A 71,038-nucleotide genomic window follows, 5' to 3' on the forward strand; every position below is an offset into this window, starting at 1 on the left:
ATGGTAGTAAGGGGCACAACACAGCTTATCAAACAATGTTGTTGTTAGTACAAGAGTTTATATCAGTACCTTCCAGTTTCTTCACTTAGAGTTCCTTGGCGGCCAATATTGTAATGCTGATCTCAGTCCAACTTCCACAAGAGGAGGTTTGCCTTGTTGAGGCTGGAAATGGCCCAAGAATCTGCATTTCAAACAAACACAACATCAAAATCTTGTGTGTAACTATATTAGACCAATGTCTCTCTACTCCTAAGGTTTTGTCAGAGTGATATTTTTGCAGACATAAATTAACTTACACATTTATAGCATCCTGCTTCTCAGGATCTGTGTAAGCATAATTGTATTAACGCTGAAGGGTTCAAAGGAACTCCTGGGGTTGGTTTCCTGCCTTCCACTGCCCTCTTTGCTCACTGATGATCTGTCGCTTGTTTCAATGGAGAAGTTAGACTGATCATTCAAAATACAAAGTTGCATTTATGTTGACTATTGAACAATGCCTACCAACAAGACTCAAATCATTCTGAAAGAAAGATGTTCAAGATAAAAGAGCAAACACTTAAAATGAGAATTAATTATATGGTTTTTCTCAAAAACTATAATCAGTAAGAAATGCCTGTTACTTTAGTCACAAAAATTTCAGATGGAGGGTGACAGATGCCCTCGGCCTCTTATCGTCTTGTACTACTAAACAAGTTTCCAAAGGGCAAAGCCGCGTGTACGAATTGATTTAGGAAGTTCACTAGCTAAATGCCCGTGCGTTGCTAGGGGCAACAATATAGATACATAAATTAAAAGAAAAATTCCATTTAGCACTGAGATGACAAATAAATACTGAATAGCAGTATGGGACGTTATCATTGGTGTACCATGTGCATTGTACTCTCGTTGAGGTACCCATTAGCAAAATGATCTGTACAGGGAGCCAAGTTCCTCGAATCGAGATCACATCGAAAACAAGACGCATAGATCTTCAGAATGTAAAAGGGAGCCAAGTTCCTCAAATCCAGATCACATCAAATCCAGTGATCAGGTGAGAGCCGATTTAAAGCCAGCATCCACCCATCCATTAAGCACCTACTTCTTTGATCGTCTGGATGTCTAATCTACGCTAACGATCTGCTAATCAAATAATCTGTCCAATTTCTAAACCAAGATGAAAACCTAGCACGCAAACCTTGATAGAGCAAGAGTACTTATAAGACAGAAAGAGAAGGGCAAAGGGAGGACTCACGCTGCTGCTTCGCTTTCCCCGGCGGCACAGGTCATGCATGCACGGACTCGTAGAAGCTAGAAGGAAAGGGGTCGCCGGCCAACTCCTCCACAGCATCTCTCCGACCGCCGCATCACCTGAGCCCAACTTCTGTCCCACCAAGTGCCTCTGTTCACTTGCCTTCTACATCATCAGGCGCCTCCCAACCAAGCCCCATCAGGCGCCTCTCATGGATGCGTCAGACGCGGCGTCGGGAAGCAGTCGTCGTCCTCGCCGTGCATGTGTGGTTTGGTGACGGCGCCGCGGCACAGAAAGACAAGAGGAACGAGATCAGGGACGCAAAGATTCGAAGAAGACCAGGAGGGGGCGGATCGGAGTAGCGTGCGTTTAATGGAGTTGTCAGGTATGGGGAGTGGCGTACCAGAGCTGTGGCATTGCAGATCGGGACGCCTCGCTTCGGATCCACCTAAGACATCGCCGGAGAGGAGCGCCGCCGCGGATCCGACCGGAACGGGACCGGATCGACCACCCGCAGGTGCTCCAGGAATCGCGCCCCGTCCGTCCTGCTCGGTCGCGCAGCACACAACACGCAGCACCAAGGTCCGTCAATGCAGGAGATCGATGCGGTGGTCGGTGGGCGAAAGAGTGCGGCTGCCTGCTCATCGACGCGGGCGGCGATGCGGCAGGGGAAGGGGAAAGGGCGAGATGGTTTGAGTGAGTGAGTTGAGAGGAGAGGAGAGAGTGATGTGGATAAGGGGAAAGGGGCGAGGGGGTAGGTAGAATGCGGCGGGGGGAGGGGAAAGGGCTTGCCGCGTCGCTCCAGTGCTTTTGCCGCCCGAGAGGCATGCGTGCTAGGTGGGCCGTCGTGCCGGGCCGTGAGGCTGTTATATAGTGGCTTCGCTGAAGCTTCGCCTCGCAACAGCCCTGTTTGGGCCGGCCCATACTTGTTTCGCTGCTGCCTCCCTGTTTCTTCTGCTTTCTATTTCTTTTATTTTCCTTTTTCTCTTTCTTATCTTTTTTTGTTTCTGTTTATATTTATTTTCCTATACTGTTTTATTCTTTATTTATATCGTTTCCTTTTTATTATAATATACAAAGTTCATTGCATGTTACACAAGTGTTCATCGGTATATTAAGGAAATGTTCATGGTTTTTTACAAAAGTTCATCATCCATTACAAAACTGTTAAACATTTATTAGAAATTGTTCAATGAATATATAATCACAGTGTTTTGAAATTTGTTAAGTGTATATTACACAAATGTTCAATGTGTATTACAAAATTGTTCAACTTATATTATATAATGTTCAATGGGTATTCAAAATTTGTTCAGAGGATATATTCGTATGTTTTAAAAAAATCATGTATGTTAAAAAAAGTTCATTCTATAATGAAAAAAGTTCATTGTATGTCAATAAAATGTTCAACGTATATTACAAAATGTTTAGTGTGTATTTTTTGAATTTTTTCAAAATAAGTTCGATACTTAATAGGTCGCTCCGCAAGCCTATCACTAGGTTTCTTTAAGACATGTGGTTAGTTTCGGGCCATTTTTCTACGCGGCTGGAGCTCGTTACCTCCAAATGGGCCGGCCCAGTCGCCCCTGCCTTCAGCATTATAATCAAAAGAATTTTTTATCACAGAGAAAATAGTTGTGTTAGTTTCACATTATATGATGCAGCAAAAAATACTATTTATATTTCAGCATAGCTATAAAGTGATGGGTTCCAACATACGCACTGATGTAACGATGACAGACCGCACTGAAACACCACGAGAAGAGGTGCATATAGCTAACCTTCCTCTCTATGTATATTATAGATGATAATATGAAAGGTCTATTTTTATATTTTTGGTTTTTCAGAATATAGGAGACATGGATATGGACTTTGAAGATGCACGAGAAAGAATCCATTGAGGGTTCAGATGCAATGTCGCTGAAAGGGGACGAAAATTCACAACATAATAATGTCGAAGAGTTTATATCTCATAACAAACCAAAAAAGATGCTAATTTACATGTTATCCCACAAGGTATTTTTTTAATATTATTATCAATCTTTTTTTGTGATATTGCCTTTTGTATTCAACTAACCTTGCTCATTTGGATTTCTAAGTTGGCTCATTTTTTATGAATTCGACAGACTATGTTTGTACCCCTAGAGATATTACAGTCATCGAATCAATCAAGTCTGCCCCCAAGAATACCCAGTTCATGGACATTGGAGATGCGTTGTTATCAACCGACGATTTGGAATGTCTTATGAAAGATGATATGTTCTTACATGACGGTGTAAGACCAATTGCATAAACCTTGTAATTAATAATATGAACAATATATAATATCATGAAATATAAATATAATCTAAATGTTGATTACAGGTGATAAATGCTTACATATATTGCATGCTTGCTCACGACCATCTACAAGACAGGGCAGGTGAAAAGGTACACATTATTAGCACGTTTGTATCTGGCCAGATAAAAGAAGATGGGGAAAAAGACATAGACCCATCAAAATATCACCGCATTGTGCATCATGTTAATACTTATCTACAGCAAGATATGGTTAGTTTTTGTCTCGTTATTCATGCATATAATTATGGATTGTTTTTATTTAATTCATATGTATAATAATTTATTAATATTTATATCTAATTGCGACCGTGACTTGTATGATATTTACACCAGTTATTCATTCCGATTAACATGCCGGGCTACCATTGCTATCTAGCAGTCGCCAATGCCAAAAAACGTGAGATTCAAGTATTGGACTCACTTGCTTCTCGGGTCAAACGCAATGACCTCGCTACTACGGTAACTATCATACTATTTTACTCATTCTTAACATATGTTTTGTTTGCCTTCATCCCTAATATTTCTCATGTATAAAATAGTTACTAGGACTTGAGAAGCGTCTGAAACTTGTAGAGCATAGTCCGGAGTTTATCAGAGGTCATAAGTGGCCCGATCTCAATGTTACAAAATGGACGGTTGTAGAGCAGTTTCATGAGGCAATACAAACCGATGGGTAAGCACTTGTTAGAATGGTTTGTTTATTTGATTCATCTGTGTGATATTCTAAAGCATTATTTTATAATATTATAGCGTATCATGTGGGTTGTTTATGCTAAATTATATGGAATACTGGACATCACATGGACTGTCAGACGAGTTCACCCAGGTATTTCATTTTTATACATTATCTCGTTATTTTATCTCAAAATATTTTATAAATTGTTTACATATATATTTTGTAGGAGGATATAAAACATTTTCGACAAAAATTAGCTGTCATTTTGCTCGATTCAGAGCTGAATAAGCTAAAAGGAGGTCCCATATACCATCAACCTGACGATGAAGAAACTTTAGCTGATTCTGATCTCGAGATCCTGGAGAATCCATTTGACGTACTCAAAGACAAACGTCCTGCCCCAATCACTATCATACTCACGGACCAACGTGAATTACTTGCCGGCCTTTGCAACTACATCATGTCGATCAATGATGCCGGGTGTTTGGAGTAAGTATCATGTATCAATATTTAATGTGCGGATGTATATTATTGTTCTTCTTACCATCCAATTTATAGGGAGGTATGGGTTCGGAGCTCGACACCCGATCCAATGGGCTTAAGTCTTAAGAAACTTCAGTGCATACTTAACATGGAGCAGCTCATGGACAATGATTGCTTCAACACCGTTGTGCGTATGCTGGCATGTGATGAGGGAGTATTGTTCACAGACCCTCATGTACACTACATGGATCTACGATTTTGTGTAAGTTATCGTAACTCTTCATTCTATGTGTCATTAGTATCAACATGTTGAAACAATATTTGTTTTTTTGCTTAGTCCATGATGCTAGAGTCAACACGAGGTCAGAAGTTTTGCGAGAAGGAAACTATCCAGACGTTGGCAACATTATTTGATAGCTGGCCTGGGATGGACAGCGACATCTCATCGTGCAACAAGGTAAGTAAAGTATTTTGTCCATTGTTATCATGGTTTATTGTTGTTTCTAATAGCTTCACTTTTAGATTTATCTTCCCTATGCATCCATCGGCCGATACATCTTGTATGTGGTCGACAAAGAGGCACATCATCTATATATTATGAATCCTATTCAAACATCACAATCGTTAGAGGAAAAAAAATTGAGGCATGCACTGAAATTAAAAAGTTTTGCAAGGGATTTCAAAGAAGCACTCGAAATAAAGCTGCCTGGTTGGAATTATGATATATCTAAATGGCAACGTTTATTTCCGTTCGGTGTTCCAACGAGTATAGACGGGTAATGAATTCATAACAAAAACATTTACTTTTGTTATCACTATATTCTTTATATTATTAATTTAAAGTTTTGCAGGAATGTGTCTTGCTATTTTGTTTTTCATTTTATGCTCTGGTGAAACGGTAACGAATTGGTCAAGCCGATTTGCGCGGTGAGTATTGTCCGTTACATGTTTTAAGCCCTTCGGCGTGAAATTTTCATACTAACTACATGTATTGTTTGTGCAGGATGGGTATGAATTGAGGAAGCAGTTTTTACTATACTTGCTAAAACATCGTGGGAATGAAGCTAAAGGAAAATTTCCTGATATTGTGAAAGAATTTCTTAAGCGCATCATCTAGATGTTAATAGTTTTGTAATAGATGTTTAGTTGGAACATCGCTCAGTTTGTTACATGGACATGTCGTTAATTTTCTTTATGTTATCAATTTACATTGCAAAAATGGACTTCAGTTATTAAATAATTGTGTTTGTTATATATTGTTTGTACGTGTGGAAATTAACATGTAACTCTTGTAAACTATTTCAAGAGCTCATGGCAACGCACGGGCATTCTACTATTGTTGTAGTTTCTCACTTGTCACGAAGGTGGTCTATGTTTTTTTTTGTGCTAGGCGTTATGGAAGGTGATGTTGAGACACACTTGTCAAGCTGGAGTAGGAGGAAATGATGGTAGCGAGCTAGGGGATACGAATGATAGACACTGATGGAGATGATGCGACAAGCGAAGGAGAAAGGTGGGGGATGTGGAAGGAGGGAGGGAGGCGATGAAGCTGAGAGAAAGGAGGTAGACACCAAAGGAGTTGGCATAGGATGAAAGCGAAGTTGCGCCCCAAGGTTAGATCGCCATCGTGTTGCGACTGTTCCCTTTTCATCAATGCTCATGTTCATTGTAATTTTTTTAAAGTCCGCAACTTTGGCAGCTCCACAGAATTGTTGTCGAGGAAGATGGTAAACTCATTTAGGATGATTGTTGGGGTTATTGTGAAGCTCAATTTTTGGTGTAGTCTGGTGACAAAGAGGACAAGCCACTAGACACGAGTAACCGATAAATTTGTACAATCACTTCCTTTTTTTTTAGGAACATAGGTTGTAATTGATTTGGTAAAGAAAATGATAGAAGAGACTGTGCTTCATGTGGACCTTCAGGTGAAGGACAAATTACATCATTGTGATATCAAATAATTGTTCATTGATTAGTCACTTATGATGATAAATTTGCAACGTGAAGTACGTATCTGAAAGTATCGTTATTTGATTTATCGGTTTTATGAAATCTCACAACCCTAGAGCCGGCGAGAGCAAGTCCGAAACTTAATTGGGGGGGGGGGGGGGGGGGGGGGCAAGACGACGATGGGAGAGGTTGATGCGAGGGCAGGGCAGCGATAGCAGGCGGCCGCAGAGGGTGGAGGAGGAGGAGCCGTCATGGGAGAGGAGGAAGATGAACATTTGGTGGCATGCTCCTAAACGTTGGATATTGATCTGATGGTCAAAAATAAAAATGGCGGGCACGAGATTTTTTTTTAGGTATAGTTTCCCCTTAATTTATTTACCATCATTTGCCGGTAGCAACGCACGGGCATTCTACTAGTAATCCCCAGGAAGGGGGAACCTAAGGGACCGCCTGACGACCACCTTCAGCTCCTCAACAGCACAAGAATTGCTCCAATAAAATAGGCCAGATAACCAATAATACACTTGCTGCAAATGTTCAAGCCATTGTACACGACTGGCACCGTTCCCAGTCAAGAAGCATGGTACATTTGTCCAACGATGCAACATATTCTGTCAAAAAAAGGAATGCAGTGCACGTTCAACATAGCAACCAAGCCAGCTTTCCGGCGACGGCTGGTCTCGGGTGATGTGGAACGAACACTGCCTCTCCATGGAGGAGCCCCCTTCAAAATCCGTAAGGCTTGAATTTCCTTTGAGCCCGCAGCTGCTGTATCCTCTTCTTGTCCTGCTCGAACTTGCTCTGCAGCATCGCCAGCTCTGCACAACAAATTACAGGTCAGTAGCTCTCCCAGCAGTTATCTGCAGCCACACTCAAGTTGCATAAAAACGCACTGCATTGCATGCAACTTGTAGCAGATTTCATGTTGGAAAATACTCCCTCCGTTCCTAAATATAAGTCTTTGTAGAGATTTCACTATATACCACATACAGATGTATATAGATGCATTTTAGAGTATAGATTCACTCATTTTGCTCCGTATGTGGTCCATAATGGAATCTCTCTAAAGACTTATATTTAGGAACGGAGGGAGTATGATGGAAGGATATCAACTTGATATGGCAAAAAAGGAGCATCTGTTTGTAAGGGCTGGAAAAACCAAAACAGTCTGTTTACTACACAAAATAACCTCTGGTGTATGTGAGATTCACACGACACTGATTACAAGATCAAGGGATAATGACTTGGGCACTGTATTTTCTCAAAACCAGAACAGACTACATCAAATAGAAAGTGAAAAGACTGGCATGGCAAACTACAACACTGAACGTAGTCTAGATTCTAATGCATCATACATGTACGGAGCATTAGGAGTAATTAAAGTTAAACTGCACCAATGGTTAAATAGGGAATCCATAAAAATGTTTTTCAACATACCACTCATTTGAGCTTCTCGTTTCTGATGTCTGTAGAAGTTCCGACCAACTTCCTTGGGTTTCTTCTGAGCCATTTTCTCTTGCATTGCAGCCAGAGATACAGAGCCAACCGCTGTTCCAGTTTCAGCATCTGTAGTCTTCTTCCGACCCTTATGATGCATCACCACTGTCCACCCATCTTCTGCAGCTGCTGCCTCTCTTTCCTTCTTCTCCTGAATTAATCAAATAGGTACCACATGACAAACCAACAACGATGCAATTGCTATGCCAAAATAGACATAAGGGAAATTCTTCCCCTCATAAATGACAGAAAGGAGACGACTTCGTATGGTGGCAGTACATAAATAACTTGTCTTAACTTCCACAATAACTTAAGATATTCAATTAATATTTACGGAACAAGCTAGCTATAAATCAGGACAGTTCACTTTAGATTCTTGAATGTTTAATGGATGGAAAAACGCACCCGCTCTTGTTGTTCCTCATGTGCAGTTATAAACACATCTATATTTTGCTGCAAGACTTTCAAGCCTGGTCGCTTCTGTCTGTACTCCAAGATCCATTCTGACAAGACACCAGTCACACCACATATCAGTATTTGCCATTGGAATTTGGCGGATCAATTTGCAGGTTCCAGTATAAAAAAAATGATACATAAGCACTGTGGAACTCAATTGAGCACAATATCAACTAATAAGGGCCCTTACAGTCTGCACTGCATAAGATTAACATTTAGTCTGATTGTAACAAGCAGACAAGCTAGACTTGTATATCTGTCAGTTTCATGATGAAATCAGCTCATGTGAATCTTTTGATTTAAACAAGTCTAAGAAATGATATTCCTTGGGAGTGTATTTGGATACAGTATATTCCGTCTTTTTCATTGTGGACACTAGACAGTGGATCTATATATATGCTAGTGAAAATATATCTTTTCAGCAATATAAAACCAGAAGTGTAGACATTACTTTTCATTCCTCTGGAACAGTCTTCATCGACTGATGCAATCTCATCAACATTTGCGGTATCAACTTCATGCACCTCCAAATTGTCCTCTCTAACTGATACCTGCAGATCTATCCCGTTGACTTCCCCAGATTGCTTTACTTTCTCTGCGTCCAATGAAAAGAATGCAAGTCAGGAAACACAAATATCTATGCAATAGATAGCTGATAATTGAGAGAAACTTTGTTTAGGATAAAAGTACAGCAGCCTACTTGTCTTATTTTTCTTTCGTTTCTTTGCCTTTTCTGGTTCCCCAATGTCCATAACTCCACTCTCTGCTGCAACTTGGTTGACATCAGCTGCATAAATTATATGTACATCTACTATTAGTGAAACAAAAATATTTATGCAACAGATAGCTGGTAATTGAGAAAAACTTTGTTTAGGATACAAGTACAACAGCCTACCTGTCTTTTTTTTCTTTCGTTTCTTTGCCTTTTCTGGTTCCCCAATATCCATAACTTCACTCTCTGCTAGAAGTTGGTTGACATCAGCTGCATAAAATATATGCACATCTATTATTAGTGAAAAGAAAATTTCAGGAATTACTATTGGACGATAAAAAAATGGAAAAGGCCATAGTTGCTTGCACAGATGAAAAACTATTTGTCAAGAATAAATGTGAAAAATATCAACATTACTCATCATGATTGAAAGGTAGCACAGCAGACAAAGTGGCAACTCAGAAGCAATCTTACCGTTTAGAGTTTCTTCATCGAGATTTTCATGAAGGATATCATCTGCATCATTGGGCTCAACAGAGCTCTTCCCTTCCTTCACCTTCCTTTTCTTCTTCTTCAGCTTAAGTGTTCCAGCATCATTACTGTCCAATGGACTCTGTACCTCAACAGGACTTTTGCTTTCCTTTAGCTGCTTCTTGCTCTTCTTCTTCTTGAGTTTAGGTGTTCCCTCATCCTCATTGAGAGTCACCAAATTATGAGCCTTGGTACAACAGCTTGTTACTTTGGCATGCTTAATTTTCTTCTTTTGCTTCACCAATACAATCTTCTTGCTTCCTATATCTAAGAAGCAAAGATAAGAGATAAACCATTATACTACAAGATATAGTTCCATTTCACGCTTTTACAGTAGTTGTCAGCGATAAGTAGGGCCTAATAAATGACTCAAAGAGCTGGAACCAAAAACTTAACAAGCGCTCAGGAAATGAGACGGTCCTCATGCTATTTTTCCGTGCGCATGAGACACCGATGAGTTTGAAGGTTTTCAGAATATTTTTTCTGTCATACCATTCTACGTTTCTACAACCGTGATTGACGATGTACCACTGAATCATTCTCTTACCCTTTGCTGGGGCGATGAATCGGCATTTTTAAGCATACAAACTTCACTTAGGATGAGCTTAACCATTGTTAATTATCCAAAACAAAATGGCAGGGATTGTCAATACCTTCCGCGATAGCATGTCCGGCAGCGCCCTCGCTCTCCACGGCGGCATCTAAAACTCTGTCCTTCTTCTTCTTGAGCTGCTTCCTCTTCACTCCAAGCCCAAGCGCCAGCTTCTTATCAACCTTGGAATCCCGCGAAGCCTTCTTGTCTACAAAGCAGCAAATTATTGACTTTCGCCTCCCAAATTCGAACAAATTCAATCGAGAAGCAACAGTGTGCCTGCAGAAGGGGGAAATTTCCGCACCTTTGGATTTGCCCATGCCGAGAACAAATCAGCAACGGAGCGTCCACGAGGAAGAACACGAAGAGAATCGGTGGCTATAAGTCCTCGTCGGCGTCGGGCGGAGGCGCCGGCGGCGGCTGCTGGGTGTCGGCGTCCGGGAGGCGGGAGCTGCGAGGCGCGGTAGGGTTTGGGCGTCTCAATGGGTTTCTTTCTACCGGGCTCAACTGCCCACGAGCATTTCTGACAGGTGGGCCTGATTCTATCCAGGCCCGCACTCCAGGGACCAGTGGAGGCACCGGCCCAAAGCCCCTTTTAATAGCGAGCGGCTTGGCGTGCCGAGTCCTCTCCTAAAACCCTAGCTCCACCACCCACCTAAACCCGCGAACTCACCAAGGCGGCGGCGGCGGCGGCGACAGCAGCAGCGGCGATGGGGAGCGACACGGAGACGGAGAAGAAGAAGACCCCGGTGGCGCTGGCGCCCATCGCCAAGCCGCTCGCCGGCAAGAAGCTCTCCAAGAAAACCCTCAAGCTCGTTCGCCGAGGTTCGTGGGATTTTCCCCGTTCCCCTTCTGGCCAAAATCAAGTTTTCCTGGGTTCAGTCGTGACGTGGTTGTTGCCTTTGTGTTTTGCAGCCTCGGAGGCCAAGTGCCTGAAGCGCGGGGTCAAGGAGGTGGTCAAGAGCATCCGCCGTGGGAGCAAAGGGTTGGTATTTCTAGCTCTTCTCGTTTACTGTGTAGTTCCTGCTTGGTAGGAGTAATTAGTGCTCCCTCTGTAAGAAATATAAGAGCGTTCAGGTCACTACTTTAGTGATCTATAAACCCTCTTATATTTCTTTAGAGGGAGTACACTATAGTATGGTATTGTCCTACAGAGCTCTGGGCTTAATTCCTCTGTAAGAAACTTGTTGCTAAGTGTGGTGCGGGTGATACTTGTTAATAGCAATCAACCAAGGGCAGATAACTCTTCCGTGAACCATGTCGGGCATTTATTTGACTTGCTTGCAAGTTGTGTCCTAGTAGTGTAGTCATATAAAACATCCATTATTATGATTACATACATACTGAATGATTTAGTGTGCCGCTCTTGTTGATGATGGGATTGTCCACTTGCCACTATATGAAGTCAGGGACTGCGTGTGTCCTTATTTATGTTAAGCATTCAGTGGCTTGACTTGCATAATGTCATTGACATCTGTTGTTCTGTTTCATGCAGGTTGTGTGTAATTGCCGGAAACATCTCTCCTATCGATGTGATTACACATCTTCCCATACTTTGTGAGGAAGCTAATGTCCCATACATATATGTGACCTCAAAAGAGGTGTGCTGCATTTTCACTCCAATATTTATGTTTAGTTTGTTGTAATCCATGAGTTGTATCTTATCACACATTTGCAATGACTGTGTCTCCTTATAACCTTAACAACCTAAAATCTTCACCAGCAACTAATTGTGTGAACATCGAAAGAATGCCCACGCTATTGAGTTGAAAGCTGTTTGTTTTCTCTACTGTTAGTACCTTGTACAATGTTCCCCTCTCTGGGCACATCACATTCTAAGGAGCACGATGTAGTTGTCTTATAATTTGCTTTTCAAGTGTTCTATTCAATTATCTGTGCTGGGGCTAATGAGAAAAGAAACATCTCTTGACATTTTATTTGTCCACTTTACTATAGCTGAATTAGAACCAGACAGTTTATGTTCTAAATCATATGTTTGCACCTTGCATTCTGTTGAGTCGAAATAGACCTAAGATGGTCGCCTTACCAGCTTATCTATCAGTCTGACGCAGAGGTTCTATATTTGGTTAAAAAAATGTTTGATAAGTTGAGTCACCCATTTGCCTCCGCATGCTCTATCATTTGAGATAGCATGCATGTTTTCCTGATGTATGTATTTGTAACTGTATTGCTGTACCAAGCCCACATCAGAGGCCAACATAAATCATTTACAAGCCAACATATGTACTCTCTTGTCCAGCAAAATATATGTCAGCAACCAGTGTGTCTTTATAACCACCTTGGTGTATTTTCCTTGCATTTTAATAAATAACGTGAGTAAACAAGGTAAAAAAATGTTTCTGTGGGAGCATAGCAACTAGGAGCATCATCACATAACCTTTCCCCGCATCCGACACTAATCTATTTTTAACGTCTAATTAGAGCAGGGAATCATTCCAATTAGGAAGTTAAGCTTGCTGCTTTTTATTTCACCAGAATTGGAGCCAGGCTCTATCCGTGCACTTCAATAAATAACGGAGTGAACAAGTTAAAAAAATGTTTCTGTGGGCGCATAGCAACTAAGGAGCGTCACATAGTTGTCTTGTCAATTGCTGATATTTTTCTTCCCAGTATGTTGTCTAATTGAGAAAAAGGCACACCCTTTAAAATCATTTTGCAACAACTCCCTTAGTACCTTACATGGGTCTTATCTCATTAATCTTCCCTATGGCCTGCTCTAAGTTGGGCAGACCAAGATGGTTGCTGGCAGGTCTTAGCATAGGGTTCTTCATTGGGTTTGTATGTTGGTCCATTTTTGTTACCCATTTGCCACAGCACTACTCATGTCTATGGTTTCCTTGAGAAGTCTGTCTTGCGCCTGTACATGGCCCATGTTACATGCAAGCGTGAAACCGTTCCAAGCCTGATGATGTTAAGAAACTTGACACATTTGGAAAGTATAAAATGCATAGTATCAGCTACCAGTTATTTGCCAAATATGATGGTGAAGCAGAGGAAATGGTCGTCTTATGTTGTGATTATACTTGCACTGATGGATGTCACTGTTGCCTTGAGATTAAGCTAATGTATTGTGGTTACTTCCCTTTAACAGGAGCTTGCGACTGCGGGGACAACCAAGAGGCCCACCTGCTGCGTGTTGGTGATGACCAAGCCAGCCAAGGGGGAGATCACTGAAGAGGTGAAGGAGAAACTGGAATCAGAATACAAGCAGGTTGTAACTGAAGTCGCTGAGGTTACATCTTCTATGTTCTGAGAACATTTCCATAGCCGCGTGGAGAACCATGAACATCTTTCTGTCTATTATGTAGCATGATTTTGTCACCCTATCCTTGCTAGTGATCGACGTGTTTATCATGGAGCTTTAAGCATCTCGAGTCTGGTACTGCGCTGTTCGGTTGGCCATTAGATAAACAAAATAGTGCATTGTTAACTAATATGGGTGAGGAAATCATTATCGTTGATGTTGCATAGATGTGACTACCTGAGCACTCGAGCCATGTTCACTTATGTGGAGTAGCTAATCGTAAAAATATTGAAGTTGAGACTGTCTATTGGTCCTTTCAAAATCCAGACTTGGTTGCCTGGGACCACTGAGAGCGAGCAATATCTTAGGGTTTTAATATCTACGAATGGGGAAAATGCAGTGCGAGGTGCCATGGTACACAGAAATTCTTCAGTTGTGCTTTTGTACAAACACAGAAATTTTGGATGACTGATAGAGGAGAGATATAGTGGAAGGGACATGAAACAAATGTTTCCAATAGGGAAAAAAGAAAAGAAATGGATGCCTATTTCATAGTTGGACCCTCAGCTAAATTTTTATGGTTTGTTTAGGAAGCGTTTGGTTGATCCCATTAGGCTGGAACAGGCCCGCGTGGAAGGAAAACGTGATGTTTGGTTGCCTGGCCTACATCAGAATCTTGGCCCGCACGAACCTCACTCCTCAGCCATGCATCACTCACCTCCTGCGCCCACGGAGATGCCGGGAGCTCGCGTGTCTCCGGAAGAGCGGCGAGGCGAATTGGTCACCGCTCGCTGATTCGGTCGCCCTATATAGCCAGCCTCATTGCAACGACAAAACTCCTGTCACCATTCCCCCTCTCTTGAGCTTTCCCTCCTGCGCAGAGCCACATCGGCGACGAGGTAAGCAGCGCTAGCCAGCCTCATTGCAACGACAAAACTCCCGTCACCATTCCCCCTCTCTTGAGCTTTCCCTCCTGCGCAGAGCCACATCGGCGACGAGGTAAGCAGCGCTACTGCTCCGGCCACCGGTTGACGGCGGCGGCGATTCGACTCCTCTCCTTCGACGTGTTCAGCGCCTCATGGCTGCGCTATATAGCCAGCCTCACCGCAGTGGAAAAACTCTCGTCACCATCCCCCCCCCCCTCGAGTTTTCCAACCGGCGCGGAGCCACATCGACGACGAGGTAAGCGGCGCTAGTGCTCCGGCCACCGGTTGACGCCGAGCACGATTTAGCTCCTTCTCTTCTCCGACGTGTTCAGCGCCTCCTTCACGGCTGCTCCGATGGCGTCTCTGAGTTCATTCACCCCCTGGTCTCTACTAGTTCTAGCTAGATTTGTGAGCATGTAGTAGGGGTAAATCTGCTGATCTATGTAAGTGTGATGCTCTAGTAGCTAGTGGTGATCGATTTGAAGCATGTAGGAGTTTTTTTCATGTCGGCAAGGACTGATTGCTAGTGGTGACGGATGAATAATGGATTGGTAGTATGCTTGATGTGTAGTATGCAAGTATTTGTGCTAGTTTGTTGAACTTCTTGCTATGATTTGAGCTGTTGTGTTGAACTAGATCATCCGTCTATGCATGTGGTGGTGCTCATTCGATTTGTCCATATGTGGTGTTCGTTCATACTCTCCATGTTTAGTGGTAATTCCTATTGTGCATGCATTGTGTGATGTGGTCTTGATGATGCTCCCCCTTGTATGACAAGAGCACGCAAGAGTTTAGTCAGGCCCTTGTCGTGTCCTAGAGCCAGCTCCCGGTGTCCTATGTCAAGGACTCCCAGCCTCCCATCGACCAGATGCCTCCTGATTCAGATGTTTTGGAGGTGTCGGCTATGGTTCCTCCATTTGTGGCTTCAGCATTTGTGCTGGCTCAGCCCAGTGCTGCAGCTCATCCTGCTACTCAAAAGCCAGTCGCAAAGGATAAGAAGGACGGCAGGGGGAACACCATGAAGTGGCAACCGTTACTGTTGATGTTCGTGCTTAACAAGATGTGTGGGATCATAACTAGTGTGGCGTGGACTGGCAAAGGTTTCAAGGAGGAGCACTTGAACGTTGTTGCAAAGCAGGTGTTCGACTTTTTGTTGGAAATATGCCCTAGAGGCAATAATAAAATGGTTATTATTATATTTCCTTGTTCATGATAATTGTCTATTGTTCATGCTATAATTGTATTAACCGGAGAGCATAATACATGTGTGAATACGTAGACCACAATATGTCCCTAGTAAGCCTCTAGTTGACTAGCTCGTTGATCAATAGATGGTTACGATTTCCTGACCATGGACATTGGATGTCGTTGATAACGGGATCACATCATTAGGAGAATGATGTGATGGACAAGACCCAATCCTAAGCATAGCACAAGATCGTGTAGTTCGTCTGCTAAAGCTTTTCTAATGTCAAGTATCATTTCCTTAGACCATGAGATTGTGTAACTCCCGGATACCGTAGGAATGCTTTGGGTGTGCCAAACGTCACAACGTAACTGGGTGGCTATGAAGGCACACTATGGGTATCTCCGAAAGTGTCTGTTGGGTTGGCACGAATCGAGACTGGGATTTGTCACTCCGTGTGGCGGAGAGGTATCTCTGGGCCCACTCGGTAGGACATCATCATAATGAGCTCAATGTGACGAAAGAGTTGATCGCGTGATGATGTGTTACGGAATGAGTAAAAGTGACTTGCCGGTAACGAGATTGAACGAGGTATTAGGATACCGACGATCGAATCTCGGGCAACTAACGTACCAATTGACAAAGGGAATTGTATACAGGATTGATTGAATCCCCGACATCGTGGTTCATCCGATGAGATCATCGTGGAACATGTGGGAGCCAACATGGGTATCCAGATCCCTCTGTTGGTTATTGGCCAGAGAGCTGTCTCGGTCATGTCTGCATGATTCCCGAACCCGTAGGGTCTACACACTTAAGGTTCGGTGACGCTAGAGTTGTTATGGGAATTAGTGTGCAGTTACCGAATGTTGTTCGGAGTCCCGGATGAGATCCCAGACGTCACGAGGAGTTCCGGAATGGTCCGGGGGTAAAGATTTATATATGGGAAGTCCTATTTTGGCCACCGGAAAATGTTCGGGATTTTTCGGTATTGTACCGGGAAGGTTTTAGAAGGTTCCGAAGTGGGGCCCACCTGCATGGGGGGACCCACATGAACGTGGGTAGTGGGGGCAAGGCCCCACACCCCTGGTCAAGGCGCACCAAGATCCCCCCTTAGAAGGAATAAGATCATATCCCGAAGGGATAAGATCAAGATCCTTAAAAAAGGGGGATAACAATCGGTGGGGAAGGGAAATGATGGGATTTTTTTCCCCCACCTTTGCCAACGCCCCAATGGACTTGGAGGGAAAGAAACCAGCCCCCTCCACCCCTATATATATTGGGGAGGCTCATGGGAGCCGCAACCCTTCCCCTGGCGCAGCCCTCGCCCTCCCCAACACCTCCTCCTCCTCCGTAGTGCTTGGCGAAGCCCTGCCGGAGAACTGCAAGCTCCACCACCACGCCGTCATGCTGCCGGAGCTCTCCCTCAACTTCTCCTCTCCCCTTGCTGGATCAAGAAGGAGGAGATGTCCCCGGGCTGTACGTGTGTTGAACGCGGAGGCGCCGTTGTTCGGCGCTTAGATCGGAATCAACCGCGATCTGAATCGTTGCGAGTACGACTCCTTCATCCGCGTTCTTGTAACGCTTCCGCATCGCGATCTTCAAGGGTATGAAGATGCACTCCCATCTCTCTCATTGCTAGTCTCTCCATAGATTGATCTTGGTGATACGAGAGAATTTTTTTAATTTCTGCAACGATCCCCAACACTTTTATGGATAGGAGGTCACCTCGACCCAGCTCTACAACCACCTCAGCAAGTGGAGAGTGAGGTGGATCACAATGTCCAAGCTCAGATACTTGAGTGGGGCTTTACGGGATGAAGGACACTTGCTCGATCATTTTGGAGGCAGAGCACTACCAAGGCAACACCACGGTTAGCCACGAACCATGCCATTCTAAGTCACCACATGTTTAAGCCTTTGTAGCATGCCATTCTAACTAAACACTCTACCGTGTTTCATTCTTAGCTTCACCCCAAGCACGCATAGTTCCTCAACACCCATCCAGAACTACTACCAGATGCAGCAAATCTTCTCCTGTGGGCTGGCAACCGGCAAGCATGCCCTATGCTCCAATCAGCCGCTGGGCTCGCCTAGGCCCAAGTATCCAGATACCCAGGACTCGAAGACCATCAACCTTGATGGTCCTGACAAGGATGGTGATCACATTCTGGTGCTTGATAGGAAGAGGAAGAGGTGAGCCTTGGTGAAGTACGAGTTGACCGTCTTCCCCAGGATGACTCAGGGCGTGAAGGAGGTCGCCACCGCCATCAGGGAGAGCAAGTCGGTCGACGTCCACCCAGAACTCTACAGCGTCGTCATGGACCAAGGTGGCTTCATCCCAGAAGCTCTCATGGCGGCTCTCAGCCACCTGCTGAACAACAAAGCCCGGGGGTTAGGTTTGTTGCCATGGGAGAAGCCCACAGGGTGCTGGCTGAGGGCCTTGCTGGGCAAGCACTACTACTAGTGCTGCTTCAGCTAGTGGTGACGGCGTGCAGGATCCTCGACGACAATGGCGATGCGATGACAATGATGATGTACATTTTGTGGTAGCTAGGGCTTGATAAGCTCTTGATGCTGGCCTGTATATTTTGATGAGGTGGTATATTAACCCCTCACGCCGATGGCGAACTTGCGGTGGTAGGATAACAACCTCTTTTGGATGTGGTGGTAGGATGACACCATAGTAGTGATAGGATGAACTTGCTATGCCATATGATCATGTGTGCTTACTTATGTTTCATGTCTAGTGTGTTCATTGCTTGCTGCTTGATCTATTGCTCTTCTGCAATGCTAGGAAAAGTGATATGTGGTATTGCATGCGAGGGTTCCAGGGGTTTACAGTTCATGGGGAGCATGCAATGCACAAGTGTCAGGTTACAACAATAGCTGCCATAGAGGGTTTAAGACAAGGCATGGAATAGAGGATTTACTCCAAGGCCGTGCTCAAGCAGGCATGCAATGTTGAACTTGGAATTGCGGATCGACACTTTGGGCTGAAGAACTTCACCATCTTCGTCCAGTTCGTTGTGATTGTAGTGTTGTTTTTGTTGGTGTGATCGTGAGTAAGGTGTCGTAGCGGGTAAGCTCACCACGAAGGGTACAAGGTGATTAAACCTCTATGCTCGTATGCAACCAAACACCGTGCACCAGTATGAGCATGCGCGAGCAAACAAACATTGTGCACAGAGGTGTTGCTACGATCCAGGGAGAGGGAATGCAGACATCCAAATAACATGCAAATGTTGGTTTTTTACCTACATATGCTCAACCAGACCCAACTGAAACAAGTATGCAAAGTGACAAAAGACGATGCAAGCAACCAAACGCATCCTCAGTTTCAAGTTTGCATACCTATATGAGATCCCAAAGGGATGCATTTCTGGTTGTAAAGCTCTGTTTGGATGAAACATCAAAAAATATAAACAAACCGTCACCACTCTCGGTTACAATAAAATAGAGAGAGCTCGCTATAACCTCAGATTCAGAGCTGTTTGCACGGACAAATGTAAATTGGTTTGGGTTTGGCAATTTTTTGGCCCTCATCTGAGGCGCTGGAAACACGACATGGCACATATCTATGGAAATAGTTCCATTGCACTACTTGACGCAAAGTGTGTACTCCTGTGTTTCTCCCCTAGGCGAAAGATCTAGGGTTTCGACGTCTTCCGGCTGCGCACGCCGGAATCTACCCCTCATTCGTCTGCGAACCTTGCTGATCTCTCGGGGCTCGGCCTCGAGCCCGGGGGGCCAGTAGGGAGAGGCGGAAGGGTTTTTTTTTGCCTCATCTCAGATCCAATCGCGATGGCGGAAGGTGCAGGATCGCAGAGGAAACATGGGAAAGAGACAACAGAGGAACTGTTGGCTCGGCTAACGTTGCAGGAGGAGGAAGAGGATGACTTCATCTGGGAAGAGGAATTGCCGGACATGGTGGAGCCGGCGAAGTGGCTAGCGGTTGCACGTGTACACACGCCAAAGTCATTCAGCCCTAATGCGCTGTATGGAGATATGCATGCAACCTGGAACCCTGCTAAACAAGTGTCTTGGAGGAAGATCAAGAGTAATCTGTTCACGGCGCAATTCGTCTGTCTGGGGGATTGGAAGAAGGCGATGTATGAGGGCCCCTGGCTGTTTAGGGAGCAGGCCGTGATAATGGAAGAGTATGATGGTTTCAAGAACCCTGACTCCTTTAAGCTTGACAAACTCTGTGTGGGCGCAAATTCACCGCCTACCAGACAAGTTCTTAATTGGACCAGCGGTGAAAGGACTGGCATCCAGGATTGGTGAGGTGGAGGAGGTACAACTGAAATTGCCTGCAGGTTTCTTTGGAGAATTCGTGAGAGTCAAGGTGAAGATAGACATCAACAGCAAGATAAAGCGCTTTGTTACTACTAAGAAGGGAGAAGAGAGGGTGAAGTATCAGGTGAAATATGAGAAGTTACCCACTTTTTGTTTCAAGTGTGGTGAGTTTGGGCACTGGCATGAAGAATGCGGAGATGGAGAACACGACGAATCTACTTTTGAATGGGGTGATTTTGTCTTTGCTGATAACGTAAGGTTCAAGCAGGCAGGAAGGGGAAGCTTTGCATCTCAACGAGGAAGAGGAGGGCCTTGGGCAGGAGGAAGGAGAAGAGGAAGAGAGCCTTACAATCCAAACCAGAGTTGGCATTTCAATGCACGTCTGCAGCAGAACCAAACGAACGATGGTCAGTCAGGGGCTGCGAAAGAGGACCCGTTAGCCGGGCAGATGGCCACGCATGGGTTGGTGCCACAAGAAACTGGAAATATTCAGATGTCAAACAAACGTACATCGGTGGATACTATACCAAGCTCGTCTGGGACTGTGAACACTAAAGGAGATCAAGGGAAAGCGATGGTTCTGGTGGCTAGAGAGTCCCAAATCCCTCCTCTTCCGCCGGTGTATGTTTCACCAAGGAAGGAGCGTAAGAGGCCGAAGAAGATAGGCAAGGGAGACAGTCCAGAAAGCGGTGATGGAACAAGCGAGTTTGAGGAAGAGATGGGAACCACAACAACCAACAATGATGCATTATCGGCGGGCTCCGGCGAGGAGCACCACCGGGCGCAATGAGTATCTTAAGTTGGAACTGTCGTGGTGCGGGCAACGCCGCGGTAGTTAGAGAACTTCGCGAAATCGCAAAGGAATTTTCCTCTACCCTTTTACGTATCGTTGAAACACAAATTGAGAGGATGAGGGTAGAAAGTCTAGCAGGAACCATTGGCTATGATAATGGCTATGTTGTAAGTAGTCAAGGTAGAAGTGGTGGTTTAGGAATGTTCTGGAATAATCCAATAAAGATCGAAATTCTGGGTTACTCGGTGTATCATATTGATTGTTCGGTGGAGGAACCAAACACTAAACCTTGGAGAATGTCCTTGTTTTATGGCGAAGCACAAACACACTTAAGATACCAAACTTGGGATGTTTTAAAAGGAATCGGTTCTTTGAGCAATCTCCCATGGATATGCATAGGAGATTTCAATGAGGTCTTACGTCCAGATGAACAAGAGGGCATTGGACAGAGGAGTAATGCACAGATTCAGGGTTTCCGGGATGCGGTCGACGTGTGCATGTTGATGGATATTGGCTATCAAGGACGTTTTTGGACATATGAGAAGAAGGTGGCCGGAGGGAGTTATACACGGGTAAGGTTGGACAGGGCAATGGCCACTGCTGAATGGAACAAAAAGTACCCGGACGCCCACCTAAAGCATCTGACAGTGGCAACTTCTGATCATTGTCCTATCTTACTGAATTTCAATGGAACCCGTCCTCCAGATCATAAGAAAAATTTCAAGTATGAAGTAATGTGGGAAACCCACGAGACATGGTCAGAGACCATATCGTCGAGTTGGGCAGGTGGAGGTCCGATAACAAGCATGGAGGAATTACGGACAAAGCTGAAGCGAATATCGAAGGAGCTCGGGGCGTGGAACAGAAATACTTTCGGCTCTGTGAGGAAAGAAATAAAGAGTTTGAAGTTTGAATTGGACCGTTTGCGTAGTGATCCAGCCAGGTCTGTACCATCCCATGTTGAACTTAAAATCAATGAGAAACTAGTTGAGCTTTACCATAGGGAAGAGTTAATGTGGAGGCAGCGATCAAGGCTGGAGTGGCTCTCGGCCGGGGATAAAAATACACGGTTCTTTCACCTGTGAGCAAGCTAGAGACGGAGGAAGAATATGATCAAGGAATTGGCTGATTCATTGGGGGTGGTGACGGAAGAACCATGCGCTTTGAGAGCACTTGTGACAGATTTTTACAGGAGCTTATATACATCAGAAGGAGTGACCGGGATTGAAGAAGTCTTATCAAATGTACCAACCAAAGTAACTGAGTAGATGAATGCCATGTTACTTGCACCGTATATAAAGGATGAGGTAAAAACTGCTCTCTTCCAGATGGTTCCAACAAAGGCCCCGGGGCCGGACGGGTTTCCGGCACATTTCTATCAAAGGCATTGGGACATTTGTGGGGACGAGGTGACTAATGCGGTTTTGGGAATTGTAAAAGGGGAAGAAGGAGCCGAGTGTGTCAATGACACGGTTTTGGTACTCATTCCAAAGGTTTTGAACCCAACACAACTCTCTCAATTTCGTCCTATTAGTTTATGTAATGTGATCTATAAAATTGCGTCCAAAGTTGTTGCCAACAGGCTAAAGAGAATTCTTCCTGACATCATATCCAAAGAGCAGTCAGTGTTTGTTCTAGGAAGGTTAATCACAGACAACATCATTTGTGCTTATGAGTGCTTGCACTTTATGAAGAGAAGCAAAGCCAAATCAAACAGCTACTGCGCCTTAAAGCTTGACATGATGAAAGCTTATGACCGTTTGGAGTGGCCATATCTCAAGGCCATGATGGAGAAGTTGGGTTTTGCACAATCATGGATACAGATAGTGATGAATATGGTGCAGTCAGTCAAGTTTTCAGTTCTCTTTAATGATGAGAAACTAGAACAATTTGTACCCACTCGAGGTATCCGACAGGGAGATCCTATCTCTCCTTACCTTTTCTTGATTGCGGCAGAGGGCCTTTCGTGCCTCCTAAAAACGAGTTCTCAGTCGACTAGTCTGGAAGGGATCAAGGTGGCACCAATAGCTCCGGTTGTGAACCATCTCCTTTTCGCGGATGACAACCTGCTTCTTTTTAAGTCAAGTGTTGAGGCGGCCGTGACGGTGTCAAACCTGTTGGATATATATTGGAAAGCTTCGGGGCAACGGATAAATAATGAAAAGTCATCCATCTATTTCAGCAAGGGGTGTCCTCAAGAGATGAGGGATAACATAAAACAAAATCTGAACATGCACAATGAGTCTTTGAGTGATAGGTACCTTGGCATGCCTACTGATGTGGGTCAATCAAAAATGGGCACGTTCAAATACTTGAGAGACAAAGTATGGAGAAAGTTACAGGGTGGATGGAGAAACTACTGTCTGCAGCAGGAAAGGAGGTACTTATCAAGTCAGTGGCCCAAGCCATCCCAGTTTACTCTATGGCCTGTTTCAGGTTACCCCGAGGTTTGTGTGAGAATATCACCTTAATAATCCGGCAATTTTGGTGGGGAAGCAAGCAGGGAAGGAGGAAGCCAGCATGGGTAGCATGGGATGTCATGACTCAACCAAAATACATGGGAGGTATGGGTTTCAGAGACATTGAAATTTTCAACCTTGCTTTGCTAGCCCGTCAAGCTTGGAGAATACTGGATGATCCGAACTCTTTAAGTGCAAAATTACTCAAAGCTGCATATTTCCCGACTTGATGTTTCTTGGAAGCATAGTTAGGGAATCGCCCCTTGCAAATCTGGCGAGTTGTGATTGATGGAAGGGAAGTATTGAAGCAAGGACTCATTCGGCGAGTCGGAGATGGAAGTACTATAAATATTTGGGAGACAAACTGGCTACTGATGTCTACTACACAACCTTCTTCTTGTAGACGTTGTTGGGCCTCCAAGTGCAGAGGTTTGTAGGACAGTAGCAAATTTCCCTCAAGTGGATGACCTATGGTTTATCAATCAGTGGGAGGCGTAGGTTGAAGATGGTCTCTCTCAAACAACTCTGCAACCAAATAACAAAGAGTCTCTTGTGTCCCCAACATACCCAATACAATGGTAAACTGTATAGGTGCACTAGTTCGGCGAAGAGATGGTGATACAAGTGCAATATGGATGGTAGATATAGGTTTTTGTAATCTGAAAATATAAAAACAGCAAGGTAACTAATGATAGAAGTGAGCGAAAACGGTATTGCAATGCGTTGAAACAAGGCCTAGGGTTCATACTTTCACTAGTGCAAGTTCTCTCAACAATAATAACATAACTGGATCATATAACTATCCCTCAACATGCAACAAAGAGTCACTCCAAAGTCACTAATAGCGGAGAACAAACGAAGAGATTATGGTAGGGTACGAAACCACCTCAAAGTTATTCTTTCCGATCAATCCATTGGGCTATTCCTATAAGTGTCACAAACGGCCCTAGAGTTCGTAGTAAAATAACACCTTAAGACACACATCAACCAAAACCCTAATGTCACCTAGATACTCCAATGTCACCTCAAGTATCCGTGGGTATGATTATACGATATGCATGACACAATCTCAGATTCATCTATTCAACCAACACATAGAACCTCAAAGAGTGCCCCAAAGTTTCTACCGGAGAGTCAATACGGAAACGTGTGCCAACCCCTATGCATAGGTTCATGGGCGGAACCCGCAAGTTGATCACCAAAACATACATCAAGTGAATCAATAGAATAACCCATTGTCACCACGGTTATCCCACGCAAGACATACATCAAGTGTTCTCAAATCATTAAAGACTCAATCCGATAAGATAACTTCAAAGGGAAAACTCAATCCATTACAAGAGAGTAGAGGGGGAGAAACATCATAAGATCCAACTATAATAGCAAAGCTCGCGATACATCAAGATCGTGCCAAATCAAGAACACGAGAGAGAGAGAGAGAGAGAGAGAGAGATCAAACACATACTCCCTCCGTCCGGAAATACTTGTCATCAAGATGAATAAAAAGGGATGTATCTAGATGTATTTTAGTTCTAGATACACCTCTTTTTATCCATTTTGATGACAAGTATTTCTGGACGGAGGGAGTAGCTACTGGTACATACCCTCAGCCCCGAGGGTGAACTACTCCCTCCTCGTCATGGAGAGCGCCGGGATGATGAAGATGGCCACCGGTGAGGGATCCCCCCCTCCGGCAGGGTGCCGGATGTGACGCCCCCGATTCAATCGTACACTAATCATGCACGCAAACGTGTACGATCAAGGTCAGGGACTCACGGGAAGATATCACAACACAACTCTAAAACATAAATAAGTCATACAAGCATCATAATACAAGCCAGGGGCCTCGAGGGCTCGAATACAAGTGCTCGATCATAGACGAGTCAGCGGAAGCAACAATATCTGAGTACAGACATAAGTTAAACAAGTTTGCCTTAAGAAGGCTAGCACAAACGGGGATACAGATCGAAAGAGGCGCAGGCCTCCTGCCTGGGATCCTCCTAACTACTCCTGGTCGTCGTCAGCGGGCTGCACGTAGTAGTAGGCACCTCCGGGGTAGTAGGAGTCGTCGTCGACGGTGGCGTCTGGCTCCTGGGCTCCAGCATCTGGTTGCGACAACCAGGTAGAAAGGAAAGGGGGAAAAGAGGAAGAAAAGCAACCGTGAGTACTCATCCAAAGTACTCGCAAGCAAGGAGCTACTCTACATATGGATGGGTATATGTGTAAAGGGCCATATCGGTGGACTGAACTGCAGAATGCCAGAATAAGAGGGGGATAGCTAATCCTGTCGAAGACTACGTTTCTGGCAGCCTCCATCTTGCAGCATGTAGAAGAGATTAGATTGAAGTCCTCCAAGTAGCATCGCATAGCATAATCCTACCCGGCGATCCCCTCCTCGTCGCCCTGTTAGAGAGCGATCACCGAGTTATATCTGGCACTTGGAAGGGTGTGTTTTATTAAGTATCCGGTTCTAGTTGTCATAAGGTCAAGGTACAACTCCGGGTCGTCCTTTTACCGAGGGACACAGCTATTCGAATAGATAAACTTCCCTGCAGGGGTGCACCACATAACCCAACATGCTTGATCCCATTTGGCCGGACACACTTTCCTGGGTCATGCCCGGCCTCGGAAGATCAACACGTCGCAGCCCCACCTAGGCACAACAGAGAGGTCAGCACGCCGGTCTAAATCCTATGGCGCAGGGGTCTGGGCCCATCGCCCATTGCACACCTGCACGTTGCGAGGGCGGCCGAAAGCAGACCTATCCTAGCAGGCGTTCCAGTCCAATCCGGCGCGCGCCGCTCAGTCGCTGACGTCACGAAGGCTTCGGCTGATACCATGACGTCGAGTGCCCATAACTGTTCCCGCGTAGTTGGTTAGTGCGTATAGACCAAATGGCCAGACTCAGATCAAATACCAAGAACTCGTTAAGCGTGTTATTTTGAAGTAACCGCGGACACCGTCCAGGGCCAGGCCCACCTCTCTCCTAGGTGGCCTCAACCTGCCCTGTCGCTCCGCCACAAGATCCACTCGCGGGTACTCCTACGAGCCGACCCGACTTTAGTCACGACAGGTATCATGTATAGAGTATATAAGTATATACCCGTGATCACCGCCCAAGTGATCACGGCCCGATAGTATAACACAGCAGACGGACAAGAATGTAGGGCCACTGATGGAAAACTAGCATCCTATACTAAGCATGTAGGATTGCAGGTAAAGGTAACAACAGTAGTAGCAAGCACAGGCTATGCATCAGGATAGGATTAACGGAAAGCAGTAACATGCTACACTACTCTAATGCAAGCAGTATAGAGAAGAATAGGCGATATCTGGTGATCAAGGGGGGGGGGCTTGCCTGATTGCTCTGGCAAGAAGGAGGGGTCGTCAATAGCGTAGTCGGTCGGGGCACCAGCAGCGGCGTCGGTCTCGTAGTCTACCGGAGAGAAGAGGGGGAAGAAACAATGAATACAATGCAAACATATGCATAACGATGCATGACATGACAAAGCGTGAGGCTAGGTGTGCCCAAACGCGGTACTAGGTGATACCGGCAAAAGGGGGAAACATCCGGAAAAGTATTCCCGGTGTTTCGCGTTTTCGGACAGATGAACCGGAGGGGGAAAGTTGCGAGTTTGATATGTTAGGGATGTGTGGTGGATGAACGGGCTGCGTATCCGGAAAAGTATTCATCCGAGTTACGGATTATTTTATATGATTTTCTAAAGTTTTCATCATTTTTTGATTTTAATTATTTATTTAAATCCAACATTATCCAGAACAGTATGGGATGACGTCAGCATGACGTATGTATGATGTCAGCAGTCAACAGTGCGGTTGACTGGAGTCAAAACTGACTTGTGGGTCCAGTGGGACCCACATGTCATTGACAAGTGCACTAACAGGGGGTTTAGGCTAACTAAATGGGTTAATTAGCGGGCGGGGCCCAGTAGTCAGTGGGAGATTTGGGATTTAATTAACTAATTTAATTAATTAGCAATTTATCTATTTACAAAAATGTTTTAAACGACACGGGCCCGCATGTCAGTGGCAGTAGCTGCCACATCAGCGCAGTTGACTTCGGTCAACGTGGCCAGTTGGGGCCCCAAGGCCCACAGGCAGTGACCCAGGGGTGGCCCCAGGTGTGCCAGCTCAGCGGAGCCGCCGGAGTAGCTCTGGCGAGCTCGCGCGCAGCGGCCGAATGCCAGCGAGCGTCGGGATTCGCCTACGGGGCACCAAATCGGGCGTCGTCTCCTACATTCAAACGAGGGGAGTGCCCCGCGTCTATCTACGGCGTCGGAACGCGCGGGGGTGGCCGGAAACAACGCCGGCGACGAGCGCGGCGGACGGCAGTTCTGGCGCGGACGGGGATCGCGCGACGGGGCATTCAAATGATGCGAGTTTGGGACCGAACAGACGAGCACGTCGAGGCGCGTCGAACGGTGGAGGGGGCTTGGCTGGAAACGGCCGGAGACAGCGGTGGCGAGCGGCGGAGCGGACGCCGGAGTTCGGGCGTCAGTGGATCCAGCGCTAGGGGGCACGGGGAGGCATGTGCGCGTGCGCGTTCGGCTCCTGTGAGCCCCAGGAGCACGATGCCAGGCTCAGGCGAGCATGACGACGGCTGTGGCGACGGCCACAAGCTCGTCGGCGGCGGACAGAAAACGGCGCAGTGGCAGACTAGCTACGGAGCGCGAGGGACCTATCGAGGAGGAGCAGGAAGCAAAGGAGCTCACCGTGCGGCTCGCAAGATGGCCCGTGGTGGTTTAGTAGCAGCAGGGTCGACGGCCCTCATCGGAGACGTGTAGGGGATCCAAGGAAGAAGATGAGGTCGGGGCAGCGTTCGAGGGAGCCCGGCGTCCTGCGGCTTGTCGGGGAGGCGTAGTCGAGGGAGGCAGAGCGAGCGGGCACGTCGGAGAGGTGCGGAGGTCGCGGTGGCCGCGAGTTCTGCGGCGGCGTGGCCATGGCGGCGCTCGGATGCGGTGGGGAACGAGGGGGGAAGAGAGGTGGATCTGAGGGGGGAGGCGCAGAGGCCGAGAGGGAGAGCGGGGGCGAGTGGGAGGCGGGATTGAGGAGGCGGGGGCGTGGCGGCCTTATCCTCTCCGCAACGCCGGCGAGGGTGTCCGGTGGCGACGCGCCCCTGTTCCGACCCGGGTCGGGGGAACAGGGAAGGGAGACGAGGCAGGGGGGCTGGGCCGGCGGTTGGCAAGCTGGGCCAGGTGGGCCGGTCTGGCCTGTGAGCTGGGCCGCCTGGTCCAGTGGGGGGGTCTTTTTCTTTTCTTTTCTGTTTTATTTCACTTTAAAATATTTAGGCACTTTCTAAAAAATGTTTTCTCCACAATAATTACCAGTGCAATATTTGGCACCCACTGAACATTTTTGTTTTGACTTTTGAAAACTTTGGGTGTTTGTCACTAATTCATTTTTTTGAATTTGAAATGTTTTGAACTAACACTTGATTAGCAACAGTAACAGAGATGACATGGCATCATTAGGAGAGTTTTACTGTAGCCTAATTATCCGGGCGTTACAAATCTCCTCCACTACAAGAAATCTCGTCCCGAGATTTAGGAGGTAGAAGGAAATAGTGCGGGGTATTCATCACGCAGGCAATCCTCGCGTTCCCAAGTGGCTTCATCTTCAGAATGGTGCGACCACTGGACGTTGAGGAACTTGATCGCCTTCTGACGTGTGTGGCGTTCAGCTTGGTCGAGAATGCGGACCGGATGCTCTTTATAGGAGAGGTCCTGCCGCAATTTGAGCACTTCATGATCCACTGCTCGGATTGGGTCATTGAGGCAACGGCGGAGCTGCGACACGTGGAACACATCGTGAACCTGAGAAACGTTCGGCGGAAGCTCCAGTTGGTATGCCACTTTTCCACGCCTTTCGAGAATAGTGAATGGGCCAATATAGCAAGGAGCTAGTTTGCCCTTGATCCTGAAGCGGTGAGCACCCTTCATTGGTGTGACTCGAAGATAAGCCTTTTCGCCAGGTTGATAGACCATGTCTTTATGATGACGGTCATACTGACTCTTCTGACGTGACTGAGCAGTCTTGAGATTCTCACGAATAATGCGGACTTGTTCTTCGGCATGTTGGATAATATCCGGACCAAAGAGTGGACGTTCCCCAGTTTCTGACCAGTTCAGAGGGGTTCGGCACTTTCGTCCATATAACACTTCGAAGGGGGCCATCTTCAGACTAGCTTGATAGCTATTATTATAAGAGAACTCAGCATACGGGAGAGATTCCTCCCATTTCTTGCCGAAGGAAATAACACAAGCTCGAAGCATGTCTTCGAGAACTTGGTTGACACGTTCAACTTGCCCTTGCGACTGAGGATGAAACGCAGTACTGAATGACAGATGAGTTCCCATAGCTTCTTGGAAACTTGCCCAGAATCTTGAAGTGAATAAGCTGCCACGGTCTGAGCTGATAACCAATGGGATACCGTGGAGTGAAACAACCCTGGACATATAGAGCGTTGCCAGTTGACTAGCAGTGATCGTTTCTTTGACTGCCAGAAAATGTGCAACCTTAGAAAGCCGGTCAATGACGACAAGAATTGCATCATTACCTTTCTGCGATTTGGGAAATCCAGTGACGAAGTCCATCTCGACATGGTCCCATTTCCATTCAGGAATAGAGATAGGTTGCAGAGTTCCAGCAGGCCTTTGATGTTCTGCTTTGATACGACGGCAAACGTCACACTTGGCAATATAACGAGCAATCTCTTGCTTCATATTAGACCACCAGAATCTTTGACGAATATCTTGGTACATCTTCGTACTACCGGGATGAATAGACAAAGGCGTATCATGAGCTTCTTTCATAACCTCCTGTGTCATATCCAGGTTTTTCTCTGCACATGGCACCACTAGGCGGCCCTTGAAGTACAAAGTGCCATCATCAGCAATAGTGAAGAATGAGGGCTTTCCTTCTGCGAGGTAGCGCTTAATCTTGTGGGCTTCAGAGTCATATCCCTGTATTCTCTTGATGGAGTCTAAGAGATCTGGTTCGACAGCCAGGGTATTGAGGGAACCCTGGGAAACAACACGGAGGTTCATCTTGCGAAACTCCTTAGGAGGGGGAGCGAGTGCACCCGGAGGAACAATATGGAGGTTCAGCTTTCTGAATTCTTCAACAAGCGAGGGCTGAACTTTGTGAACCTGGAGGTGGTTGCAGTAAGACTTGCGGCTCAAGGCATCAGCCATTACATTAGCCTTGCCTGGCGTATAGGAAATACCCAAGTCAAAGTCTGCAACAATCTCCATCCATCTCTGCTGATGGAGGTTTAGGTCTAGCTGAGTAAACAGATACTTCAGACTTTGGTGGTCAGTGAAGATCTCGCAACGATTACCGAGAAGGTAATGTCGCCACTGCTTCAGCGCATGAATGACAGCAGCAAGTTCGAGGTCGTGAACTGGGTAGTTCTCTTCGTGAGGGCGCAATTGCCGAGAGGCATAAGCAATCACTTTGCGGTCTTGCATTAGGACACAGCCTAATCCTTGACGGGAAGCGTCGCAGTAAATGACGAAGTCCTTCTTAGTATCAGGTGGAGCTAGAACTGGGGCAGAAGTCAACTTGTCTTTGAGTGCCTGGAAACTTTCCTGACATTTGTCTGTCCATTGGAACTTGACGCCCTTATGCAACAGGTTAGTCAGAGGCCTGGCGATCTTGGAGAAGTTCTCGACGAATCGACGGCAATAGCTGGCGAGACCGAGAAAACTTCTGACTTGCTTAACGTTCTTGGGAGGAGTCCAATCAAGGATAGCCTGGACTCGTTCAGGGTTGACGGCAATACCATCCTTAGAGATGACATGCCCAAGATAGGTTACTTCGGGTAGCCAGAATTCACATTTGGAGAACTTGGCATATAGTTGATGCTCTCGTAGCTTTTCCAGCACAAGACGAAGATGTTCAGCATGTTCCTCTTCGTTCTTGGAAAATACCAGGATATCATCCAGATAAACCACGACGAACTTGTCGAGGAAATCCATGAATATATAGTTCATCAGATGAGAGAAGGTGGCTGGAGCATTGGTTAAACCGAAAGACATGACGGTGTACTTGTATGAACCATATCGAGTCACGAAGGCGGTCTTTGGGATATCCTCTTCACGAACACGGATCTGGTGGTAACCTAACCTTAAGTCGAATGTAGAGAACACTGACGAACCAGCCAGTTGATCATACAAATCATTGATCCGAGGAAGAGGATACTTATTCTGAATGGTAGCTTGGTTTATAGGACGGTAGTCTTGGACCAATCGGTTTGTCCCATCCTTCTTCTTGACAAAGAGAGAAGGTGCTCCCCAAGGAGAGCAACTTGGGCGAATGAATCCTTTGCGAAGAGATCTGTCGATTTCCTCCTTAAGCTCAAGGAGTTCATGCGGCGGCATCTTGTAGGGTCGCTTGGCTATAGGAGTGGTGCCTGGTTTCAAGTCGATGATGAATTCGACAGCTCTAGTAGGGGGAATCCCTGGAAGTTCTTCAGGAAAGACGTCGAGGAATTCACGCACGACGGGAATGTTTTCGATGCCCTTGAGTGGTGCAGCGTTCAATGCATTCAATGCATAGAGCCTTGCCTCGGCATTTTGCACCAGATGAGCTTGGTAAGTAACTATTTCATCTGAAGGGTGTAGCAGATGGACGGTCTTAGTGGCGCAAACGATTGAAGCAGTATGCGCTTTTAACCAATTCATTCCCAGAATGAGGTCAATGCTACAGGACTTCAGTACGATGGGAGAGACAAGAAACTCCAGTCCTTCGATTTCAACGGGGACATCATTGCAAATCATGGAGGTTCGACATTGGCCCGCAGGGGTGTGTACTAATAGTGAAGCATTCATGTCTTCGCTTTTAATGCCATGCATGAATGCAAAATCTTCTGACATGAATGAATGCGATGCACCTGTATCAAATAAAACGGATGATGGTACTGAATTTACGAGGAGTGTACCCATCACGGTAGCAGGCTGGTCTTGAGCTTCATTGAGATCAATGTGGTTGGCATGGACACGACCATAGAACTTGGCATTGTTGTTGCGGGGCTGGTTGCTTCCATGGCCAGTTGCTGGAAGGGCCAGTTGATTCTGGTTCTGGTTGCATTCTCTAGCACGGTGTCCTGGTTGACCACACCTGAAGCACAAACCATTATTGGGAGTGGGAGAAGGAGCTCGGGGTGGTGGTGCTGGAAGCCTTGGCTGCCTAGTTGGAGGAGTAGGCAGACGAGGTGCAGCATAGGTCTGCCTTGGGGCAGGTGCAGTTGGCTGGTACATGTTGTTGGGAATCCATATCTTACGCTTCTGCGAGGGCGGGCCCGAAGATGAGCCCGTGTCACGGTTGCGCCTGTGAGAGCTCTGGTATTCCTGCAGACCAGTTTCGACATTGATGGCCTTGTTCACCAAGGTGGAGAAATCAGTAAAGTCATGCACTAGAAGTGCGAGCTTGATGTCAGCTTGAAGGCCATCACGGAACTTCTCCTGTCTGCGTGCATCAGTTGCAATGTCCTCTTCAGCATAGCGAGACAACTCCAGAAACTCCCGCTGATAAGCTTCAACAGTTTTGTTGCCTTGGGTGAGGTTACGGAACTCACGCTTCTTCCGGTCCATGACTCCCTGAGGAATGAAGCGGGCACGGAAAGCAGCTTGGAAGTCTAGCCAGGTGATGATTGTTCCAGCTGGCAGAGTACGCCTGTGGCTGTCCCACCATTTGAGCTGCGGGTCCCTTCAGGAAGAAGGAAGCAAAGGTGACATAGCTGGCAGGGGCTACATCGGTGGACTCCATCTCATAGGTGATGTCACGGAGCCAGTCATCAGCATCCAGGGTTGAGTTGAGCTGCGGTACACAGTTGGGTTGAGGCGCATGAAATCCTGCAGAGTTACTGGGGTTGGCTGCTGGTTCATATTGGGGCGAGGAAACTGAGCCATCATATTTTCCATGAATTGGTGGTTCAGTTCGAACTGTTGGATCATACCAGCCATGTACTCAGGTGGTGGTGGGGCATTGCCACCACTACCACGACCACCTGGTCTAACCATCCTGCTAATATATAACAGGGGTAGTTCAGCATTGAGAAATTTGCAAAGACAAGAATCATTCATGATGAAACATGCATAATGAAAGGAGCACGATAGCTACTACATAGTAGTCGGCATAACTTACAAAAGGGGTCATGCATAGAGTTCAGTACACAGAGTTCAGTACATAGACTAAAACACCATAGGCGGCACACAGGCTCGCGGCGAATGCATCTAACACTAACAAGCAAGCCTACATCAGTCCCAAGAGGTACTGTGGAGGTAGGTGTAGCCTGAAAGCTGGTAGTGTCGCATCGGGAACTCCACGTCAGCAACCTGGGGTCCGCGAATACTCTGGTGCAGAACCTGACGCTCAGGTGGCAGAAGAGGACCAAGTGCGGGAGAGTAGCCTCCCACATCTGGCCAGCCGACACCCTGGGGCATCACAGTCCTGGCTGGGTAGATCGCAGAACGGGGCAGCTCTCTAGATCGGACAAAGGGGTGCAACAGCGTCAGAGCACGGTAAAGGTGCTGACGGGTGGTGTACAACTCGTGGCGAAGAGCTCGGTTAGCTCGATCCAGCCCATCAGCATGCAGAACCAGGTTCTGATGGTAGAAGGGCTCTCGAGTGACAGTGGAGTAGGCAGCAGTATAGTATCCCTCCGCACCAACATCAGATGCGATAGCAATGTGCCTGAAAGGGGAGGTGTCCAACTCCCGATACTCTCCACGAAGACGTGTCAGAGCAGCATAAGCAGCATCGTGGACAACCATATCGATGGTCACTCCAACACCATGAGCGGTGTGCAGCACAGTAGTGGAGTCATACTCCCGAGAGTAGAGGTGGACGATGGCATGGTACTGCTCCTGGTTAAAGTCCTGGTACTCCTCGTAGACGGTGTACTCAGGGTGCCAGCGATAACCCAGATAGGTCATCATCTCAGCTAGCACAGCAGGTGATCCCGAGGCACCAATGGCCGTCGTGTGGCGCACGACCTGCCTCGTGGGTTCCATCTGAAAGCAAAGATGTTTCAAAGGAGTCAAATGACAGTGTGGGAATTGTTCAAAATACTATTCTAAGAAATAACTATGGCTTATCCAACTTTGGGGTGAATGTGGTCACGGGATCCTAGTGTTAGAGTTAGTAAATTCGTTTAACCCGAGTAGAAGAGAGTTCAGAGTCCCAGAGAAAAGGTCGAGGAGTAAAAGATCCTAGTACCACCCAATGGCGACGTGAGCCCGTAAGACACACAGCCATGTTAGAAAAAGTTTTGTAATGTCTAGACTCGACTTCGGCCAAGGAGTGTGGAAGGGGGATTCCTACAGGCAGTCGGCTCTGATACCAACTTGTGACGCCCCCGATTCAATCGTACACTAATCATGTGCGCAAACGTGTACGATCAAGATCAGGGACTCACGGGAAGATATCACAACACAACTCTAAAACATAAATAAGTCATACAAGCATCATAATACAAGCCAGGGGCCTCGAGGGCTCGAATACAAGTGCTCGATCATAGACGAGTCAGCGGAAGCAACAATATCTGAGTACAGACATAAGTTAAACAAGTTTGCCTTAAGAAGGCTAGCACAAACGGGGATACAGATCGAAAGAGGCGCAGGCCTCCTGCCTGGGATCCTCCTAACTACTCCTGGTCGTCGTCAGCGGGCTGCACGTAGTAGTAGGCACCTCCGGGGTAGTAGGAGTCGTCAACGACGGTGGCGTCTGGCTCCTGGGCTCCAGCATCTGGTTGCGACAACCAGGTAGAAAGGAAAGGGGGAAAAGAGGGAGAAAAGCAACCGTGAGTACTCATCCAAAGTACTCGCAAGCAAGGAGCTACACTACATATGCATGGGTATATGTGTAAAGGGCCATATCGGTGGACTGAACTGCAGAATGCCAGAATAAGAGGGGCATAGCTAATCCTGTCGAAGACTACGCTTCTGGCAGCCTCCATCTTCCAGCATGTAGAAGAGAGTAGATTGAAGTCCTCCAAGTAGCATCGCATAGCATAATCCTACCCGGCGATCCCCTCCTCGTCGCCCTGTTAGAGAGCGATCACCGGGTTATATCTGGCACTTGGAAGGGTGTCTTTTATTAAGTATCCGGTTCTAGTTGTCATAAGGTCAAGGTACAACTCCGGGTCGTCCTTTTACCGAGGGACACGACTATTCGAATAGATAAACTTCCCTGCAGGGGTGCACCACATAACCCAACATGCTTGATACCATTTGGCCGGACACACTTTCCTGGGTCATGCCCGGCCTCAGAAGATCAACACGTCGCAGCCCCACCTAGGCACAACAGAGAGGTCAGCACGCCGGTCTAAATCCTATGGCACAGGGGTCTTGGCCCATCGCCCATTGCACACCTGCACGTTGCGAGGGCGGCCGAAAGCAGACCTAGCCTAGCAGGCGTTCCAGTCCAATCCGGCGCGCACCGCGCAGTCGCTGACGTCACGAAGGCTTCGGCTGATACCACGACGTCGAGTGCCCATAACTGTTCCCGCGTAGTTGGTTAGTGCGTATAGACCAAATGGCCAGACTCAGATCAAATACCAAGAACTCGTTAAGCGTGTTATTTTGAAGTAACCGCGGACGCCGTCCAGGGCCAGGCCCACCTCTCTCCTAGGTGGCCTCAACCTGCCCTGTCGCTCCACCACAAGATCCACTCGCGGGTACTCCTACGAGCCGACCCGACTTTAGTCACCACAGTATCATGTATAGAGTATATAAGTATATACCCGTGATCACCGCCCAAGTGATCACGGCCCGATAGTATAGCACAGCAGACGGACAAGAATGTAGGGCCACTGATGGAAAACTAGCATCCTATACTAAGCATGTAGGATTGCAGGTAAAGGTAACAACAGTACTAGCAAGGACAGGCTATGCATAAGGATAGGATTAACGGAAAGCAGTAACATGCTACACTACTCTAATGCAAGCAGTATAGAGAAGAATAGGCGATATCTGGTGATCAAGGGGGGGCTTGCCTGATTGCTCTGGCAAGAAGGAGGGGTCGTCAACAGCGTAGTCGGTCGGGGCACCAGCAGCGGCGTCGGTCTCGTAGTCTACCGGAGAGAAGAGGGGGAAGAAACAATGAATACAATGCAAACAGATGCATAATGATGCATGACATGACAAAGCGTGAGGCTAGGTGTGCCCTGTAGGAGATATGCCCTAGAGGCAATAATAAATGATATTATTTATCTCCGAGTTCATAATTATGTTTATGTTCCATGCTATAACTGCTATGGTTCTCGAGTCTGCAATAACCACGAGGCTCGGAGGAAGACTCATATGCACGTGTGGAATAATAAACGGTAAAATGTATTCCTAGTCTGGCCTCTAAGACTAGCTCAAGTGTTGCATGATGGTTATGTTTTCCTGATCATGGGCATGTCTATGTCAGCAACCTTGAGGGCATAATGTTAAGAGAACATTTGTGTTGAATCGACCCGGCATGATGTTATGCTATGAGATTCATTCGTCACAAGTTTATTGGTACATAACAAAGAGATGGTTAACGTTTGCATTATTCCTTAGACCATGAGAGTATCGAGTTTCTTCATGCTTGCTTCATGAACTTTGGGGTTTGTTAAACGTCATCCGTAAATGGGTGGCTATTACGGCGGCTTACGGGTTCATGGAAAAGTGTGTCAAGTAACTTGATAGCTCAAGATTGGGATTTGCTCCTCCGACGATGGAGAGATATCTCTGGGCCCTCTCGGTGTTACGGTATCCATCATCGTCTGGCCAGACACTTTGTGATTTGATCACGGGGATGCCGGAACACGATAACGAGAAAAGAGAACAATACCGGTAACGAGGTAACTAGCATAGTGGACAAGTTGTTGATCCACGGGAATGCCAACATGTCTCACCTCGGGTATTTGTAACATATCGCGAAGCAACAGGAATAGCACACGGCAACTGGAGGTTCACTCGAATATTTATTCGTGTGGGTATAGGGGTCAATATGGGTGTCCACGGCTCCGATGTTGATCATTGATCGGAAGGGGTTCCGGGTCATGTCTATACTTCACCGAACCTATAGGGTCACACGCTTAAGGGTCATCTATCTGCTGAATACTAGACAGGGAGTCTGAGAGAAAATCACCGAAAAAGTTTCGGACACCGAAAAGTTTCGGACAGCGGAATCGTACCGCAGAGAGAGGTCATCGGATAAGTTTCGATGATACCAAAAAGTTGTTTCGGGATACACCATTAAGTCAAATTGGTTTCGGCACATGCCTGATAATTCTTGGAGGATGCCAGAATCATTCTGGAAGCTTTTTGGAATTTTCTGAGATAAAAACCGGAAATGTTCCGGAGCTGCCGGAGCCACTTCAGATGCGTTTCGCAGATGAAAATCACTAAAACCGGAATTGTTTCGGAACGCGTTGAAAATCATTTTAGTGGGTACTGGAAATGTTCTTAGCCCACATAAATATTTTCAGTTCGATCAGACGCTGAAAAATGTCGTCGTGAATAGTGAAAATCAGCTTTATGGTTACTTTATGGAAAGCCACCTTTTGGGGCTTTGCTCCAAAAGATCTTGGGGATGACATGGATGGATAGGAGCCATTTTTTGGGCCCCTCATGGGGGTGTGGCCGGCCACATGGGGTATCCCCCCTTGGGGACCCTCTTGTTCCTTGGTTTCACTCCTAGGCCCTTGTGGAAGGACTTCATTCATGTGCATTTTGGGTTTTTTGTGAAACTACCCTACCCCCTTGGGATTTCCTATAAATAGAGGTGGAGGGGCAGCCCTCCACACTCATCCCTTGCTCTCATACACATGCCATGCATTATCTGGCTTCTTCTCTCCCTCCCACGAAAAGAGTTTCGTAGAGCCGTAAGGCTGTCTGGGTTCCGGCAGGAACTAGTTTTGGACGGCGAAGCCCTGCCGGATAGATGACACCGTATGTGTGCAACTCTGTAGAGAGATCGTAGTTTCGGTCTTAGTTCGTGAGTGCCTCCCGAAGGGCTGTCCGTGTGACCGTCCGAGTTTCGAAGGTCCTCCCGAAGGGCTGTCCGAGTGACCGTTCGAGTTTCGAAGGTCCTCCCGAAGGGCTGTCCACGACACCGTCCGGGGGGCTGTTCGACCGCCTCCTGGAGGGCTGTCTAAGGAGCAGATGAGGGTATACATCCTCGCGGTTGGGAGGTTGTAAATCCTAGCTGCGGGGATCTGCACCGCCGATCGTCATCGACTCTACTTCCCGCTGCGCTACGAGTCGGTAACGAAAAAGATCAAACCATGTATGCAGTCTCCATAGTGGTCCTAGGCTGGTGCGTAGGTCGGAAATTTTTTGTTTTCTGCTGCGTTCCCCTACATGCCCAAACGCGGTACTAGGTGATACCGGCAAAGGGGGGAAACATCCGGGAAAGTATTCCCGGTGTTTCGCGTTTTCGGACAGATGAACCGGAGGGGGAAAGTTGCGAGTTCGATATGTTAGCGATGTGTGGCGGACGAACGGGCTGCGTATCCGGATTCGTCTCGTCGTTCTGAGCAACTTTCATGTAGAAAGTATTTTCATCCGAGTTACGGATTATTTTAAATGATTTTCTAAAGTTTTAATCATTTTCTGATTTTAATTATTTATTTAAATCCAACATTATCCAGAATAGTATGGGATGACGTGAGCATGACGTATGTGTGATGTCAGCAGTCAACAATGCGGTTGACTGGAGTCAAAACTGACTTGTGGGTCCAGTGGGACCCACATGTCATTGACACGTGCTCTAATCGGGGGTTTAGACTAACTAAATGGGTTAATTAGCGGGCGGGGCCCAGTAGTCAGTGGGAGATTTGGGATTTAATTAACTAATTTAATTAATTAGCAATTTATCTATTTACAAAAATGTTTTAAACGACGCGGGCCCGCATGTCAGTGGCAGTAGCTGCCACATCAGCGCAGTTGACTTCGGTCAACGTGGCCAGTTGGGGCCCCAAGGCCCACAGGCAGTGACCCAGGGGTGGCCCCAGGTGTGCCAGCTCAGCGGAGCCGCCGGAGTAGCTCCGGCGAGCTCGCGTGCAGCGGCCAAACGCCGGCGAGCGTCGGGATTCGCCTACGGGGCACCAAATCGGGCGCCATCTCCTGCATTCGAACGAGGGGAGTGCCCCGCGTCTATCTACGGCGTCGGAACGCACGGGGGTGGCCGGAAACAACGCCGACGACGAGCGCAGCGGACGGCAGTTCTGGCGTGGACGGGGATCGCGCGACGGGGCGTTCGAATGATGCGAGTTTGGGACCGAACAGACGAGCGCGTCGAGGCGCGTCGAACGGTGGAGGGGGCTTGGCTGGAAACGGCCGGAGACAGCGGTGGCGAGCGGCGGAGCGGACGCCGGAGTTCGGGCGTCAGTGGATCCAGCGCTAGGGGGCACGGGGAGGCATGTGCGTGTGCGCGTTCGGCTCCTGTGAGCCCCAGGAGCACGATGCCGGGCTCAGGCGAGCATGACGACGGCTGTGGCGACGGCCACAAGCTCGTCGGCGGTGGACAGAAAACGGCGCGGTGGCAGACTAGCTACGGCGCGCGAGGGACCTATCGAGGAGGAGCAGGAGGCAAAGGAGCTCACCGTGCGGCACGCAAGATGGCCTGTGGTGGTTTAGTAGCAGCAGGGTCGACGGCGCTCGTCGGAGACGCGTCGGGGATCCGAGGAAGAAGACGAGGCCGGGGCAGCGTTCGAGGGAGCCCAGCGTCCTGCGGCTTGTCGGGGAGGCGTAGTCGAGGGAGGCGGAGCGAGCGGGCACGTCGAAGAGGTGCGGAGGTCGCGGTGGCCGCGAGTTCTACAGCGGCGTGGCCATGGCGGCGCTCGGATGCGGTGGGGAGCGAGGGGGGAAGAGAGTTGGATCTGAGGGGGGAGGCGCAGAGGCCGAGAGGGAGAGCGGGGGCGAGTGGGAGGCGGGATCGAGGAGGCGGGGGCGTGGCGGCCTTATCCTCTCCTCGACGCCAGCGAGGGGGTCCGGTGGCGACGCGCCCCTGTTCTGACCCGGGTCGGGGGAACAGGGAAGGGAGACGAGGCAGGGGGGCTGGGCCGGCGGTTGGCAAGCTGGGCCAGGTGGGCCGGTCTGGCCTGTGAGCTGGGCCGCCTGGTCCAGTGGGGGGGTTATATTTCTTTTCTTTATTTTTCTTTTCTGTTTTATTTCACTTTAAAATATTTAGGCACTTTATAAAAAATGTTTTCTCCACAATAATTACCAGTGCAATATTTGGCACCCACCGAACATTTTTGTTTTGACTTTTGAAAACTTTGGGTGTTTGTCACTAATTCATTTTTTAATTTGAAATGTTTTGAACTAACACTTGATTAGCAACAGTAACAGAGATGACATGGCATCATCAGGAGAGTTTTACTGTAGCCTAATTATCCGGGCGTTACACCGGAACAGGGTCCCGATTGGTTTTTGGTGGCTACAGAGGCTTGCGGCGACGGAACTCCCGATCTATTCTGCTCCCCGAAGGTTTTAGGGTATATGGGTATATATATAGGCGGAGGAAATACGTGAGGGGATTCACAAGGGCCCCACGAGGGTGGAGGGCGCGCCCAGGGGGGTGGGCGCGCCCCCCTGCCTCGTGCCCTCCTCGTTGATTCCCTGACGTGCACTCCAAGTCCCCTGGATTGCTTCCGTTCCAAAAATAACTTTCCTGGAGGTTTCATTCCGTTTGGACTCCGTTTGATATTCTTTTCCTGCGAAACACTGAAACAAGGGAAAAAACAGAAACTGGCACTGGGCTCTCGGTCAATAGGTTAATCCCAAAAATAATATAAAAGTGTTTAATAAAGCCCATAAAACATCCAAAACGGATAATATAATAGCATGAATACTTCATAAATTATAGATACGTTGGAGACGTATCAGCATCCCCAAGCTCAATTCCTGCTCGTCCTCGAGTAGGTAAATGATAAAAGAAATAATTTATGAAGTGTGAATGCTAGCAGGTGCACAAGTTTGATCAATGATAATTTCAATCACCTTTTCTAGCATCATTATATATCATAATAGTAGCTCATCTCATAAAACTTTTCATGATCAAGTAACAAGCTATTCACATGTTAAAGTATAGATCATAAACCTTTTTGAAGACTAACAAACCGTGTTATTAGTCATCAAACAATTACAATTCATCTTATTTTCAGGAAGAGTCTATGTCAGAGCTTTGATTTAGCAAACTCCACATACTCAACTATCATTTAGTCTTTCACAATTGCTAACACTCACGCGATATTTATGGGTTCAAAGTTTTAATCAGACACAGAGAAAGATAGGGGCTTATAGATTCGCCTCCCAACCCTTTTACCTCAAGGGTAATGTCAACAATAATAGCTCATGATGCCTTACATCCAATTGGATATATATATCAGAATCTTTCCAACACGAGGTGCTTGCCAAAGGATAAAAGGAAAAAAGGAAAGGTGAAGATCACCATGACTCTTGCATAAAAGTAAAAGATAGGCCCTTCGCAAAGGGAAGCAGAGGTTGACATGCGCTTTTATAGTTGGATGCACAAAATCTTAATGCGACGGAACGTCACTTTATATTGCCACTTGTGATAGGGACCTTTATTATGCAGTTCGTCGCTTTTATTTCTTCCATATCACAATGATCGTATAAAGCTTATTTTCTCCACACTAAAAGATCATACATATTTAGAGAGCAATTTTTATTCCATGCACCGATGACAACTTACTTGAAGGATCTTACTCAATCCATAGATAGGTATGGTGGACTCTCATGGCAATACTGGTTTAAGGGATGTTTGGAAGCACAAGTAGTATCTCTACTTGGTGCAAGGAATTTTGCTAGCATGAGGGGGAAAGGCAGGCTCAACGTGTTGGGTGATCCATGACAATATACTTTATTTCAGATATAAGAAAACATAACCCATTACGTTGTCTTCCTTGTCCAACATTCAACCTTTTAGCATGTCATATTTTAATGAGTGCTCACAATTACAAAAGATGTCCAAGATAGTATATTTATATGTGAAATCTCTCTTCCTTCAATATTCTTTCATGAATTGTTCAAGTGACCAATACAATGTTTGCTAACCTTCAATAAATTTACAACCTCTACTTCTGATATGTGAAGTCATTACTCCCCATGGGATAAGCATATGAAACATATATAATTTCAGATTTATGATATTCAATTCATTCAACCATTTACTCATAGGATATAAGTGAAGCACACGAGTAAATGACAAACTACTCCAAAAAATATAAGTGAAGATCAATGAGTAGTTAAATAATTATGTAGCTACGTGAAGACTCTCTCCCATTTAAGAATTTCAGATCTTAGTATTTTATTCAAACAGAAAGCAAAACAAAAGAAAATAAAATGACGCTCCAAGCAAAATACATATCATGTGGTGAATAAAAATATAGCTCCAAGTAAAGTTACCGATGAACGAAGACGAAAGAGGGGATGCCATCCGGGGCATCCCCAAGCTTGGGCTCTTGGTTGTCCTTGAACATTACCTTGGCGTGCCTTGGGAATCCCCAATCTTAGGCTCTTGCCACTCCTTATTCCGTAGTCCATCGAATCTTTACCCAAAACTTGAAAACTTCACAACACAAAACTCAACAGAAACTCGTAAACTCCGTTAGCGAAAGAAAACAAAACACCACTTCAAGGTACTGTAATTAACTCATTCTTTATTTATATTGGTGTTAAACCTACTGTATTCCAACTTCTCTATGGTTTATAAACTATTTTACTAGCCATAGAGTCATCAAAATAAGCAAACAACACACGAAAAACAGAATCTGTCCAAAACAGAACAGTCTGTAGTAATCTGTTACTAACGCAAACTTCTGGAACTCAACAAATTCTACCAAAATAGGATGACCTAGATAATTTGATTATTGATCTGCTGCAATTGGAATCAATATTTTATCACGTTCTGGTGATTTTAAACAATTGTTTTCGTCAACAGAAAGTTTCTGAAATTTCAGCAAGATCAAATAACTATAATCCAAGAAGATCCTATAGGTCTTACTTGGCACAAACACTAATTAAAACATAAAACCACATCTAAATAGAGGCTAGATGAATTATTTATTACTAAACAGAACCAAAAAGCAAGAAAATAAAATAAAATTGGGTTGCCTCCCAACAAGCGCTAACGTTTAACGCCCCTAGCTAGGCATGATGATTTCAATGATGCTCACATAAGAGATAAGAATTGAAACATAAAGAGAGCATCATGAAGAATATGACGAGCACATATAAGTCTAACCCACTTCCTATGCATAGGGATTTTGTGAGCAAACAACTTATGGGAACAATAATCAACTAGCATAGGAAGGCAAAACAAGCATAACTTTAAAAATTTAAGCACATAGAGAGGAAACTTGATATTATTGCAATTCCTACAAGCATATGTTTCTCCCTCATAATAATTTTCAGTAGCATCATAAATGAATTCAACAATATAACCATCACATAAAGCATTCTTTTCATGATCTACAAGCATAGAAAATTTACTACTCTCCACATAAGCAAAATTCTTCTCATTCGGAATAGTGGGAGTATCATAAGAGACTTGAATACTATAAATTGTTTCCACATTAAAAGAGTAATGTTCAGAAAAAGGGTAATCATAATCATGACAAGTTTTATAAATATAATCATCACTACTTTTTATAGCATAAGTTTCATCACAATAATCATCATAAGTAGCAACTTTGTTCTCATCATAATCGATTGAAACCTCTTCCAAGATAGTGGACTCATCACTAAATAAAGTCATGACCTCTCCAAATCCACTTTCATAAATATTATAAGATTCAACATCCTCCAAAATAGTGGGATCATTACTTTCTAAAGTTGACACTCTTCCAAACCCACTTTCATCAATTAATCATCATAGGTAGGAGGCATGCTATCATCATAACAACTTTGCATATCAAAACTTGGGAGGCTAAAAACATCATCTTCATTAAACGTAGCATCCCCAAGCTTGGGACAAACATTAATTTCAGCAAATATATTCTCAAATATGTCATTCTCATCAAACATAGCTTCTCCAAGCGTGGGCCTTTTCATATCATAAGTATAATCACTCTCATCATTAATAGTATGGATGTCACCAATAGTATAGCAATTATCATCATCACAATGAGTAGTAGGAGCAACATCATTTGGGAGGGATACCTTTTTACCTTTGCTTCTCCATTTTTTCTTTTTCCTCTTCACATCATGTGCGGGTTTATCCCTCTTTTTTGAGCTCCTTATTGATGAGATTGGTTGAATAGAATGCTCCTCCTCGTTACCTGATTCATCATAAGAAATAATAGGAGGATATTGGGAAGTCTCTTCCCTTTCATTAGTGTTCTCTTCATCTTCTATTTGTTTCCTCTTCTTTATGTAATTGGCAATATAAGGACTTTCAATGCAATTCACCGCACAATACATATAAATTTCTTCTAGATCAATATCGAGGAATTTCTCAAGGTTATATTCTAGAATATGCTTAGTTTGACGTTTCATTTCTTCATAACCCAAAAGCAAACTAAGTTCATTATAATGTGCAAGGGAAATCAAGTCATCACAATTTTTGGACACGATTCGATCATGAAACAATTTGCATTTGATATTTAAATGACCATGTTCATTGCAAAGTTCACAAGTACGGCTAAGATATTTTAAATTTTCAGCACTAACATTTAGCCTTTCTTGCAACCATTTAGTTTCTAAGTGCTTATGCCTCTTGCAATATCTATCTTCCCTATTTGGTGTGTACTTGCAAACCCAATGCACTCCACAAAAATTGACATGTTTATAGGAGACATTTTCATCATAACTAGTGCAGTCATCATTAGTACTATGGATATTCAAGGAGTTCATACTAACAACATTGCAATCATGCTCATCATTCAAAGATTTAGTGCCAAACATTTTAATGCATTCTTCTTCTAACATTTTGGCACAATTTTAGTTTCCATATCATACTCACGAAAGATATTAAAAAGATGAAGCGTATGAGACAAACTCAATTCCATTTTTTTGTAGTTTTCTTTTATAAACTAAACTAGTGCTAAAACAAGAAACAAAAGGATTCGATTGCAAGATCTAAAGATATACCTTCAAGCACTCACCTCCCCGGCAACGGCGCCAGAAAAGAGCTTAGTTGACGGGGTGTGAGTGCCGCTTACCTAGCCTCCCCGGCAACGGCGCCAGAAAAGAGCTTGATGTCTACTACACAGCCTTATTCTTGTAGACGTTGTTGGGCCTCCAAGTGCAGAGGTTTGTAGGACAGTAGCAAATTTCCCTCAAGTGGATGACCTAAGGTTTATCAATCCGTGGGAGGCGTAGGTTGAAGATGGTCTCTCTCAAACAACCCTGCAACCAAATAACAAAGAGTCTCTTGTGTCCCCACACACCCAATACAATGGTAAATTGTATAGGTGCACTAGTTCGGCGAAGAGATGGTGATACAAGTGCAATATGGATGGTAGATATAGGTTTTTGTAATCTGAAAATATAAAAACAGCAAGGTAACTAATGATAAAAGTGAGCGAAAACGGTATTGCAATGCGTTGAAACAAGGCCTAGGGTTCATACTTTCACTAGTGCAAGTTCTCTCAACAATAATAACATAATTGGATCATATAACTATCCCTCAACATGCAACAAAGAGTCACTCCAAAGTCACTAATAGCGGAGAACAAACGAAGAGATTATGGTAGGGTACGAAACCACCTCAAAGTTATTCTTTCCGATCAATCCATTGGGCTATTCCTATAAGTGTCACAAACAGCCCTAGAGTTCGTAGTAAAATAACACCTTAAGACACACATCAACCAAAACCCTAATGTCACCTAGATACTCCAATGTCACCTCAAGTATCCGTGGGTATGATTATACGATATGCATGACACAATCTCAGATTCATCTATTCAACCAACACATAGAACCTCAAAGAGTGCCCCAAAGTTTCTATCGGAGAGTCAAGACGAAAACGTGTCCCAACCCCTATGCATAGGTTCATGGGCGGAACCCGCAAGTTGATCACCAAAACATACATCAAGTGAATCAATAGAATAACCCATTGTCACCACGGTTATCCCACGCAAGACATACATCAAGTGTTCTCAAATCATTAAAGACTCAATCCGATAAGATAACTTCAAAGGGAAAACTCAATCCATTACAAGAGAGTAGAGGGGGAGAAACATCATAAGATCCAACTATAATAGCAAAGCTCGCGATACATCAAGATCATGCCAAATCAAGAACACGAGAGAGAGAGATCAAACACATACTCCCTCCGTCCGGAAATACTTGTCATCAAGATGAATAAAAAGGGATGTATCTAGATGTATTTTAGTTCTAGATACACCTCTTTTTATCCATTTTGATGACAAGTATTTCCGGACGGAGGGAGTAGCTACTGGTACATACCCTCAGCCCCGAGGGTGAACTACTCCCTCCTCGTCATGGAGAGCGCCGGGATGATGAAGATGGCCACCGGTGAGGGATCCCCCCCTCCGGCAGGGTGCCGAAACAGGGTCCCGATTGGTTTTTGGTGGCTACAGAGGCTTGCGGCGGCGGAACTCCCGATCTATTCTGCTCCCCGAAGGTTTTAGGGTATATGGGTATATATAGGCGGAAGAAATACGTCAGGGGAGTCACGAGGGCCCCACGAGGGTGGAGGGCGCGCCCCCCTGCCTCGTGCCCTCCTCGTTGATTCCCTGAGGTGCACTCCAAGTCCCCTGGATTGCTTCCGTTCCAAAAATAACTTTCCCGAAGGTTTCATTCCGTTTGATATTCTTTTTCTGCGAAACACTGAAACAAGGAAAAAACAGAAACTGGCACTGGGCTCTCGGTCAATAGGTTAGTCCCAAAAATAATATAAAAGTTTTTAATAAAGCCCATAAAACATCCAAGACGGATAATATAATAGCATGAATACTTCATAAATTATAGATACGTTGAAGACGTATCAGCTACCTAGGGTAGGTCCTTTGCGTCCCATAACAGCTATCTCAGCCACCCCTCCGGTGCTTGTCTCGGAATTGATTGACACAACGACAGTGACTTGGAGGGAAGAGTTAATAAGAGCAAACTTTATATCTTTTGATGCAGACGCTATTATGGCCATTCAGTTGTGTACCAGAGTTGTTGATGATTTTTGGGCCTGGGAGGCCGAGAGAAGTGGAAAATTTACAGTGAGATCAGCCTACCGGATGGTCATGAACAAGAAATATCATAGGGAGAATTGGATGGATGAAAACGCGGGAGCATCAGACCTGAGCGCAAGTGGCAAAGCATGGACCGATCTATGGCATACTAAAGTCCCAGCAAAACTAAGGGTTTTTCTGTGGAGACTAGCGCAACATTCCATGCCATCCATGGATGTCCTGCATCATCGTAACATGTCGAGCACTCATCTCTGCGCGCTTTGCGGCTGTGCTGACTCGTGGAGGCATGCTCTTTTTGATTGCACCATGTCACGTGGCATTTGGTCTTTGTTAGAGACCTCTTTGGTTGAACAAGTGAGCATGAACACTGATACGAATGCGAGGAATTGGCTTTTTGCAATGCATGATCACCTGCCACAGAAGAAGTTCGTTCTCTTGGCTGTAACACTCTGGTCGGTATGGAAGGCAAGGCGTAAGGCAATATATGAGGGTATTTTCCAAAGTCCTCACGCTACACATCAGTTCATTCAAGCCTTTCTGAGAGACCTTGATACACTGGAGGAGACAGGAAGTAAACTACCAGAGCGGTGACAATGTAGACCCACTCATTGGATCAAGCCTCCTGACGCCATGTTTAAGTTTAATGTAGATGCTGCAGTACCACAGAGCCGGAGACGCGGAGTAGCAGTAGCTATATGCCACGATCAAGATGGAAGTTTTCAGGGTGCATCAGCGATAGTGGTGAAAGGGGTTTATGACCCGCCGACTCTTGAAGCTCTTGCTGTTCGGGAAGCGTTGGCACTTGCTGAAGACCTTAACATACAAAGTGTACATGTAGCTTCAGACTGCAGGACGGTGATAGATGACATCAAGCAAAAGAACCCGCCAAGCTATAGGGCGATCTTACATGAAATAATAGACCAAAGCACTTCTTTCAATAGATGTAGCTTTGTTCATGAGTTTAGGAACTCGAATTTCGAGGCTCACAATCTAACGAAGCATAGTTTAAAATTAGGGGTGGGCCGTCATGTTTGGTTAGGACACCCTGGTGATCTTTCCTTTGTATCTCTGAACATTGAGTTGGTTTAAATAAATCTTCGCGTGATTGTCTCAAAAAAATATATGGAAATAGCTTTCGGGCTATCATGCTTGGAAGTTCGTGGCAAACCAAGGACGAAATCTGGATAAAGGTTTTCGAATTCCAGCAAATCTTACCCTGTACTCTACATACATACATACATTTTTCGATAAAGGGTGGGTTTTATTGACTCAAGATGAAGCATCAAGTGGATACAAACACAATGAGTACACACCCAACCTCTGCATAATTAGGATGCACACAGCCAACACCAACACACACAAAGCCCGCCGGCAAATAGCAAAGTCATATAAAACCAAAGGTATGCCTAAGCGAGCAAAAAAAACCTTGGCAAACTACAACAAGGACTATATCCGCACCAACCATTACATGACAATACAAGGACAATGATGTTCGTGTTCTTCAACAGCAACGCCTTTAGGAAGGAAGCGACGCTCAAATCTCGCCGTCACCGGATCCGGACATCGAAGGCCGGATTCTAAATTTTCACCCTGAAGAACCAGTCTGAGCATATCCGAGCAATGTCTTCAACAAGGTTACGATGCAAGTACACCGCCATTGCCAGGTATAACCATCTCGGGTCAGTCCTAGGTTTTCACCTCGGAGCTCGAGACCGGGCACTTGAGAAGCACCACCATCAAAGTTAATTATGTGTTGTCGCCACCACTTTCCACGATCCCAGCAACTACATCGTTGTACAATCATATCCTCTACGTCAAGTCATTGTCCATAAATGCATCTCACCGATGCTCCCGAGGGCCCCAAGTGGATTAGAGCTGCAGTCAGCCGTCGACCACCTTTGGAGACCATCGGCCACAAACCATGGCGTCTGCCTTGCCGCCGCAGCTGTTGTACATGAGGAGGCCAGATCTGGTCATTCTCCACACGTACACACCATGCCACACCCACGCCTCCATGGGCCAACGAGCAACACAGCCACGCCCGCTACCAACCGATCAAGGACACTAGATCCATCGTGACCCGGTGTGGAGCAGGTGAGCAGCAACACCATAGGCTTGAGGCATGAGGCAAGCAGCCGCCGCAACCGAGGCAATGATGCCGGCAGCTGCAGCCGAGGCCGAAGATGGGACGCCTTATGTGGATCCGCAAGATGGGGAGGATGCATACATGGATACATACATACATAATACATAATACATACATACATACATACATACATACATACATACCGTGCAATCACCTGTCTGGTCTGGTTACATCAGCCATTGTCATCATCAAAAACTAAAACAACCTCAAATCACAAAGGGGGTAATTCTTTTGCTCTACGGGACAAGAAAGCGCAAAGGGAACCAAATTAGGCAGGCAGGCTTACATGAAAAGACGGGGAGCGGAGGCGGGAGAGCCTAGTGCCAAGCATGTGCGAGCAAAAGGCACACCCCTCGAGCTTGCCTCCCAACTGCTACAGTAGTACCACCACAAACTAAAACCCATTTGTGTACTACACCACCCATCCCTGTTCCGGCCAAACATACTAGGATTTGGGACGCTAATGCGTGGACAAACCCGCGGGACGCACAGATTCTCTCGGGATAGCCATGCTCTCACCTCGCTAATACCCGAGTAAGACACCAACGTTAGGACTTTTAGTCACTGGTCACATGTACTTTGGGGCTAAAAAGAAAAGGGGTTAGTGAAGTTGCCTGCGTTTGGCATAACGTGCGAGGTGAGATCGACTTTCAGAGACCTTGATGGTTCCCTACCATAGAAGTTAGGACAAAGAGAAATATATGTTCAGACTTCAGAGATGTGTAGCGCATCAAGGCGCCTTGTTTGCGCCTTTGTCATGCACGATCCGTCGACATCTTGGCGAGATCAAAGCGGCTCCAAAAATGGGCCGTCGAAGCTGCCAGTTTGCCGTGACGTCTTGGCTGTGCAGCTTGGCCTTGTGATGGTGGTCAAAGGCAACCGCTTTGTACTGCTCGGTGACGGAGGATCACACATTCACACGCTCTCACACACAAGATGAGCAGCGGCATCTTTCGCTGATGGGCTTGGTCACCCTAGCTCGCCCAGTCAAACACAGTGTGCAGGATGATGACATTAGCAACGGCAGTGGAGACTGAGAGCGTGGGGACTGTGGGCGCAAAGATCTTCTGCTACTGTTCTGTACTGTACTGCCTGAGTAGCAGTGCTGGCTGGCCAGGCAGATGTGCATGTACGTCGTATATTCACACAGATACGCCTTCTTTCTTTCTTTTTGTTTGTTTATATGTGTGCCCTGACATTAAAAAATATGGCTGGTGTGCTAATTGTCTTGGTTGCCACTAAGCGCCATCATTCAGATCAGACGATGGACTCCCATGGAGACGATGCGTGGCAAGGAAAATGTAATAAATATCAAAAGCTCATCTCCGCAAAAGCGGAAAGCTGATCATGCGGACCTGAGGAAAACCCAGATTTGGACAGGCATTATGATCCATGCCCCCATGCTCTGGGCTTTATCGGACACGCTTAATTTCTTCCGCTAGTGCGTGCATCCAGAGCTTCGAGGGGGCAAGCTGTGTCTGAAATTATCCAATAATTATGCCGCCTTTTTTTTTCCGTTTAAGCGTGGCATCTCATGAGTGTTCATAGTCATAGGGATAAACCCGGAGATGGCCTTTTGATGGCCCCGTATACGTACGTTCTTGCAGTGTTTCTACTATAGCACACGTACACGAGGCATACACAAAACACAAGGAAAAGTAGCGGGAGGGAAAAGAGAGGAGAAAAAGGTGTGGTGTAGGGGGAGGGGGGCAAAGGCAGCAGCACAGCGAGGCAAAGCAAAGCAAAGCAGCCCTCATTTCACTGAAAAGAGAGGTCACGTCTTTCGTGCTCGTGCTAGCTAGACTGCAATGATTTCTGGCCCCGAGGAGGGGGTATGGGCATGGCCATTTGATGGCGAGGCCTCCCGTCCCTGTGGAGCGAGAGAGGGGGCGCATCATCATCAGAATAGGAATAGCAGCGAGTAGTCGCATTAGGAGGAGGGGTAATCAGCCCATGTCTGATTGACTGTTTTTGGTTTCTTCCCTCTTTTCTTTCCTTCTGAACTTCGGTTCACTGTTCTCTGTAACTATTCTTTTCCCCTATAATGCCACGGCAGAGCTCCTGCCTTTTCCCGTCAAAAAAAAAACATGGCCCAAATCTTCTGAATTGGTTGCCTCACGCACAGCTTGTACCACATCAGTGCATGTACTGATGTACATACCATGCTTCTGAATCAGCTGAACCACAAGTGAGTAGAGTACCATGCATGACATGGCAAGGCCTAGCAAGTAGTATGGGCGGGCTGTCATGGATTCCTTATCATATTCGAGCCGCAAGGAAAATACCTGCCATTTCCCCGGAAAAAAAGCTTGCCTCCACCACCGGGTGCCTCCGCAGCTATCTATCCATCCATCCATCTATCTATGTAGTGGAGTACTCCCTCCTACATGGCACTGTTCATATGATGCCCGCCTACTGATTTGATACGAACTGAACTGATGTGCGCAAGCACTACACATGCTGCTACAGTAGACGACAGCGCCACTGGATGCGGTGTATTTATCTTCCTTGTCACTAGGATACTAGGGTTTATCTGCTATTTAATCTGGTGCTTGATTCTTCATCCGTAATGCATGGTGACCAAGGTTCCCTTGTCCATTTGCCTCCGCTTCAGTCAGGCCGGGCGGGCGGGAGGCGCTTCCTCCCTGTCATCTTCCGGGCCTTCCTCCGGCCAAAGATACTTTTGATCCCTTGTTTATTTCCCCCAATGGAATTGGCACGCTGACACACGCCTCCCGAGCCCGCTGTCCAGCTGCGGAATTCTTTTGCTGCAAGAATCCCTCAAAGGTGTTGGCCGCCGGCCGTGGTGGTCTGTGACAGTCAGTCGTGGCGCAGTACAACCACGCTCTCCTCCAATAAAGCTAATGCCTTTCTCGGATGGGATCAATACTAATCTTCTCCTTTTAGGGTAGGATTAGCCTAGGCCACTCGATTAACAGCGCACTCTCACTGTTTTTCACAACTATAGTAGTACTAGCTTGAGTTTTCACACAGGCCCCAAGGAGGGCGGCCAGGCCATAAAATAAAAGGGTGGAAAAGAAGAATTTTTCTCCCCTCCTTTGCCTTGCTCCAATACTGAGGTCCCTCCAATATTCTACTCCTACTCCGGCGAGCGAGCGAGCGAGCAGGGGTCAGGCGGCAGGCAAGTCTGCCCCCTCCCTCCCCTGCTTTTGTACCTTTGCTTGCAGCCAGAGCGCAGGCATCTTCCTTTGTGTCATTTGCTGCTGACAACACATCAGAGGTGAGTGAGGTGAGAGGCGGCATCCCTCCTACCCTGCCCACTGCCGCTGCCACTGGCAACTTCACTCGACTGCTTGTGCGAGAAGAAAGGCTGCGTGCGCGCTTCCTTTCCTTGGCCTCACCCTCGCCCTTGGCTTACCTGCTTCCATGTTTGAACACACACCAGCCAGCAGCTCCTAGCCAGAGAGAGAGAGAGAGAGAGAGAGCCCTTCCCTAGCAATGGAGGCGGTTCCCCTGCTGCTGCTCCTCCTCCTCCTCCTCCTCTCCTCCCCTCTCGCGCCGGCGCCGGCCAACGGCCTCCTCTCGCCCAAGGGCGTAAACTATGAAGGTTAGTTGTTAATGTTCTCAAATCAAGAGCCCTACTGGTTATTCTTTGGCGTCTGTGTGTGTTTTCTTTGGTTTTCTTGCATCGGAGCTCGCCACACCTTGTTTTGTTTGTACTCTTCTTCGTTTGTTTGTTCCTCTTGCGCTGGCGTGTGACACACTGGCAATCTCTCTTCTGTTCGGTTTGCAGTGCAAGCTCTCATGACGATCAAGAACTACCTCAAGGATCCCCATGGCGTGCTCAAGAACTGGGACCAGGACTCGGTGGATCCTTGCAGCTGGACCATGGTCACCTGCTCACAGGAAAACCTCGTCACCGGCCTGTAAGTTTTCTGTCGCGGCTAGACTATGGCTCCATCACACACCAATCATTTCCTTTTGATCTTAACCCTTTGTCATCTGGCTGTTCCAATTTGTTCTCTCAGGGAAGCTCCAAGCCAGAACCTCTCGGGCCTGCTCTCCCCGAGCATAGGCAATCTGACCAATCTCGAGATAGTGTGAGTTTCTCTTGCCATCATTAGCCTTGCAAACCACCACTGTATGTCTGTTCCTTTTTTTCTTTTGAGAACACATGGGACTATGTTTCTTTTGGGCTGGAAGAGATCTTCCTTACCTTTTCTTCTCCCTCTTCTCTTGTTCACAGCCTGCTGCAGAACAACAACATCAATGGCCGAATCCCGGCAGAGATTGGCAGGCTCACGAAGCTTAGGACGCTTGACCTCTCCAGCAACCACTTCTCCGGCGAAATCCCCGGCTCCGTGAGCCGCCTCAGAGACCTCCAGTACTTGTGAGTGCCCTTCTCTTCTACTGTGCCACTGCCAGACATGGATGAATGATAGATACTCTGAAGGTTTCCCATTCATGGCCTGTTCCAACATGAGCCATGATACATGCCAGTGGCTCTTCTCATTGTTTGCATTGTGCTGCCTGCTACCAGGAGGCTCAACAACAACACCCTGTCCGGCGCATTCCCTTCGTCGTCGGCTAATCTGTCGCACCTTGTTTTCTTGTGAGTATCCTCTGCTTGTTTTGCTGTTATGTGGTTGTGTACTGCCCTGCTCACTGTCAGATGGACTTCCCAATTCTCAGGGATCTGTCCTACAATAATCTGAGCGGTCCAGTTCCAGGGTCTTTGGCAAGGACATTCAAGTAAGGCCGCAGTACTGTGTAATTGTATCTTTGACCAAAGTACTATCTCTCCAGTGGAGACATGTTCACCATAAATATGGTTGAGCTTATGGGAAATTAATTGATTTTCTTGCAGCATAGTAGGGAATCCACTGATCTGCGGAGCAGCTACAGAACAAGATTGTTATGGAACTTTGCCGATGCCGATGTCCTACAGCCTGAATAACACACAAGGTTTGCTCAGTCAGTCGATCTCATCCATCGATGATTAATTTCTACCCTGCACTGATATTATATAGATGGTAACTGTTGTAATAACAACTCTTTTTACAAAAAGGTACCGTACTGCCAGCAAAATCTAAGAGCCACAAAGCCGCAATTGCATTTGGTTCTACGATAGGCTGCATCAGCATCCTTTTCCTACTTACGGGATTGCTGTTCTGGTGGAGGCATAGAAAAAATCGGCAGATTCTTTTCGATGTCGATGGTAAGTAAAAAGTCTGAAATTACTCACCGAGCTCATAATGGCCAGATGCTTGTTTAACTTGGTGGAATCAGTTACTGAGCGTGTTGGTTATTTTGCAGACCAGCACATAGAGAACGTCAACCTTGAAAACCTGAAGAGGTTTCAGTTCAGAGAGCTCCAGGCTGCAACAGAGAACTTCAGCAGCAAGAACATGATAGGAAAAGGCGGTTTTGGAAATGTTTACCGAGGGAAGCTCCCAGATGGAACTATAGTAGCAGTCAAGAGGCTGAAGGATGGAAATGCCGCAGGCGGGGAATTGCAATTTCAGACTGAAGTCGAGATGATCAGCTTGGCAGTGCACCGGAATCTCCTTAGGCTCTGCGGGTTCTGCATGACTGCCACCGAGAGGCTACTGATCTATCCATACATGTCCAATGGAAGTGTTGCATCACGCCTGAAAGGTAAAACACATCAAACTTTCAGGATGATTGTTTCTTAAAACATAAATCTGAATAATCACGAGCTAGTGACATAGCCACCATTCATCAACAGATATAAGTTGGTCTTGAAGGATTTTTTTCTGAGTAACTGACATTCTGCCAATGCTCGTTCGAAACTTCAACTTGAAAAAATGATTACAGAAAGATTTGCATTCGATTCTCACATTACATTCTTCTCCTTTGGGCATAGCTTTAGAACAAAGAATCCCACATGACAAGATATTAAACTTCGTTCTCACATAACCAATTACAGGGAAGCCACCACTGAACTGGATCACCAGAAAGGGAATAGCCCTCGGTGCAGCAAGAGGCCTACTATACCTGCATGAGCAGTGTGATCCCAAGATCATCCACAGGGATGTAAAGGCAGCAAATGTACTGCTCGATGACTTCTGTGAAGCAATTGTTGGAGATTTTGGGCTTGCCAAGCTCCTGGATCACCGTGACTCGCATGTCACCACAGCTGTGAGGGGAACTGTAGGCCACATTGCCCCAGAGTACCTCTCCACGGGCCAGTCATCTGAGAAAACTGATGTCTTCGGCTTCGGGATCCTGCTGCTAGAACTGATCACCGGACAGACTGCACTTGAGTTTGGCAAGTCATCAAATCAGAAGGGAGCCATGCTTGACTGGGTAAATTCATTGTCATACTCATATGGCACGGTGTGGTTTCAGGCATATGATCTCATCATACATGAGTCTTACTCATATGGCACTGGCTTTTATTCAGGTCAAGAAGATGCACCAGGAGAAGAAGCTCGACGTGCTTGTCGACAAGGGACTCGGAAGCAGTTACGACCACATTGAGCTAGAGGAGATGGTGCAGGTGGCACTGCTGTGCACCCAGTATCTCCCTGGTCACAGGCCTAAGATGTCGGAGGTGGTCAGGATGCTCGAAGGTGATGGGCTCGCAGAGCGGTGGGAGGCGTCGCAGCGTACTGACTCGCACAAGTTCAAGGTGCCCGACTTCACCTTCGGGCGTTGCTACTCCGACCTGACAGACGACTCGTCATTGCTGGTGCAAGCAGTTGAGCTCTCTGGACCGAGATGATAACACGACAGAGAGTTGAAGAAGGAAACATCATCAGTTGTTTCCAGCAGGACCTGTACAGCAAAACCTGCTTAAAATGGCAAACAACATAATGTAGCCAACATCTAATGATGCATTCTGTCAGGAAGTGGAGCACATCTCAGATGAACTGTACAAAGAAGAAGGGCACAACCTAGTTATCTAGGCATGGTATATTTTACATTAACAGATTCTGTAAGCTGTTGGTACAATAAAGATGACAGAGCAATATTTTTTGAGATGTAAGTTTTGGTCCTGTTTCCCCCTTTTGTCTTCTCTGCCTTCACTATTTTTAGTTTGTATTGGATTGCAACGACCTGGCAGTTTCATGTTGTCTTCAAACTGATAGAGCTCCAGACTCTAGTCTACTAATTTCCTTTGTAACTTATAATCTAGCAAATCTTTGTCAAGAAAGTAGTGAACATGTTATGTGCATTTCCAACTAAATGCAACTGACATCATAACTTGATGGCAAAGATCTGCATTAATTTGTCTAGAAAAGAAGATCTGCATCAAATACAGCAGCAAACAAAAGAACAAGCAAGAAACAACCACAGCAGATGGAATTAGGCTCTTGCGCGCTTTTATGTTCCACCAGCAGGGTCAGTGATGTTGCCCTGTTCACTTCTTGACAAACTCCACAGAGTCAACCCAGCATCGGACCATATTTCCTCGCTCAGCCACTGTATGACAGTGCAGGAATGTGGCCCGGGTGCAAGCTATTTTAGTTCATATAGCTGGAATTTTGTGGATAGGTTTGGTTTGTGTTACCAGAAGGCCGTTCCAGGGCAAAGAGCTTCCAGTTTTTATTTGATGTGTTAATTCCGGGGCACGGCTAAATAGCAGTCGCCCGCTAGAGAAGAGCAGCACGGTCACTTTCAGACAGGCAGTGTAGTGCTGTCAGAAGGACAGAACGAGCAGGCGACACGCTCCACCCGGAACTGGATCCTCAAACATAGAGAAGCTACAGTACCCTAACTTTCCTTCTATTAATCCATACAATTAAGGCTAAAATAACTTAAATTAATTTTTAAATTACAGATCTAGTATATACATTCATAGTAATTACATACAAACAAGTTGATGGTGAGATAAAATTAATTTTGGATTTTTTTTATATCTACAGTAATTACCAAAAGTAAATAACCTGCTAATAGTCCCTAACATTGCTTCTTCGTTTTACACTAACGACCACTGTAGCATCATGGCTTCCCTTCTAAGTTAGAGGATCCAGCTCCGCTCCACCCTTGTAATTTCCCCCTTCTTTTTTCCCCCTTCCATTTCCAATCGACGGAGGCATCGTCATCATCGGTGTATCGAACATGAGAAATCTTGGACTTGCAGAAAAGAGGATTTTCAGAATTTTAGGTCAACTTTCAAACATTTTGTTCAAACTTTTGTAAAGAAGACTTCTACAATTTTTTGTGAAACTTTTAGAAAGTTGACTTCCACAAAAACACTTGTCAAACTTTTCAAAAGCGGACTTCCACAATTTATTGGGCGAACTTTCAGAAAAGGGCACTTTCAAATGAAGTTTTCATACTTTCAAAATTCTCACAGCGTTTAGAAATTTGTACTGTACTATACTTTCGGAAACACCACAGACACACAAACTTCCATAACATCAGAAAATCTTAGGCCCAACTTTCAGAAAATCCGGGGAAGCTTTCAAAAAAATTCAAGAATAAAAACTTCAAACAAATTAGCCTTGGTGGATGTGGCAGCCCATTTTGCCACTGCGGAACCCGGTAGCCACGGGGACCTCGTCGGTGGTCAGATCCGGCTGAGCCCGCCATGGGAGCGTCAGGATTCGGCTGTCATGGCCCATCACCAAGGGTCCCGTCATGCCCCGCAACTGTGGCTTCTGGTTCGCTGTCGAGGAGTCCGGATGCGCCATGAAGCAGCCTTGGACACAACGGCACTGTGGCTCATCAGCTATCGCAGGTGGAGTGCCAGCCATAGCCTGGTGTGGCGATGCCACATGTAGCCAACGCAGGGCAGCAACTGTTGAAGTGTATATGTGGATTTCCTAGCCCTTTCCATCAGTTCGGACTTTTGGTTGTGTTGGCTAGTGCATGAAGCTTGACATGGTACCAGAGCCTAAGGTCTTGAGTTCAAGCCCTGGCTTTCGCAATTCATCCAAAAATTGTTGTTGCCCCCTCTGTCTACGTATAGGTCTCTTGAGCCATACCTCTGAGTCAATTTGCGCGTTGACATCCCGCATCACACATGAGAGGGGGTATTGAATTGTATATGTGGATTGCCTAGCTCTCTCTCCATCTCACACGACATTGAAAATAAGCTACTAGAGAAGGCTATAGAGCTGAGAGGATAAGAAACATGTGGAAGGGATAAGCGGAATAAGTGGATGAGAAAAGGGAAGGGAAAAGATAAGGTGGTGTAAAGTCGTTCTATGTGTGGTTCTTAGATCAGAACCAAGTGAGCAAATGCAGCGAATTCTTCAAACCAGATTCGTTCACATTGTACACAAATGAGAAAACTAACCTGCACCAAGCAGTTGTGAAAATGAAAAGCAGGGAATGAGCACACAAGCGTTAGGCGGATCAGCACACACTGTACACCCCATCTCAGTCTGAATGACATGCTCTGCAGTTGGGCATGTCTTTGAATAATACCTCATACTCACTTTTGAAGAGTTATGCGCCTGTTAAATCACAGCAAGGGGATAATAGGATAAGAGGGTGGAAAGCCTAAAGCGTGATACGGCATGGTCATTTTCATCACAATTTTTGTTGTTCCTCTATTTATCTAACACTGAGATTTCCATGCAAAGTTACAATTTCGGACCATTATAATAAGGAAATGATAGAAGGCTTTAGAGTATATGTAATGCAGTGAAAGTAAGTCAAAGGGGAGATGAACGACGACATACCAATTGGTCAAAAGTCTCCTGTGTTGTTGTCTGGTGGTTTTGAGCTCACCGATCTTCGAAAATTATAGGAGATGTATGTTACATGCACACACAGAAAAACTTAGGCATTTCCAGTGCTAACTATGGCAAGAGTAAGGAAACAAATGTGCTCAAAGCCAGCATGGTACACTAAATATTATTTTTAAGGATGACTAAAACTTGCTAACACCCTATACTATAGTTCATAGTCATGGTTGGAAGTTGGGACATGCTTTTCAGTGATGTATCCTTGGCAGTCATGCTACTCACACCAGCACATGTGAGCTACTAGCAGTTAAGGATGCTAAGAGAATCCCTCACAAAAGGTGGACAATGGGCCAAAGACAACCCTGATGTGTTCTTATAATTCAAACTGGCTTGGCCCTACTGCAAATCTGTCACACAGAACTTCAGATATTATCTATTAAATCTAGGTGCAAAACAAAGCAGAGTGCCACATCATGACATTCACCCATCGTAATCCTATTCCAATCCAATGAAAACAATTGTAGAGAAAAAGGCTCTCAGTACTCAGTAGAGTGTTCATCACATTACACTTCACAGAATATACATCTAGAAGCATCTATAGTTTTATATGAAACAATAGAGCTCAGTAATAATCTTTCCACACTAAATTGCAAACAGAGTACAGAATTACCGCAACAGCACGCAGGCACAATCATGGTAACATATACGTAGTCCATAGTCATGCCTTAGAAAAACGGTTACTGTTTTCTGTTAGCAGTATGCATAGGAACTACATGTAGGGAAAGATTATCAGAGTGCTACTGTCTATGATGAGCATAGCTTGTATAGAAATTAAGATAGTATAGTCCTGTAAGCTTTTCTGGAACTGAATATATTCTGCAAGCTTCTCCAATACATCCAGTATAAGTTTGTTGACAGGCTTGAGTCTGTTTCAAAAGATCTGACGGACAAGATTTGCTCAATTATTTGTAGTATTCACTATGTTCATATATGAAGCAAGTCGGCTAAGACTTCTGAACTTATTATGCAGCAGCCAAGATGATTATGTACTCAGATTATGAAGCCACCATGCAACAGTACCCACCTTGGCCATCCTATCTTAAAATAGTAACACAGTATTAGCCGTCCACAATCAACAAGAGTATATTTGGTAAATTTCAACTGTACTAACCACCCAACATCAAACTATGAATCATCGGTAACATGCTTAAGCTCAAGCCTTTTTTATAACAACAAGCTCTAAGTTTGTCTGTAAATTAAGCTCAAGTCTTTCAGCGAAGTTATTTCAAGACTTGGATCCATAACAAGTCATTTCAAGACTAGCCTGCAATAACGCAAGCTAACAGCTAATTAACTGGACTTCCAGTCACAGATAGTCGAGTCATGGAAGAGATAGGTTAGAGATTTAACAAACCAAAACCTATGAATAACTGCAGCGAAGAAAATGCAGAAGATGCCAGTAAATGCACTTCCTAGACTGAACATCACCTTAGATATTTGCAGATCTATACGGTCCCACTGAAACTATCTAGTGACATGGCAGGGTGCTTTAAAACTTTTCTCGTGTATCTTCCGCTTCCTGTCTCTTGATGAGGTTCCAAAAGGTAGAACAGCTAAGGGGAGTACGAACGAATGGCACAAAACCTCAGACTTTGGAATCCAGAGACCCCTTTTGCAAAAGATGTGCACAAAGAGAGCAAGGAGCATCTCCCACCCTTTGCCTGCTTTTGTTATACCACATTGCCTTCTAATTCTCCTATCTTTGGGTTTATTCCAGTAATCTAGTTCAAGAAACAGGCAGTTCCTTTTATACAAAATCTGTACGATTTGCTTCAGAAAATTCTTAGTTTGCCTATAATTACGAATTCATTAGGAAAAGATGAATACACATTCATCCCTAAAATGGAAACTAGCTAAAATACAACATAAAGTGTAACCCCTTATACATTAGTAAGTCTTCAAACTGGGTTTCTCAAATGTTTTGACTCCTGTTCAATTAGATGATTCCAGATTACGTGAAAGTTGTTACCCTTTTATTCTCTATATGTGCCAAATTCCAACGAATAATTGACAAAAAATGATGTAGTATTTGAGAATTGGCATCGAGACAAGCAGCGTAGCAGCAACATCCACGTGCAACCACAAGACGCACAGCGGCATTCATCGCCACCACAAATGACACCACCTGTCACTCAGTGGATTCCACTGCCACCCTCCTATTAGTACTCCTCACAGAAATTCCAACACTGACTGCATCCGCTCACTCCCAAGTAAGTTCAAGAAAAGGATCAAAAGCCACGGGAGAAGAGGAACATGAGAAGATATGTATTCTCCTAAATAGGACACACTAGAGACTAGCCACAGTCTTCGGTAAGACCCCTCCACCTACAAGTTGCAAGATTTATATGTTCATGAATTGCAATTTCAACAGCAACCTTTTGGAGAACGAAGCTGGAAGGATAAGTTTTCCATGGGCCAGGCCATGCGATGGATGCCATGCAGCACCAAGCACAGTATACTGCTGTGCTGATGCTGCATATCTCTGTGCATCTTGTGACACACAGGTTCATTCTGCTAACCGTGTGGCATCACGCCATGAGCGTGTGCGTGTCTGCGAAACCTGTGAGAGTGCACCAGCAGTGCTGGCATGCCATGCAGATGCAGCAGCACTATGTACCGCCTGTGATGCACAGGTGCACTCTGCCAACCCAATTGCTCAGAGGCACCAACGAGTGCCTGTGCTGCCACTCCCAGCTGTTGCCATTCCAGCTGCCTCTGGCTTCGCGGAGGCAGAAGCTTCTGTCACTGCCCATGGCGATAAGGAAGAGGGAGAGGAAGTGGACTCTTGGCTCCTCAGAAGAAATTCTGATGACAACAATTGTGCCAACAAGATAGATCGATACTACAACCTTGTCGGATACAATATGTATTACGACAACATCACTTGTGACCCAAGACCAGAAGAACAATACAGAATGCAAGAACAGCATGTGCAGAACAGGTACATCGAGAAGGAAGGGTGTGAGTGTGTAGTACCTCCACAAGTCGTCATGGCAAGTGAGCAGCAAGAGAGCGATTATGGAACTATAGGAGCAGGGCAGGCTGCCTCCGTTACCGCTATGACCAGTACCTACACAGCTTCCATCAGCAATGACGTGAGTTGATCTATTACTTTGCTTAAATTATCATTCGGCGATCTATTTATGTTTTGAGTTCGTACCACTTCAAAGCAGCTCAGGTTAATCCATTTCTGCGTTAAAATAATATATCAAACAGATTGATTGAATTAATTATTGTCACAGCTCACTTAGGATACAAGATGCAGATTATTTGCCTATTTTCTCCTTCCTCTTTTCTCTCTTCTCTACTTTTTTCGATCTTCTAGGTCAGGCTTTTTAGCCTGATATTTTCTGCAAGTTCTTTTCCCACATACTGTATCCAAAAAGGAGCTGTCCAACAGAATGTTTGACTGCTCTTTATTCCCTCAGACCTAAAATAATGTAGAAGTCACAAAAAAAAAAATGTAGAAATAACTCCCAGAGAACTTAGGCAGCTTGTTCCTCAGCATCTAGACTTTGAACTGCTGTTAGTTACTTACGGATCTCAAACTCATCTACCGGCATATAAGTGCAGGTTTTGTAGTTTGGGGGGTCAAGGTCTCATTTTCATCTTATTGCAGGGTGTTCAAAACCAGCACTTCTCTTATTATTGAAGTATTTCAGTGACTATTTGGCAATTCTATCTCAGATATCTTTCTCATCAATGGAGGTGGGTATAGTACCGGACAACTCCAGACCAGATATCTCAAACAGCAACATCCTGACTAGCAGTGAAGCCATGGAGCTCTCAGGCCATTCACTTCAGATGCCAGTGCACTTCAGCTCCATGGACAGAGAGGCCAGGGTCCTCAGGTACAAGGAGAAGAAGCAGACGAGGAAGTTTCAGAAAACCATAAGGTATGCAACAAGGAAAGCATATGCAGAAGCACGACCACGGATCAAGGGTCGATTCGCTAAAAGATCAGATATAGAGCATGAGGAAGACCACATGCTGTCACCACCAGCCCTACCAGATACTAGTAGTTATAATACTGTTCCATGGTTCTGACGTAATGAGATAACAAAAAATGTGTTGACAGACACATGGAATGATGGACACTGTAATCATATGGTTCAGTGCATTGTGCAAGTGTCCAAAATCTCTTGTAAATCATTTAAGTATGCTCTGAGACCATATGAAGACAAATCAGTGTGTGGTCCAACGTAAATGTGAAGTGTGACATAAGAGAAAACATGTAACAACAATTCCAGTATTTCACGCGATTATCAAGAATAGCAACAAAGGTTGAGACTTCTACTGTTAATAGCATTTTTACATGTCAAGATGAACAACTCTGCTTTACCTTGGGTAAACATGGAGCATAGTAGTTACTAATAACATAACATATTTTGAACCACATAGGTCCAATATCAGTGATCTGCGAGGACATTAAATAAGAAACATCATGGCCTAACATTAACAGACATACATAACAATAAACCATGGTTATGCACTTCTGGGAGAATAATTACTACTATGGGCTAATGATATGTGCAGGTTCACACACAATTTCGATAACGGTTTACGACATCAGTTTTGAAACATGCAAAGGCACCAGAATGAGATTTCTTGGCTAGTGCAGTATGGATTATTAAATCCTTCTCTGAGAAAGGGGCGTAGTTGCACTACACTCCCTTGCTATGTCAAGTAAAAGTGATCATGAATTCTTTCTTTGAGAAAGGCACATAAATTTCAGTATGCTGTCGCGCTATGTTGAGCAAAAAAATTGACATTGTATGTTGGCCAATTTGATTAGAAACCTTGCAAAGATTTGAAGTTTGAAGGGGGTAGAGGCAGATATATACACAGCTCATACTTTCCATGAAGTATTGTATCCGTGTGATACTATTCAGTTTGACCTAAGTATGCATAAATGGAAAATGCTCGCGTGACATCTATTTGGGAAATTCACAGAGAAGGACTAGCAGAACAGAACAATGATTCAGGGACATGGCACAGCATGGTAATATATCAGCTTTATATGCAATAATGAAGCGGGTAATACAGAAACAGATCAACTAATCATCATGCTCCTCTTGACCTCCAGAATCTACACGGTTCAATCAATCCTCGTGTTATGTTCTTGAAAATAATCAATCATCATGTTCCTCGTCAGATTCCGAATCTAAGCAAAGGAGGAAAACAGTAAACATCACAACACATAAGCGAATCTGAGCCCTATATTATGTGACTTAGACTGATGGATAATAAATGACCATAAATACAAGTATATACAAGGCTGAGACTGAAGTGATAGGTAATATATTAACCAAATTTAACTTCGGAAAGAGAAACCTACCAGATCTAATGTCATCCCCAACATGCCCTTTAGACTGAATTTGCTTCACGAGCATTCGCTTCATTAAGACAAACCAATATATGTGTAGAACAAGGAGGGAGAACAGAAGACAGTTGAACACATAGTAGTATATCGGCCCATAAAATTTATGTCTCTCCTTGTTCAAAATATGAACAATTTCATAGCTGAAATTTACAGAAGAAATGCACAAGTTTTAGCGACATTCTAGAGTTACCTAAAGTATAGAACCCCATATAAGAACAGAGTTACTGGTATGTACCTAGTGCTCCAGAGAATCCAGAATGGAAAATATATCAGGCGAAGGATCACCCAAGAAATGACGAAAAGAAGAAATGATACATCAGCAAGCAACTGGCGTCCACTGTACTTAGAAATTTTTCCAACCTCCAGGAACACATCACTTGCATCATGAACGGCAAGCACAACTGAACCCACTCGTGCAAACCTGTTAAGGAAACTACTCAGCTCAGAGTACCGAAGAAAAACATGTGCAGGCGTTCCAACAACTGCTAGTATTATTTAAAAAAACTGCTAGTAACAAAGAAGCATAAAAAAAGGCAGACAAATGCTTGATGTTTATGTTCTCTACCAGGAGATGACAATCAGCTGGGGTATAACTATAAGATGACAATCCGACAAACAGAGTTGCATACCTAACTACTGTATTCTCTACCAGGAGAAAAATACCAGCCACAAAAACAAGTCAACATTCGTAAATATCGTTTTACAGTTGCAATCCATGCTTGTTCTATCTATCCACCATTCTTCCATTACATTCTATAAGCTCAAAGTTGTTCCAAATCCACACTTTTCTCAACTATTGGCTCGATGAAGGCTGTCATGTAAAATCCAGGAACGTAAAAGAAAGCTAGTAGCAGGCAAATTACTAATAAACAAGCAAAGCTTTTCTCTAGGGAACAAGCAATGCAAGCATGGATTAACAGTATATGATATATGCAGCTATATATGAATTGGGAGTATGGAGGAATGTAACAGAAAGCTAGTACATGCAAATCTTACTAATGCAAACAAGCAACGCAAATATGGATTAACAATATATGATATATGCAGGCATGCAGTTATATATGAACACAATAGAAAGAATAATCAAATGTATACACAGTTTATATTGTGGAGTCTGCACTTTGTCATCTACTCCCTCCGTTCCTTTATATAAGGTGTATTTGTTTTTTGATAAAATTCCAGAATGTAAGGTGCATTTCTTCTAATTCCTCATAATTCCCTTGTTAGCCCTCCAGAATAATGGAAAGTATCTCTCTCCTGATTGTCTGTATCTCTCTTTGTAGCAAAGGAAGGAAAGTATCTCTCTTTGTAGCAAAACATGTTACAGACCAGCAGGGATCTAACTTCCACATTCATTGGAAGATGCACAGGTTTACATGCGTGCGCAACTACCCAAATAGCCAAACACTAACATGCACATTCATTTGCTATTGCACCCTAGCAAGTATGATTCTCACCACTTGAATCATGACAAGAATCAGATTAGCTAAATACTGCTCAAGTAATGATCGCAATGTATAAGAAGGCACTAAACTTGAATTAACATAAACCAGCTTGAAAAATATTCAGATAGTTAAAAGCCTAATTACCTGAATATGTACGACATTACAATGAGAAAAACAGATGCTATGTGATGAGTCATTGAAAGGCCAAAGTCTGAACGCCTTGTTTCCCAAAAGAGAAGGGCAATTATTGAGTACATATAAAAACCAGCAGCATACATGTAAACCCCCTTTAGTTTAAACCTGGAGAAAGAAATGAATTTATTAATAATTTGGTACCAAAAAAGAACATTCTAATAAACAGGGGGAAACTGAAGTATATATTACTTCATTGTTTGATCTGGCCATATTTGGTCTCCTGGTCCAACCCAGAAATTCATTGTGCTCGTGAACCATGGCTCATTGTACGTCACAGCTAATGCCAGAAATTCGGCGGAAAGGAAATAAACGCCTTTCCAGGCGGATTCCTTAAACTTTCTGATCTTCATCCTCTCTGCATCTGTCTCTGAGCCAAGCCTTGCATCCCACTTCCCAAAAATCAGACGCCTGGCTAGCCGCTGTACACAAAATACAGGTGATAATTAGCTCATGAGTTTCGTCTACTATGATGAGCCCGCATTTTCTCCTGAAAATGGAGTAGCTCGTAGAGGAAGATGCCAAATAACTCACAGGTAATGGTGTTCAGGTTTGTATTCACAATTAAGTGGCCAGGTGCAGGAATGTGTGCATGCAGAAAACGATGCATCCCCTTACAAACCCCCATTTCCTCGACTCGGATTATTTTACCAAAATGAGAAAACACAGTCATTAACATTTTCACTGTCATGACAGCATTTCTTCGTTTAAAAACACCGAGTTAATCATGACCACACTAGTAGATGATTAAAGATTTATACCAAATACTCCCTCCGTTCCTAAATGCAAGTCTTTTTAGATACGGAGCAAAATGAGTGAATGTACACTCTAAAATATGTCTATATACATCCGTATATAGACCATAGTGGAATCTCTAAAAAACTTATATTTAGCAACGGAGGGAGTAATTACCGCGAGAACTCATCGTGGGCACCCCATTCCATTTAGAAACTACCACTTGTACCACTAGTAACAAAATGACTCGAGCATCGCCTAGGTGTTGGATCAGGGGAGGCAAACAACAACGGAAATGATTCGAAACTGAGCGGGGCGGGGGCAAGCCGTGTGCACTGTTACAACCTCGAATGCGAAGCGGTCGAGGAGGAAGCGGACGGCGAGGAAGAAGGTGGCGAAGAAGGGGAGGGCCGCGAAGTCGGCGTAGGCGGGGTGGCTCTCCGCCTCCCAGTCGATTGACGGGACGCCCATCGCGGCGGCTCGTCGTCCGGGATGCTGGCCCGCTGGGTGGTCAGCGGTCTCTTTTTCTTTTGGCTCGAAGACGAGACGGGCGGTCGGCGGTCGACGGTGGGGGAGAGGGAGAGCAGAGGCTATATGGTGCGCGGTGCGAGACGAGGCGCCCGGCGGTCTGGGTGACCGGCGCGACGGCGGAAGGCGACGGGTGGTCGGCCCGGAGGCAAGATGAACGGCTGAGCCGGGTTCTGCTTCCTGGGGTTGGCGGCTCCCTGGCCAGTACTATTCTAATTTGACCGGCATTTTGGGGCTCTAGAATATTGGACTTTCCTCTTTTGAGGAGAGAATCTCGGACTTTGAAGTAGCGCTTTCTCTGGGTGACAAAGTTCGGAAAATCAAACAGTTTGTTTAATTTACATCTAGATGTTTTATAAGAATGTTACGTCTAAGCTTCCATAAATAACACATCAACAAGGAACAAAAAAAATCTGGGACAAAAAAAAACCACAAATATAGTGGACACAAGTTTAGATGTGACATAATTATGTCACATGTAGATGTATCCTAAACAGACCCAAAATCAAACTATGTCGACGCGGTCGCGTGTATAATTTGCGAGTTTAATTCTAGCAGTTTGGCTGTTTCAAATCAAATATAGAAGAAATATCTCACATTTGTGGGCACATATATAATGTGTGGTATACTCCCTCCGTTTTTAAATATAAGCCTTTTAGAGATATCATTACGGACTACGTACGGAAGTATATAGACGTATTTAAGAGTGTAGATTCACTCATTTTGCTTCGTATATACTTCCTCTGTCCCATAATGTAATGTAAGACGTTTTTTAATACTAGTGGGGTGTCAAAAAGTCTTATATTATAAGACGGTGGAGGTAGTTCATATTGGAATCTCCAAAAGACTTATATTTAGGAACGGAGGGAGTATAAGAATATCAGTACATGCTCTAGGAAAGGCTTTGGCCTACCCTTCAACCAGCCCTTTGGATGTAAATTTGGTATATTTGCTCGTTTGATCAACATTGAATATGCAGCCCACACGAACCTCAAAGCAGCTTTGGGTCTGCTTGAGAGGTAACAGCTAAATCAATCATTTTTCAAAGACAGTCTCCAGCGAACCAAACTCATCTTCGAAACCCGATTATGTACTAGTGAACTTAGGAGGTTCAGGGTGGTAAATGTGGCATGGAGGATTATTTGCAAGCCTGGTGATTTGGGGTTCTGGCATTATATGTGTGCTCATGGTGGATGACCGCACTTATTCCACAAAACCCTGACAAGGTTTACGCTATATTCAACATCTTTGTGCAAGACAATGTGGGAAATGGCAATAGCAACCTCTTATGGAAAGATAGATGGATCCATAGTCAAACTGCCTCTGAAATCGCCAGCTTGCCGTTGGAAAAAGTTAACGCAAGGACCCTCAACTATAAATTTTAATTGGATGAAGCTAACTACAAATGGGCGCCGCTGAACTACAAAATCTTTGTTTGAACTGCACCGCAATATCAAATCTACACTTCCGACCGTCGTGTCAGTCAATATTACAAGTGTGTCGGACACCCTATAGAGCTGGTGGCTTTCAGCAAGGAGGAACTACAAACATATTGAGCACAATGGATTTGATTCACTTGTTATGTTGATCTACGCCTTTGGAAGCAAAGGAATGCACATATCTTTGCCAATTATAGATTGCAGGTGGACCAGAGCACCTTGATGGCACAATTTCTCGATGAGTACAAACTCTAGAAAGAGGAGGGAGCGAAGGAGCCTAATACTTTAGTGAGTAGTTAGAGTTGAGTTGTATGCTGTGAAATTGTATCAATAGTCGCTCATATTGCTTGCGAGATACGGCGCGCTATTGTGTACTCTAAAAAAAAGGAACTTTAGTGTCCATCAAAACATCATAAAATATCTAGGTCATCTACAACTAAAAATGACTCACAACATCGAAATAAATAATCAGTACATGGTAACACATCACAACCAACGTGAGCGCTAATAGAATGTATTTCCCCATCCTTCATTAACCATCACCATCTGCATGAGGGTCTTTGTGGACTCTTGCAAAATGTACAAACATAAAGCATCTAAAGAGAAACAGATATACGAGGAGAATAATCACCTCAGTAACCTCATGTTAATTAATAATACAACTAAATGCACAAGATGTGGTGACACTACCTTGCATTCAATACTCACTCTATTCTCTTGTTATTTCAACTCTTCATCATTATATACAGCAATCCACTCATTCGCACGAGCTATAACATATGCAATGATGTAACCAGTGCATGGCAAAGGTGTGTTCAGCTCGTCGGGTCTGTATCTTTCATCACTATGGTGATTCATATCAACACGCCCAGTACACGTACACCCATAGCATTGACCTTTAAAAGGAGGGGACACATGAAAATTGTCATCTAACTAACCAAACACAATCATAATAATAACTGAATAAAGCAAAAGAACATGTGGTGCCCCCATGTGTGGTTTTGGTAATTGATGACATTCTCTATGGACTAATGGTTGCATTGAGTTATATTTGAAGGATCTGTCCATGGGATTGTCTTGAAGTCCATGCGTTGGTTTCAAGGAGTTTATGAGATGGCCAAAGTGCTTTTCAAGGAATTATCCAAAGATTGGTCATGTGAGAGTTGAGCTTATTGCAAGCATGTCTTGAAGAACAAGATTGTGTGAACATTCAAGTTTACCTTCAAGACATCATCCTAATGAAGAGAGTTGGAAAGATTCAAGGTTGATCAAGACTAAGTACAGAGAGTGATTCAAGTTGATTAACACACAAAGCGCACAAGTTGTACCGAGAGGGACCAAGTGATCCCATGGTATGGTAAGCATTGTCGATTACGCTTTGTGTACTAACCCATGGTCTACGTGAAAGTTCTGTGTGGGGTTAGGTATATTTCCATGGTCTTGCGTCAAGAGGAAGATCTCATACAACCCATGGAGGATGACATCAAGTGGTGATTGTCATCAAGTTTGCAGTGTGCAAGTTCAAGTGGAGCAACAAGAAGAGTGGCTCACCCATAATGGAGTATGGGGAGAAATCAAGCTTGAAACTTGCCGTCCATTATGGTGTCAATGGAATTGTGAAGATGTGCCGAAGAGTGTCTCACCCATAGTGGAGTATGGGGGAGCAATCAACTAGTCTTCATCGAGCCAACACAATCAAGAAAGGTGTTCAAACTTGAGGAAGTCAAGATCATCATCATCTAGCTCAAGTGGACTATGTGCAAGGCAAAGGTTTGCCCTTGATAGGTTTCTATTTTACCGGTATCATAGTGGTAGTTGGGAGAGCGGGTTGTAGGATTGATTGTCGTACTATCAAGGGGGGCTCTCTAGTGAGTAGCTTGATCGTATCGTTCGTCGAGAGCTCAAACCATTGCATC

The 71,038-nt window shown here is 45.2% G+C and overlaps 5 protein-coding genes across 5 annotated transcripts; 3 read left to right on the forward strand and 2 right to left on the reverse strand.

Annotated features, from left to right (window-relative positions):
* Positions 1 to 7,148: 7,148 nt before the first annotated feature.
* On the reverse strand, positions 7,149 to 11,040 carry LOC123145365 (uncharacterized). The gene is made up of 9 exons (XM_044564763.1): positions 10,770 to 11,040; positions 10,527 to 10,673; positions 9,817 to 10,140; positions 9,526 to 9,612; positions 9,331 to 9,417; positions 9,082 to 9,225; positions 8,580 to 8,677; positions 8,115 to 8,325; positions 7,149 to 7,495 (listed from the first exon to the last, which is right to left on the reverse strand). Exons 1-9 carry the CDS (start codon positions 10,783 to 10,785, stop codon positions 7,404 to 7,406), a joined length of 1,206 nt encoding a protein of 401 aa, XP_044420698.1. The 5' UTR covers positions 10,786 to 11,040; the 3' UTR covers positions 7,149 to 7,403.
* Positions 11,041 to 11,049: 9 nt separating this feature from the next.
* On the forward strand, positions 11,050 to 13,851 carry LOC123145367 (H/ACA ribonucleoprotein complex subunit 2-like protein). Its single transcript, XM_044564764.1, has 4 exons — positions 11,050 to 11,290; positions 11,381 to 11,450; positions 11,961 to 12,066; positions 13,578 to 13,851. The coding sequence occupies exons 1-4, from the start codon at positions 11,176 to 11,178 to the stop codon at positions 13,737 to 13,739; spliced, it is 453 nt and encodes a 150-aa protein (XP_044420699.1). The 5' UTR covers positions 11,050 to 11,175; the 3' UTR covers positions 13,740 to 13,851.
* Positions 13,852 to 52,783: 38,932 nt separating this feature from the next.
* On the forward strand, positions 52,784 to 56,703 carry LOC123145368 (LRR receptor kinase SERL2). The gene is made up of 11 exons (XM_044564765.1): positions 52,784 to 53,282; positions 53,469 to 53,601; positions 53,704 to 53,775; positions 53,922 to 54,065; positions 54,216 to 54,287; positions 54,368 to 54,427; positions 54,543 to 54,640; positions 54,744 to 54,893; positions 54,992 to 55,333; positions 55,626 to 56,005; positions 56,103 to 56,703. The coding sequence occupies exons 1-11, from the start codon at positions 53,174 to 53,176 to the stop codon at positions 56,421 to 56,423; spliced, it is 1,881 nt and encodes a 626-aa protein (XP_044420700.1). The 5' UTR covers positions 52,784 to 53,173; the 3' UTR covers positions 56,424 to 56,703.
* Positions 56,704 to 61,291: 4,588 nt separating this feature from the next.
* On the forward strand, positions 61,292 to 63,486 carry LOC732705 (zinc finger protein HD1). The gene is made up of 2 exons (XM_044564766.1): positions 61,292 to 62,495; positions 63,088 to 63,486. Exons 1-2 carry the CDS (start codon positions 61,746 to 61,748, stop codon positions 63,445 to 63,447), a joined length of 1,110 nt encoding a protein of 369 aa, XP_044420701.1. The 5' UTR covers positions 61,292 to 61,745; the 3' UTR covers positions 63,448 to 63,486.
* Positions 63,487 to 64,400: 914 nt separating this feature from the next.
* Positions 64,401 to 67,914, reverse strand: LOC123145369 (ASC1-like protein 2). Its single transcript, XM_044564768.1, has 6 exons — positions 67,501 to 67,914; positions 66,613 to 66,842; positions 66,373 to 66,528; positions 65,019 to 65,204; positions 64,739 to 64,923; positions 64,401 to 64,564 (listed from the first exon to the last, which is right to left on the reverse strand). The coding sequence occupies exons 1-6, from the start codon at positions 67,624 to 67,626 to the stop codon at positions 64,533 to 64,535; spliced, it is 915 nt and encodes a 304-aa protein (XP_044420703.1). The 5' UTR covers positions 67,627 to 67,914; the 3' UTR covers positions 64,401 to 64,532.
* Between the last annotated feature and the right edge of the window lie 3,124 nt (positions 67,915 to 71,038).

The sequence above is a fragment of the Triticum aestivum genome, chromosome 6D, assembly GCF_018294505.1.
Source record: "Triticum aestivum cultivar Chinese Spring chromosome 6D, IWGSC CS RefSeq v2.1, whole genome shotgun sequence".
Taxonomy (NCBI): Eukaryota; Viridiplantae; Streptophyta; class Magnoliopsida; order Poales; family Poaceae; genus Triticum; species Triticum aestivum.

Coding starts and splice junctions, on each gene's coding strand:
- LOC123145365 (XM_044564763.1), bottom strand. Junction 10,141..10,526: donor CGGACATGCTATCGCGGAAG/GTATTGACAATC, acceptor TTTGCTTCTTAG/ATATAGGAAGCAAGAAGATT. Junction 9,418..9,525: donor ACGAAAGAAAAAAAAGACAG/GTAGGCTGTTGT, acceptor TAATTTATGCAG/CTGATGTCAACCAAGTTGCA.
- LOC123145367 (XM_044564764.1), top strand. CDS start 11,176: ATGGGGAGCGACACGGAGACGGAGAAGAAGAAGACCCCGGTGGCGCTG. Junction 11,291..11,380: donor CCTCAAGCTCGTTCGCCGAG/GTTCGTGGGATT, acceptor TGTGTTTTGCAG/CCTCGGAGGCCAAGTGCCTG. Junction 12,067..13,577: donor TATATGTGACCTCAAAAGAG/GTGTGCTGCATT, acceptor TCCCTTTAACAG/GAGCTTGCGACTGCGGGGAC.
- LOC123145368 (XM_044564765.1), top strand. CDS start 53,174: ATGGAGGCGGTTCCCCTGCTGCTGCTCCTCCTCCTCCTCCTCCTCTCC. Junction 53,283..53,468: donor CAAGGGCGTAAACTATGAAG/GTTAGTTGTTAA, acceptor TTCGGTTTGCAG/TGCAAGCTCTCATGACGATC. Junction 54,288..54,367: donor CTGTCGCACCTTGTTTTCTT/GTGAGTATCCTC, acceptor CCCAATTCTCAG/GGATCTGTCCTACAATAATC.
- LOC732705 (XM_044564766.1), top strand. CDS start 61,746: ATGTTCATGAATTGCAATTTCAACAGCAACCTTTTGGAGAACGAAGCT. Junction 62,496..63,087: donor CAGCTTCCATCAGCAATGAC/GTGAGTTGATCT, acceptor ATTCTATCTCAG/ATATCTTTCTCATCAATGGA.
- LOC123145369 (XM_044564768.1), bottom strand. CDS start 67,626: ATGGGCGTCCCGTCAATCGACTGGGAGGCGGAGAGCCACCCCGCCTAC. Junction 66,529..66,612: donor TGGCCAGATCAAACAATGAA/GTAATATATACT, acceptor TTCTTTCTCCAG/GTTTAAACTAAAGGGGGTTT. Junction 64,565..64,738: donor TGGGGATGACATTAGATCTG/GTAGGTTTCTCT, acceptor TCCTTTGCTTAG/ATTCGGAATCTGACGAGGAA.